The sequence below is a fragment of the Rattus rattus genome, chromosome 18 (genome assembly GCF_011064425.1).
Source record: "Rattus rattus isolate New Zealand chromosome 18, Rrattus_CSIRO_v1, whole genome shotgun sequence".
Taxonomy (NCBI): domain Eukaryota; kingdom Metazoa; phylum Chordata; class Mammalia; order Rodentia; family Muridae; genus Rattus; species Rattus rattus.
In genome coordinates this window covers 7,540,087-7,600,336 of record NC_046171.1, presented here as the reverse complement: position 1 = coordinate 7,600,336, position 60,250 = coordinate 7,540,087, and the positions used below count along the sequence as shown (strand labels likewise).

At 49.4% G+C, this 60,250-nt stretch overlaps 4 protein-coding genes, 2 non-coding genes and 1 pseudogene across 7 annotated transcripts; 5 read left to right on the top strand and 2 right to left on the bottom strand.

Moving 5' to 3' along the window:
* Nucleotides 1–15,463: 15,463 nt before the first annotated feature.
* On the top strand, nucleotides 15,464–16,086 carry LOC116887396 (annotated as a pseudogene).
* A 3,408-nt stretch (nucleotides 16,087–19,494) lies between these two features.
* Lsm2 (LSM2 homolog, U6 small nuclear RNA and mRNA degradation associated) lies at nucleotides 19,495–23,454 on the bottom strand. Of its 2 annotated transcripts, none has more exons than XM_032888736.1 (5): nucleotides 23,217–23,454; nucleotides 22,619–22,686; nucleotides 20,213–20,243; nucleotides 20,064–20,123; nucleotides 19,495–19,962 (listed from the first exon to the last, which is right to left on the bottom strand). In XM_032888736.1, exons 1-5 carry the CDS (start codon nucleotides 23,217–23,219, stop codon nucleotides 19,837–19,839), a joined length of 288 nt encoding a protein of 95 aa, XP_032744627.1. In that variant the 5' UTR covers nucleotides 23,220–23,454; the 3' UTR covers nucleotides 19,495–19,836. The 2 variants fall into 2 exon arrangements, with proteins under 2 accessions (XP_032744627.1, XP_032744626.1); XM_032888735.1 differs by lacking the exon at nucleotides 23,217–23,454 and adding an exon at nucleotides 22,937–23,184.
* A 1,855-nt stretch (nucleotides 23,455–25,309) lies between these two features.
* On the bottom strand, nucleotides 25,310–27,631 carry Hspa1l (heat shock protein family A (Hsp70) member 1 like). Its single transcript, XM_032888734.1, has one exon. It carries the CDS (start codon nucleotides 27,550–27,552, stop codon nucleotides 25,627–25,629), a length of 1,926 nt encoding a protein of 641 aa, XP_032744625.1. The 5' UTR covers nucleotides 27,553–27,631; the 3' UTR covers nucleotides 25,310–25,626.
* Nucleotides 27,632–32,170: 4,539 nt separating this feature from the next.
* Nucleotides 32,171–35,073, top strand: LOC116887203 (heat shock 70 kDa protein 1A-like). Its single transcript, XM_032888760.1, is given in 3 exon segments — nucleotides 32,171–33,040; nucleotides 33,043–33,069; nucleotides 33,072–35,073. Coding segments are annotated over 3 exon segments (1,923 nt in total). The 5' UTR covers nucleotides 32,171–32,472; the 3' UTR covers nucleotides 34,400–35,073.
* An 11,298-nt stretch (nucleotides 35,074–46,371) lies between these two features.
* Nucleotides 46,372–48,977, top strand: LOC116887132 (heat shock 70 kDa protein 1A). Its single transcript, XM_032888679.1, has 2 exons — nucleotides 46,372–48,570; nucleotides 48,687–48,977. Exon 1 carries the CDS (start codon nucleotides 46,591–46,593, stop codon nucleotides 48,514–48,516), a length of 1,926 nt encoding a protein of 641 aa, XP_032744570.1. The 5' UTR covers nucleotides 46,372–46,590; the 3' UTR covers nucleotides 48,517–48,570; nucleotides 48,687–48,977.
* Nucleotides 48,978–52,840: 3,863 nt separating this feature from the next.
* Nucleotides 52,841–52,904, top strand: LOC116887777. Its single transcript, XR_004386274.1, has one exon. It is a non-coding gene; the product is annotated as a small nucleolar RNA SNORD48 (small nucleolar RNA).
* Nucleotides 52,905–53,939: 1,035 nt separating this feature from the next.
* On the top strand, nucleotides 53,940–54,005 carry LOC116887775. Its single transcript, XR_004386272.1, has one exon. It is a non-coding gene; the product is annotated as a small nucleolar RNA SNORD52 (small nucleolar RNA).
* The last annotated feature ends 6,245 nt before the right edge of the window (nucleotides 54,006–60,250 follow it).

Sequence of the window (60,250 nt, the reverse complement as noted above, 5' to 3'; positions counted from 1 at the left end):
TGATTGGGCGAGCTGCAGGAATCCGGCCGTGGCAGATTTTTAGTAGCAAGGTGCAACCGCCAACTCACGAGAGATCCTCGGATCTATCCTAGGTAAAACACAGGAAAAGAGCTCGAGGTGCTGAGAGCTCACGGCTTGGGATGGAGCTGAAAGAATAAAGATTTTTAAACTATCCCCCACTGACCCTGCTGTGAGGGCCAGTGCACCTCAAAGTTCAGGACAGGTAGAGAAAATAAATACAACTCTAAAAGAGACCCTGACCAAATTGACCATGGAGACTGGCACAGACTGGGTGGCACTCCTTCCCTCTTGCTCTCTTCAAAACAAGAAATACCCCTTCCAGATTCAGCCTTACTCACTTTGAGATCTTATGAGGTCTCAGCTCCTCTGACTGTATTAGATGATGTTATTAAACCAATATATCATAGTAATAATGATTTGTATGCCAATTTGTATGCCAGGCTAAAAGACCTACAGGTGATACAGAAAGAAGTCTGGTCACAGCTGACAGCAGCCTATGCCACGGGGACACCTGAGACAACTCATCAGTTCCACGTTGGAGACAAGGTCCTGATACGGAGACATCGTGCGGGAAACCTTGAACCATGCTGGAAGGGACCCTATGTGGTACTGTTGACTACTCCCCACCGCGGTGAAGGTAGATGGGATCCCTACCTGGGTACACGCCTCACACGTGAAGAAGGCTCCCGAGTCCAGTCAAGATGAATGGTACTGTGGTACGGACTGATAACCCTCTTAAGCTGTGCCTTCGGAGGGGGGACCCGGAGTCGAGCCAACCCCCATCAGCCTAGAACCTATACCTGGGAAATAGTCAACCAGGCAGGAGACCTCGCAAATTCCTCCTCCGTGGTCACCACCACCACACCATGGTATGATTTAGAGGTAGATCTCTGTCCGCTGGCCCTGAGGGCTGACGCAGCCTGGGGCACCCCAGATCACTACTTGCCCCAACAAAAATCTGTTAATACCCAACAAAGGTATAGCACTGTCCCAGGATGCTATAATGCTGCAGCCAGGACATACTTGACTATGGCACCCATATATGTCTGCCCGGGGTCGCACAGAGATCGCTCCCTGACCACAAGGTGTGCTATGCCCCAGACTACTATTGTGCCTCTTGGGGATGTGAGACAACTGGGGATACTTACTGGAACCCATCCGCCAGTTGGGACTATATTATAGTCAAGAGGAAGAACCCCCCGACCCAACAACTTAATTCAGGACCTACACCCCTTAACTCGAACTGTGTTAATAATTGGTGTAATCCCTTAGTCATCTCTTTCACAGGGAAAGGCAAACAACAACAGTGGGAAGGCCGGGGGTATGAATGGGGCCTTCGTCTATACATATCAGGGAAGGACCCCGGACTTACTTTCAAGCTTAGACTGAAAATACAGAACATGCCAAGTGGACCAGTGGGCCCCAACAAGGTCCTGCCCAATCAAAGGTCCCCAAAGGTCCCAGCGCCACCAGTAGCCGCTCCAGCAGCTCCACCCACGAAGGCGCCCACGTCTCCTCCTAGGGGACATAATAGTACTAGATTGCCAGTCACTAGTGTACCTTCAACCCTGTCCTAACTAGGCACCCTTCCACTGGGGATAGACTGTTTAACCTTATCCTTGGGGCCTACCAAGCTCTCAACCAATCCAATCCTAACGACACAGAGGCCTGTTGGCTGTGTCTAATGGACAGTCCACCCTACTATGAAGGGATAGTGCTGGTAGGGAGCTACAGTAACTCCAGCTCACATGGTGAATGTGCTTGGCAGGATCAGGGCAAGCTAACCATACTGAAGTCTCTGGCTTGGGGCTATGCTTGGGTAAGGTCCCCCTGAGCCACCAATATCTCTGTAATCAGACCTCTCTGAGCCCAACCACTACCCAAGATTACTATCTGGTACCCCCTAATGGAACCTGGTGGGCCTGCAATACGGGTCTCACCCCGTGTTGCTACCAAGGTTTTCAATAGAAAACTTATAGAGACTATTGTATCCTTATCCAGCTCTTGCCTAAGATTATATACCATGATGCCCCAGGGTTCGAGGACCTGCTTGACTGGAGAGTAACCAGGTACAGGAGGGAACCCATCTCCCTCACTCTAGCTGTGCTATTGGGATTAGGAGTGGTGGCCGGAGTAGGAACAGGGGCTGCTGCCCTGGTGACTCAGCATCGGGGTTCTTATCCTTATAGACAGCTATTAATGAAGATCTTAGAGACCTATAAAGCTCCATCGAGGCTCTAGAGAAGTCCTCCCTCTCGGAAGTAGTTTTACAAAACAGAAGAGGACTTGACCTCCTTTTTTTTTTTTTGGAGCTGGGGATTGAACCCAGGGCCTTGCGCTTGCCAGGCAAGCACTCTACCGCTGAGCTAAATCCCCAACCCCACTTGACCTCCTATTAAAGAAGGAGGACTGTGTACGTTGCTTTTATGCTGACCATACTGGAGTGGTTAGAGACTCTATGGAAAGACTCAAAGAGAGACGAGATAAACGACAGAGGGACCTTGAGGCACAACAAGGATGGTTTGAGTCTTGGTTCTCCCATTCTCTGTGGCTGACCACTCTGTTGTCTGCTTTGGCCGGGCCCCTGGTGCTATTGCTTCTGCTACTTACTTTTGGGCCTTGCGTGATTAATAGGCTTGTAGCTTTTGTTAGAGAAGGAGTTGGTGCTGTGCAATTACTAATCCTTAGACAACAATATAAGGCCTTACAAGATCCTGAAGATGAGCTGTAATTCTAAGATTAAAATTATTTACTAGAAGAAGTGGGGAATGAAATATTGTTCAAAAACTCATCCCTGCGGGGCTGGAGAGATGGCTCAGTGGTTAAGAGCACCGACTGCTCTTCCAGAGGTCCTGAGTTCAATTCCCAGCAACCACATGGAGGCTCACAACCATCTGGAATGAGATCTGATCCCCTCTTCTGGTGTATCTGAAGACGGCTACAGTGTGCTCATATGAATAAAATAAATCTTTGGAAAAAAAAAAACCCAAAAACCTCGTCCCTGCCGCCCACCCACTCAAGGCCTAAACCTGGCTTTCAGCCTGTACAAATTAATTCTGTCAGCCTGTACAACTTAATTCTGACATGACTCGAGTACTGGGAAGTTTGTGTTTCAGGAACTCAGAGGCCGAGACCATGAGATTAGATAGCTGTCCTCCAGGCGTGAGTTCCGAGAAAACGAGCTCCTCCGCCCTGCATCCAGAGCTCTGAGAAAAGCCGCAAAGAACATCTGTGGGACCCCAGATATCTCTTCTGCCAGCTCAAGACCTGCTTGAGTTTGAATAAGCACGGGGACCAATCATGTATTGCCCTGCCATTCTTTACCCGCTCCTTCTCAAAAACCCTATATATACTCTGTACTCTTGTGGTTCGGGGCCAATCCCTCTGCCTCCTGCGTGAGGGTGAGGTACGTATTGGTCCAGAGCTCTGCCCCAATACAGCTTGTTGCCTTTGCATTGGACCTGGTCTCTTGTTCTTGGGCGCTGCTCCCTCCCACTGTGCCTACCTGAATTGAGCGTGGCCACAGCAGCTCCTTGCCGCCTCGCCCTCCCGAACTGGGCAGGGCGGAGGAATTCAGACTTAACAACCCCCTTAAGACTGACGCTAGAGTGGTTGGGGATTTAGCGCTCAGTGGTAGAGCGCTTGCCTAGCAAGCACAAGGCCCTGGGTTCGGTCCCCAGCTCCGAAAAAAAGAAAAAAAAAAAGAGAGAGAGGAAAGTGGCAGACTTTCTGCACCTCTGAGTGGCCGACTCTCAGTGTTGGCTGGCCCCTGAGGGCTCTTTTGACCTGACTATGATTCTTGATGTTAAAGTTGTTGTTTTTCAGGAAAAAATTGGGAGCACATCCTGACCAGCAACCTTACATCTCGTTCTGGCAAGACCTGGTTCAAAATCCTCCATCCTGGATTAAGCCTTGGGTTAAACCTGGCTCCCAGGCCCTGGCCCTTCGTGGCACATCAGCCTCGCAAAAGAAACCAAAGGCTCCTCCCAAACCGAAGCCCTCAGTATCCTCTGCTCCTCCTAAGATCTATCCCAAGATTGAGGAGCCTCCTGAGTGGCCAGCCCCTCCCTTGCTTCCCCCATTTCCTCCCCAGCAGCCTCTAGTCTCTGCTCTGCAGGAGGGAGAAGTAGGAAGTGGGGGTCCAGCTACAGGAACCCGAAGCCGCAGAGTTCGGAGTCCTATGGAACCTGACTCCACTGTAGTCATGCCTTTTCGTACTTATGGTATCCCAGTGGACCCCCCTAACCTTCAACCCCTCCAGTACTGGCCCTTCTCTTCTGCTGACCTTTATAGCTGGAAGGCTAATCACCCCTCTTTCTCTGAGAATCCCTCTGGCCTTCCTGGGCTGATGGAGTCTTTGATGCACTCACATCAACCCACGTGGGATGACTGTCAGCCCCTCTTACAGATCTTACTTATGACAGAAGAGAGGGAACGGATCCTCCTGGAGGCACGCAAGAACGTGCCCAGAGCAGATGGCCTGCCTACCCAGCTCCCTAATGAGACAGAAGCAGGTTTTCCTCTGGACCGGCCCAACTGGGATTTCAATACTGCAGCAGGTAGGGAGTGACTGACAGTCTTCCGCCGGACTCTGGTGGCAGGTCTCAAGGGGGCCGTGAGACGCCCTACCAATCTGGCTAAGGTAAGAGAAATATTGCAAGGGCCTGCGGAGCCGCCATCTGTTTTTCTAGAACGCCTCATGGAGGCTTACAGGAGATATACTCCTTTTGACCCTGCCTCTCCAGGACACCAGGCAGCAATAGCTATGGCTTTTATAGGACAGTCAGCCCCTGATATTAAAAAGAAATTGTAGCTCATGGAAGGATTGCAGGACTATACTTTGCAGGATTTAGTTAAGGAGGCTGAGAAAGTGTATCACAAAAGAGAGACAGAGGAAGAGAGATAGGAAAGGGGAAAGAGAGAAGAACGAAGAGATCGTAGACAAACAAGCAATTTGACAAGGATTTTGGCTATGGTGGTAAGAGAAGGAGATAGGGCAGGATGCAGACAGACAGGGAACCTGGGTGACAGAAGACCCAGAGCAGGAGATGGGAGGAGGAAACCTCCCCTGGAAAAAGACCAGTGTGCTTGCTGCAAAGAGAGAGGCCACTGGGCACGAGAGTGCCCTAAGAGGGAAGAAAAGACCCACAAAGTACTGAACATACAAGAAGATGATGATTAGAGGGGACAGGGATCAGTTCCCCTCCCCTAGCCTAGGGTAACCCTAACTGTGGAGGGGACCCCCTTAAACTTTCTCGTGGACACAGGTGCTGAATATTCTGTGTTGCAACGACCTTTAGGGAAATTAAGCACCTGACAAACCACAGTGCTTGGGGCTACCGGACAAAAGCAATATTCTTGGACCACCTCCTGCACTGTGGACTTAGGGAAAGGCCAGGTTACCCATGGTTTCCTGGTAACTCCAGAGTGCCCGACTCATTTATTAGGCAGAGACTTATTGACTTTAAGTTAAAAGCCCAAATTCAGTTTACCCCATCCGGACCTGAAGTGAAGTGGGAAGAACCCGCAACCATGATACTGGCCTTAAAACTGGAAGAAGAATATAGGTTACATGAACAACCAAGGAAGGAGGTGACTTCAGACCTAGATTGGTGGCTATCTAATATTCCTCAAGCCTGGGCAGAGACAGGGGGCATGGGCATGGCAGTTAGAGTTCCTCCGATAGTAGTGGAGCCCAAGTCAGATAGCACTCCCATTGGAGTTCGACAGTACCCGATGAGCCGAGAAGCTGGGGATGGAATATGACCACACATACAGCGACTCCTTTCCTTGGGTATTCTAGTGCCATGCCAATCACCCTGGAACAGCCCTCTGTTGCCTGTAAGAAAGCCTGGCACCAATGATTACAGACCAGTACAAGACTTGAGAGCAGTAAACAAGAGAATGCAGGATACACACCAACTGTTCCGAATCCATATAACCTCCGTAGTTCACTCCCACCTGAACGGCAATGGTATGCTGTCCTTGATCTGAAGGATGCCTTTTTCTGTCTAAAGCTTCACTCCAGCAGTCAGCCAATCTTTGCTTTTGAATGGAAGGACACCCAGACACTGGACAAACCGGCCGACTCACCTGGACTAGACTGCCCCAAGGATTTAAAAATTCACCCACACTTTTTGATGTGGCGTTGCATCGGGATTTGGCCACCTTCGGGACTGCACACCCCCAGGGAGCCCTCCTGCAGTACGTAGATGACCTGTTGGTGGCGGCCTCCACCAAAGAAGAACGCCTCCACGGGACTAAGGACTTGCTTACAGACCTGGGTGAGGTGGGATATCGAGCCTCCGCCAAGAAGGCTCAGCCGTCAGACTGAAGTAACCTACTTAGGTTACTCTTTAAGAGAAGGGAAACAGTAGCTGACAGAGGCCAGAAAGAAAACAGTTACACAGATCGCTGTACCTACCACCCCCTCGACAAGTAAGGGAGTTACTTGGGTACAGCTGGGTTTTGTAGACTGTGGATTCCTGGGTTTGCCACAATGGCAGCCCCATTGTACCCTCTGACTAAAGAAGGGAAAACATTTTCTTGGACCCCCGGCCATCAGAAGGCTTTGGATGAGATCAAGAAAGCCTTATTATTGGCCCCTGCCCTGGCATTGCCAGATTCGACTAAGCCATTCGCCTCATATGTGGATGAGAGAGCTGGAGTGGCTAGAGGGGTTGTTACTCAGACTTTGGGACCCTGGAGAAGACCAGTGGCCTACTTATCTAAAAAACTAGACCCAGTTGCGCGTGGGTGGCCCTCTTGCCTGAGAGCCACTGCGGCCGTAGCCCTGCTTGTCAAAGATGCTGATAAATTGACCTTGGGGCAGCAAATGACTATAATAGCCCCACACGCTCTTGAGAGTATTGTGCGACAGCCCCTGGATCGATGGATGACGAATGCTAGAATGACACACTACCAGAGCCTGTTGACCGATAGGATAACCTTTGCCCCTCCTGTCATCCTAAACCCTGCCACCCTGTTACCGGAGACTGAAGACTCAACCCCAGCACATCAATGTGAAGAAATCCTGGCAGAACAGACCAACCATGGCCAGGAGGTTCCACCTGGTACACGGATGGCAGCAGCTTCGTGGTTGAAGGTAAACGGGTGGCAGGGGCAGCAGTAGTGAACGGGACTGATGTCATCTGGGCTAGCCATCTGCCAGAAGGAACCTCAGCACAGAAAGCTGAGTTGATAGCCCCCATCTGAGCCCTACAGATGGCAGAGGGCAAGACTGTAAACATCTATACAGGCAGCAGGTACACGTTTGCTACTGCGCACGTACATGGGGCCATATACAGACAGGGGACTGCTGACCTCAGCAGGAAGAGATATTAAAAATAAAGAAGAAGGGCTGGAGAGGTGGCTCAGTGGTTAGAGCACTGACTGCTCTTCCAGAGATCCTGAGTTCAATTCCCAGCAACCACATGGTGGCTCACAAGCCCTCTTCTGGTGTATCTGAAGACAGCTACAGTGTACTTATATATAATAAATGAATAAATCTTTAAAAAAAAAATAAAGAAGAAATACTTAGCCTGTTGGAAGCTATCCACCTGCCTAAGAAAGTGGCCATTATCCACTGCCCAGGCCACCAAAAGGGACAAAGCAGAATTGCAAAAGGTAACAGAATGGCTGACTCAGTAGCCAAGGAAGTGGCGCAGGGGGTGATGATGATGACGGGGAGTTCCCTGCACCACCAAATAGTCCCAAAACCAGACATCGAATCCACCACAGAAGATACCAGCATATGGACGAGCTAGGGTTCACCTCCAGCGAAAGACAAGAGGAGGTATGCCCCGGATGGTAAACTGGCCCTACCCCAGACAGAAGGACATGCCTATGTGGACCACTTACACCGCCTGACTCATTTGGGGACAAAACATCTTAAGACTCCGATCAAAGCCTCAAATTATTATATCCCTAAACTTTCAGAGACTGTTGACAGAGAAATCAAAGACTGTGTGCCCAGTGCCATGATTAATGCAGGACATTCGAGACTCCCTCTAGGAAAGGGACTCAGAGGGAGTCGGCCAGGCGTCTATTGGGAAGTGGACTTCGCTGAGGTCAAACCTGCCAAGTATAGTAATAAGTATCTCTTAGTTTTCATAGATACCTTTTCAGCATGGGTGGAGGCTTACCCCACTAAGTCAGAGACTGCCACCATAGTAGCTAAAAAGATCCTTGAAGAAATCTTTCCCAGGTTTGGAATTCCCAAGGTAATTGGGTCTGACAACGGACCCTCATTTGTCGCCCAGGTAAGTCAGGGACTGGCCACCCACCTGGGGATCAATTGGAAATTACATTGTGCATACAGACCCCAGAGTTCAGGACAGGTAGGAAGGATGAATAGAACTCTAAAGGAGACCTTAACAAAATTGGCCTTAGAGACCGGTGGGAGAGACTGGACTGTCCTCCTTCCTTTCGCTCTGTTCTGAGTACGGAACATTCCTGGCCCCTTTGGCCTAACACCTTATGAAATTATGTATGGGAGTCCCCCGCCCCTCATTGAATCGGGGGGGGCCCCCTGCCCTGAGGCTCTTCCTAAAACCCTGTTTGCTCATTTGAAGGCTTTAGAGACAATCCAGAGTGAAATCTGGAGCCGAGTGAAAGAAGCCTACAAGACGGGAAGTCCAGAAACGCCTCACCGGTTCCAAGTGGGAGACGCAGTCCTGGTTCTGCGACACAGAGCTGGGAATTTAAAACCTCACTGGAAAGGACCCTACCTAATACTGTTAACCTCTCCCACTACTGTTAAGTAGATGGAATTGCTGCATGGGTCCACGCTTCCCGTATGAAGAGAGCACCAGATGTTCTCAAAAATGAATGGAGGCTAGGGGTTGGGGATTTGGCTCAGTGGTAGAGCGCTTACCTAGGAAGCGCAAGGTCCTGGGTTCGGTCCCCAGCTCCGAAAAAAAAAGAAAAAAAAAGTGAATGGAGTCTGGGAAAGACTGCTAACCCTCTTAGACTTCGTCTCAGTCGTGAGCGCCTATAATCCCCATACTCCCCAGAAACTAACTTGGCAAGTCAACTCACAGATAGGGGATACAGTATAGGAGCAAAGTAAAATGGCCCCTCTATGGACATGGTGGCCACCCCTCAGGCCTGACACTTGCTCCTTAATGGCCGGACTAGATACATGGGACATCCCTGGGCATACATATGAAGAAACACCTATAGATTCACATCCTATTTTAAAAAGGTCTCTCTCAACCGGAGTAGCGTCCAAAGGGCAGCATGTGGCAGATAATCCTGGCTGCAAAGACTCTCCTCCTGCCCAGAGGCGGTTGAGACAAACCCCTTTTTATCTCTGTCCCAGAGATGGCAGGACTAGGTCGGAGGCCCATAGATGTGGGGGGCTGGATCATTACTTTTGTAAACAGTGGACATGTGAAACCACCGGAGATGCTTATTGGAAACCGACTTCTTCCTGGGATCTAATCTCAGTTAATGGAAGCTCTGCAGCATCGGGGACCGACCCCCTGAATATTGTCTTGACCAAGAAAGGGCAGGAATCCCGAGATTGGATGAGAGGACATGGGGATTGCGCTTCTATATGACTGGTTATGATAAGGGATTCACATTCTCCATTCGGCTTAGGTAGAGGCTCCCATTTCTGTCCCCATCAGGCCCAGTCTCGTTCTGCAGCCTCTCAAGCCGCAGCCCAAACCTACAGCACCCCCAGACCCTGGGACAGGGACCCTGCAGGGACTCAGACACCTATAATACCTCTATCCGCCTCTCCTCCACGTACTGTAGACCAGCTAATGAACATAGTTGATTGACAACCTCCGCAGTATCAGGGAAAGGGACCTGTGTGGGCGTGGTCCCGGCTTCCCACCAAAACCTGTGTAACACCACCCAGATGTTCAGCTCTAACTACAGATATCTGCCAGCCCCATCGGAAGGGTGGTGGGCCTGTAATTCCGGTTTGACCCCTTGTGTTTCTCTGGCCGTGTTAAATCAAAATGCCTCCTTTTGTGTCCTTGTACAGTTAGTGCCTGTAGGGAGCGACTAAAGATGGCTCCGACATCTGGTGGTCGTTGGTGATAAACACCTGCAATGCACATGTGTTGGCATTTGTCCGGCAGTTATCAGACTGGAGTGATATTCATGCCAATAAGGTATTTCATACTCCACCAATCCCCAGAGGACAAGTTTACTGTCACAGCCTGTCTTGTATTTAAGGTGAGTGCCTTTGTTCCTCGGGGTCCCCCGTATCAAGAATGAGGTGTTCCGGGCTGGAGAGATGGCTCAGTGGTTAAGAGCACTGACTGCTCTTTCAGAGGTCCTGAGTTCAAATTCCAGCAACCACATGGTGGCTCACAACCATCTGTAATGAAATCTGATGCCCTCTTCTGGTGTGTCTGGTCAGTGGTGGGCACATCAAGAATCTGTGTTCGTCTTCCCCTGGTTAATTTACCATCCTGAAGAGTCATTCCCGGAAGAATATCTTACAGGCTACTGGAGGTTTAAAAGAGAGCCTGTTAGTGTGACCCTAGCTGTACTTTTGGGGCTGGGAGTCGCCACAGGCATTGGCACTGGGACTGCTGCGCTGGCCACCCAAGCTTCCCATTACAGTCAGCTCAGGATAGCCGTAGATGAAGATATCCAGGCCCTAGAGAACTCTGTGTCTAAGTTACAAGAATCCTTGACCAGCCTGTCCAAGGTGGTCCTGCAAAACAGGCATGGCCAAGATCTATTGTTCTTACAGCAAGGAGGCTTGTATGTAGCTCTAAAAGAAGAATGCTGTTTCTATATAGATCACTCAGGAGTAATTAAAGATTCAATGGCCAAGCTGAGGGAGAGACTAGCCACTAGGCAGAAAGAGAAACAAATCGGGGATGGTTTGAAGGCTGGTTCACCCAGTCTTCTTGGTTGACTACTCTAGTCTTACCCTAATGGGACCCCTGATAATTCTTTTGTTGCTTCTAACCTTCGGGCCCTGTATATTAAATAGGCTGGTGAGCTTTATTAGAGAGAATTAGCACTGTACAATTATTAGTGTTAAGACAACATTACTAAACCCTAGCCCTAGAGGACCTAGATTGAGAAGTTCCATGATTGGAACTTGACACAAAAGAAAATGGGGGAAATGAAATCCCCACTTGACATCAGTGCAGCCACCTCTTAAGAACCATCTCTTAAGAATAAAAAAAAATTTTTTTAAGTTGTCCTCTGCTTAGCCCCTAGACGTTAGACCAGAAAGTACAGTACATTCCCACCCACTTTCCAGGAAGTCGGCCGACCATAAGAACAGATGGTATAGATTGTGTCGTTCTGGGAACTACAGGGTGGGAAACATCTGCCAAGTCAGAGATCCTTGGTACTGAAATAGCTGTGACCTTATATTGTCTATATAAACTGTATATTTCCTCCTGCGTGAGGACCATGTCGAGCCCCAGTGCACTGGTATCCTGAATAAACCTCTTGCTTTTGCATCGAGACATGAGTCCAAGCTCTATGCAGATGGCCCTGGTGGCCTGTGTTCCTCCAACTGTAACCCCATCATAGTCTAGTTCACCCCCAAGGGGAAAGAAAGCGTGGGGTAGGAAACAGGAAAGACATGGGGACTGAGACTGTATGTGTCTGGGTATGACTACGGAGTGATGTTTATGATTGACTCTCTGCCCAACAGATCGGGTCGGGACAGGGGATGCCTTTCGACCCTAATCCAGCCCTGCCCCCTGTTGGCCTCATGGTGACTCAATCTCAGCTCACAGTCCCCATTTCTCAGGAACCATGGACCCTGGAATGGGCCATGGGACTTGTTTTGGGCCACTTACCAGGTGCTGAATAATTCTAGGCCAGAGCTCACAGATAAATGCTGGCTCTGCTTGAATGCCCAGCCACCCTATTATGAAGGAATAGTTGTTCTTAGAAACTATACCACCTCTACGGACAACAAGGACTGTTGTTAGCATCATCTGGGTAAGGGGGAACTGACCTTAGAGCTAACTAAAGGAGAAGGGCTCTGCATTGGGACGATACCCATACCCATAGACATCTATGTAACAGCACTCAGGAAGCCCCAGGCAAGGATGCTTACACCATATCCCCCCCCCCCCCCATCAATACATGGTGGACGTGCACTTCTGGGCTGACCCCCTGCATCCACACCCAGGCCCTTCATCTCACAAGTGGATTCTGTGTCTTGGTCCAGCTTACCCCTAGAATCCTTCATTACTCTGATGAGACAGGACCAGAGTATCCCCTCGCCCAGCCGCTGGAGCAAAGCGGGCTACTGTTGCTGAGATCCTGGGCACGTCAGCCTTCACCCTCAAAGGTGAGAATTACAGAGCACTAAGCCCCGCCATAGATGCGGATTTGATCAGACTCAGGAAATTCTACTCCAGCGAGAGAACCTTCTTAACTTCTCTGAGGGAGGCTGCTCTTTGAAGACCCTCGGCGTGATTGCTGGCATATGGGGGTGTTGGACAAGTTCTATCATTTCTTGCTAGGTATCGGTATCCTGCTGCGGTCTTGCATACCTCCTCGTACCCAGAGCCAAGCCTGCGTTAACGTATCATAACATCGTTCCACAGGAAAAGAGGAACAACTGAGATCAACAGCGTCCTGGACTCGATAGGTCCAATCTGTTGCTGGCTTCCTCCCGTTGACCACCTAAAAGCTTCCCACTGTTTCTTTTATGCCTCTAGCACCCACCTCCTCCTTGCTGCAGGACCCACAAATACTTCTGTGATAACAGCAACCAAAAGAAATGACAGCTGTCCGGACCCTCTGGACATTCTCCTGTTTGATCAAGTATCTCTCCTGCCCTCTACCTTTCTCCTAGGCCCATACCAACAGACCTTGATGTGCTGCCAGCCGGGGTGTTACTGCCTTGACTTGTGCATTGTCCCCCTCCTTCCTTTGGTATAGAGGAAAGATAACTCTCTGCATAGACACACACACACACACACACACACACATACACGGCCTTTTGTAGCCCTGTCGTGACTATTCCGCAGGTTTATCTCTAGGAGGAAGAGAAGGCAGCACTGTTGCTACAAACTCTGCTACAGTCAGAGACGAGACACTCATCCCTTTCTAGCAGCAACAGGACTAACCATCCCCCTTGGATCTGCTGGAGCCCCAACAGCTGCCGCCATCCAGACTTCACCATCAGGGTGGAGACTTTTCCCTTTACAGGAGCAGGACAGGGAAAGGTTTGCTTTCTCAGTACCCACTCATAATAATAATAGTTGTCCAGGGGCTGGAGAGATGGCTCAGAGGTTAAGAGCACTGTCTGCTCTTCCACAGGTCCTGAGTTCAATTCCCAGCAACCACATGGTGGTTCACGACCATCTATAATCAGGTCTGGTGCCCTCTTCTGGCCTGCATGTGCATTACATGCAGGCAGAAAGCTGTATGATATATACATAATAAATAAATAAATATTAAAAAAAATAGTTGTCCAATAAAGAGATATAATTGGGAAGCCTTACCACAAAGAATATTAAACAGCTGGACATCGTGACAATATTTTATACAGGAACTGTGGGGAATAACTCCTAACAGTTTCTTCAATCTAAAATTGGATATGTGACTCGCTAATTCAAATGGACCTATCTTCAAAAAACTGACAAACTAGGGGCTGGAGAGGTGGCTCAGTGGTTAAGAGCACTGATTGCTTTTCCAGAGGTCCTGAGTTCAAATCCCAGCAACCACATGGTGGCTCACAACCATCTGTAATGGGGTGCAGTGCCCTCTTCTGGTGTGCCTGAAGGGATCAACAGTGTACTCACACATTAAGTAAATAAATCATTTTTAAAAAATTGATGAAGTAAAAAGAATTTTGCCTTGTTGGTGACTACAATTTGCTTCTGGAAAAAATACAGAGGAGATGGTACTAATCATCTAGGATATAAAATAGTTCTACAGAAAATTCAACCATAGTAAGTACCAATCAGAAGATGATCAATTGTAAACTTAGTGAATTTCAAAAATTTTTGGGAGATATGAGATGGCTAAGGCCCACAGAGATTAATTAAGTAATTTATTTCAAACCTTACAAGGTGATTAAGACTTAAATAGTCCAGGAAAGTTATCAGTTAGAACTGAAAAGGCATTGGCTCTGGTACAAAAGAACTGACAGGATACACACGTGGTTAGGTTCCAAAGCTGAACTGAATTTTAGTTATTTTGCCTGCTACTCATTCTCCACAGGAATTCTCAGGCAGAGAGAAGGTAATGTCTTAGAATCGATATCGTTAGCACACAAACAGTAAAAATACTAAGGGCCTAAGAGGGAAAGTTTTCTTAATTGATTCTGAAAGGAAAAATGAGACTTTTGTCAATTAGCAGGAATAGACAGAAATCGTGGTACCTTTTATTGATGCTGAAATCACCTCATTATGGGCAGAAAGTGAACAGTTATAGAGAAATTAACAATAAATGTCCCCAAAACAAGCAACTTCCGTTTTCAAAAAGTATTAATTGGATTCTCCCTCGTACAGTAAAAGGGACACCGGTTTCTGGAGTCCCTACATTCTATACTCATGTAAATAAGTCAGAAAAGGCAGGTTATAAATCAGGAGAAATAAATGGCTCAGAGCCCTTATGATTCAATTAAAAAATCAGAGCTGTATGCCATTCCTATGTAATTATTAGATAGTCCTGCATCTCCTCATACAGTTACTCTCAACATGCAGAGTTTTTTTAATATTGAAACTGCTGGACTCTCAAGCACCAGGGAATGATGGGAGTGACCAGCTCTTGATAGGAATTGTAGGGGAAGCTTAATTTCATTAAAAAAAAAAAACCTCCATGCTAACAGCCAAGGTTTAAAGAATTTTCTATCACTTGGTAACAAAGCCTAGAAAATTATAAGAAAATGACCTACTTGTTCTTTGTATAACCAAACTCCATTGCCTACAAGAAGGAACCCAAAAGGTACCAAAAAGAAAAAAAGAAAGAAATCTGGCAAATGAGTTTCATTTTTCCAGAGTTTAGAAAATTAAGGTATGTGTCCCGTACCACAGACACACACTGAGGATTTCAATAGGCCACTGCTCAAAGGCGAAGAAGGCTGACTCCGGAGTTACACACTTAGTAGAGGTTATGCTGATTGTGGGGAGGAGCTGTAAAGATTAGGGCTGACATTGCTCCAGCGCATGTCTCTAGTAAAATGAAGCCGTCTTTGCGTATTACAACATATTACGGCCATACCACACAACCCTACGTGGCAAGCAGTTATACAAAGATGTTATCATACTTTAGAAGAGATGGCTTAATAAACAGGAAGGAACAGCAGGCTCCAGTGATAGATTACATAGTACTTTATTAAGTTTAACAACAACAACAACAAAAAAAACCAACAAAAACCCAACATCATCTGAGAGACACTGGAATGTGGAAAAGAACTATTGAATTAATCCAGCTCATGTGTTTTAAAGATGTTACACCGCTCTGCCATTCTCCTGTACAGGAGGCAGCCATGGCGCCCAGCCAGAATGGCATGATCCTCAAGCCCCACTTCCACAAGGATCGGCAGCAGCGAGTGGACACTTGGTTCTACCGGCCAGGACACAAGATCCGCAGACGCAAGGCCCGGCAGGCGAAAGCGCACCGCATCGCCCCTCGCCCCACCTCCGGTCCCATCAGGCCCATCGTGAGGTGCCCTACAGTTAGGTCCCGGCTGGCAGGGGCTTCAGCCTGGAGGAACTCAGGGTGGCTGGTATCCACAAGAAAATGGCACGCACCATCGTTATCTCTGTGGACCCAAGGAGGCGAAACAAGTCCACTGAATCACTGCAGGCCAACGTGCAGCGCCTGAAGCAGCACCGCTCCAAGCTCCTACGTTTCCCCAAGAAGCCTTCTGCTCCGAAGAAGGGAGACAGTTCTGCTGAAGAACTTAAACTGGCCACGCAGCTAACAGGACCTGTGATGCCCATCCGTAATGTGTACAAAAAGGCGAAGGCCAGAGCCATCACAGAAGAGGAAAAGAACTTTAAGGCTTTCGCCAGCCTTCGCATGGCCCGAGCCAATGCCTGGCTCTTCGGCATCCGAGCAAAGAGGGCGAAAGGAGCTGCAGAGCCAGACGTTGAGAAGAAAAAGTAATGCGCGGTTGGAGAGTTGTAATGAATTTTCCATAAGCAAACAAACAAAAAAAGATGTTACAGTGGTTTGGATATGCTTGGTCCATGCGAAGGGGCACTATTAGGAGGTGTGGCCTTGTAGGAAGTGTCACTGTACACTTTGAGGTCTCCTAGTGCTCAATCTTCACCCACTGTGGAACGGAGACCTCAGCCTGGCTGCCTGCAGATCAAGATGTAGATCTCAGCTCCTCCTGCACCATGCCTGCCTGGACGCTGCCATGCGTCCCTCCGTGATGATAATGGACTAAACCTCTGAAACTGTAAGCCAGCCCCGATTAAATGTTTTGTTTTGCCGTTTTAATAAGAGTTGCTTCGGTCATGGTGTCTCTTCACAGCAATGGAAACCCTAACTAAGACAGATGTGTTGGGCTGGAGAGATGGCTCAGTGGTTAAGAGCACTGACTGCTCTTCCTGAGGTCCTGAGTTCAAATCCCAGCAACCACATGGTGGCTCACAACCATCTGTAATGAGATCCAATGCCCTCTTCTGATGTGTCTGAAGACAGCTACAGTGTACTCAAAAAAAAAAAAAAAAAAAAGACAGATGTGTTAACCTCAGAATGGAAGCCAGGAAACGTGTTGCCTTTGTTTCAACAGGAATGAAAAACTGCTGGTTCCTTCAGAATTAATGAAGATTAGATTTGGCTGGGGGGAAAACCTGGAAATCTTGGCTATGGACGTGAAGAAGGAAACCTCTCAAAAGAACATCAAAACAGGTTACATAAATGACTCTACATGGGAACCTCAGCCTGACAGTGGCTTAGAAAGGTCTCTGCGTGGCTTGTTGGCTCCAGAGTCCTTGGGAATTAAACTGCGTGCCACCCTTTCATATGGCATGGATGGAAATTTATATTACAGGTCATAGAATCCAAACAGACTTATAAAGTTCGATGCCTTTCACCTGCTCAAAGACCAACCACCTTTGGCTGATCTGTGCACACATACATATGTCAGTGCAGAGACAAAAATTACCTTTAAGAGTTTGTTTTCAGATCAAAAAGACCAGACCCAATGAAGACAAGACAAGTAGCCCAGGGGATCCAGCTTCACAGATGGGCTCAATAATTGTTTCCTCAAGTCTGCTGTATCCAGGACAACTTCCAAATGGCTGAGGTGGTCCAGCCTCACAGACTGGACTAGCCAGCACTTAAGTTAAGCCTTGTTCTTTCCCAATCACACAGAGACTGGACCACAAATGACACAACTAGTTCTCCTGGGGCTTTGTGTACTAATTTGCTGAATTGTTTCCCCGTGTGATCCTTTTGCTTTCTACTCTGCTTAATTACTCTCTCGTGTGGTCTCCTGGTTTACTCTTCGCCTGATTACTTTGTCTTTGACCTGAGAACTGCCCACGGTTTGGGATGTCCTAGAATGCTATGAAAGCAGCCCGGGAAAGCATAAAGCTGCTTCAGCCTCATTACGGGCTGGAGTCTCATTATTGTTTTGTGTAATGCTGTTAACTTCAGATAGCAGGAAGTAATTTTAAGAGAACAATGTCCCGGGGTTGGGGATTTAGCTCAGTGGTTAGAGCGCTTGCCTAGGAAGCACAAGGCCCTGGGTTCGGTCCCCAGCTCCGAAAAAAAGAACCAAAAAAAAAAAAAAAAAGAGAACAATGTCCCCACTCCCGAGAGGTGAGATGGGTGGTTTTGGGTCATTTGCTGGGTGATGGGTATTTGCCATTGTCTAAGGGGGGTTTGGTAACAAGTGGTTAATGGTCTTGGTCAACCAGGAAACCCAGTAAAGACGAGATTCAGAGATCTCTCCTTTCCTCTTTTCTCTCCTATGTAGTGTTAGTGGGAAGGGGGCTGGGAGGGGATGAAAAGAAAACGGGGGATACAGGAATGATAGGATAAAAGGGTAGACTGTTGAATCTGCTTTTAAATTAAAAAGCACCAGTAAGCCAAATATTTCTCTATGGGTATGCACTTTTGTGTATCGATGTACACTCAAGACCTTATCGTATCATTTTGTGTATACGTCTCCACTTTTTTTTTAAACATTTTATTATGTATGCATCATACAGCTTTCTGCCTGCATGGATACAATTACAGGCCAGAAGAGGGCACCAGACCTGATTACAGATGGTTGTGAGCCACCATGTGGTTGCTGGGAATTGAACTCAGGACCTCTGGAAGAGCAGACAGTGCTCTTAACCTCTGAGCCACCTCTCCAGCCCACGTCTCCACTCTTTAGGGCATTGCAACTCGTTTAAAAATCCAGTGTAAACCTAAAATCCTTGAATCCTACTCTATCACACCCTGTTCAGGATAATTAAGAAAGGCAAGTTAGCGAGCAGTCAAACTGTGCTCCTGAGAAGCACTGGTTTACCTAATTACAGAAACGAGAGTTCCTTAGCCTCCTGTAAGTGTTTTCAAAGTAAACAGCTGGAAACAAGCAATGTTTGCCTAGTCAGATAGGCTGTATAGTCTTGAAACACTTCAGAGATCTAGATTATGGCATTTAAGATGTTCTAACAGCATAAGGCTTTTCACACCAGAGCTCCTGGCAGCACCCCAAAACGACCTCTAAGATGGCGGACATCGAAGAATCTCCAACTGGAGGTTGCTTCTGAGGTGGCTGAAGTGGAAACTTCTGGTTTCTTTGGAAAGTCAGTTATGTATGATGATGTTTTCCTGGGGCACACAGCTGAAAGGAAGTCTTGCTAAAGCAGACACATAAAAAGACATGTGATGAAGGAGTATAAATATGACCCCACAGGTAGGGGGAACATGAGAATTGGTTTGGTTTGCTCCGCCTCGTCATTCTTCGCTAGCGACAGGCATGTATTGGTTCACCTTATATAGCATTGTTCAGCTCTGCTGTGGTTGACGCTGCCACTCAGAGAAACTCACCCAGGAACTGCTCGTGAGGTTCCTGTGGCTTCTTGGTGCTTTGGTGGCCCAAGGCTGGTTGGCAAGCCTTGTGGTTTCTTCAGGATTGAATGAGTGCTAGTTCGAGCTAAGCTTGTGCATGTTGTCTACTGGCTAAAAGGAAGGGCTGCAGCTGCAGCTTCACATTTGGTATTTGCTGACTGAACTGCTGATAAAGATTGAGCTCACCTCCAAAGAACTGCTAAACTGATCCACTTCCCCCATCACCTATTAAGCTTTCTCTTCCACTGCCTCTGGTGGGTGGTGGGCTAGAGAGGCTGCAAAACTGTTATGCCTGCAGAACCCGCAGGAGCCACTGAGAGTTGGTGCTGGCACCTTAACCTATCCAATTACAAGCTTTAGGGCAGAAGTGCACAATGCTGCTGAACGGGGCTGGACTCCTGGTTGGAGAGGAGGAAGAGGAGGAATGTAGAGTGCTGGAGGGGAGGTGAATTCAACATCCTTTCCCAAGTCCCTGTCTAAAACACGACAAAGCAGGAATTCAGTTTGCATCATAAGTTTTATTCCCGATGCGGGACAGATCTTTCCATCCCTCAAATGTATCACATGTCGCCATGGAAGGGCCTAGGCTGCAGCTCCCATCTCCAGGGAAGGTGAGAAGGAGGTGCAGACTGGGAGCCACTCCAGGAACATCCTGCAGGTCCTGGCTCTCTCACCCTCCCTTCTCCACAGAGGAATTCTCTCTCATCCATTCAGTTAAAAAGAAAAAACAATCATTAACAAAACAAAACACACTGAGTATTGGGCAGGGGTGTCTTGTCCTCGGTTGGACATCAAGTTATGGGTCACCAATGGGGAAGTGAGGGGAGGGGAAAGGCGCCATCACTGTTTCTGCTGAAGGGCTTCCTTCCTTGCTGCATCCTGCAGCAGCTGTGTGTCCACCTCGTCTGCTGGCAGCTGCACGTAGCGGACAACCGAGCCCCTGATGAAGCAGTTCTTGACTGATAACTGGAGACAAAGACCGAAGCACCTCCATTAAAGTGCGCCCTCCAGCCACCCAGGGGCCTTTTGCTCTAACGTCTTCCTCTCCCTCACCAGCCCCAACTCACCATGTGAGGATATTTTTCAGGGTCTGTGACACTGATGTCGGTTAGTTTGATATTGAGGTACTAAGAAAGAGGAACATCATCATTAACCCTAGAGACGGATACTCAATCCACCTCACTGTCTCCTTTCCTTCCCCTTTACTGTATCTCACCTGGTCCACAGAGTGCAGGGTTCCACAGATGCTGTGGGAGCAAAGAGGAGAGAAGCATTCATTTATGCTGGAATCAGCAGAGGGAAAATCAGAACTACAGTGACAAGGGGGGAGGAACTCTAGGCCCTGAAGCCAGCAGGCAGCCCCTGTAAGTTCTGAGGTGGAAATGATAAAGCACCTCAGACTCAGTCTGTCCTCACACCAACACATCAGAAGCTCGTAGTCAGGCCGGGCCTGTGCTCCATTTAATATTAGTATTTCCACCTTAAGACAGGTTCTCACTAGGCCCAGGCTGGCCTCCAACTTCTGGCATTCCTACCTCCACTTCTGAAGTTCTAGAACTACAGCTAGGAGCACTATTCATGGTCATTGCCCACTGGGTTTCCCTGTGAAGTCCTAGAACTAGCTCTGCAGATAAGGCAGGCTTCAAACTCGCGCTGCCCCTGCCCCTGCCTCCTGAGGGCTAGGTTTAAAGGTTTAAGGGATGAACAGCTATCAACCACTCAGCTAATCACCTTTCAAAGTAGTATCATCCAGGACTTATGAGAGGTCATGTAAGGTACCAAAACTTACACAAATGAACTGGAATGTCAGCCCTGATCTGCACGACTCCCAGAAACATCCATTATTTTTAAATACTGATTTTTACTATTTGTGTGTATGTGCATGTAGTTACCTACAGAGATCAGAAGAGGGCATCAGATCCATTGAAGCCAGAGTTATAAGGAGTTTTATTCAGCCCAACAAACTGTTGTCAATCACCTAATGTAGCTGCCGGGAACTGAACTCTATTTCTCTGGAAGAGCAGTAAGCTCTTTTTAAAGCACCAAGCCATCTCTGCAGCTCCAATAGCTATTACTTGTAAACATTTATGCTTTGGAGCCAGAGACCTACATATACATGGCAGCTGAAATTAACTATTATTAATGCTACACTCCCCTACCCTCTAGCCCTGAGTACAGTTATCAAAGCCACTGCTCCCACACCATGTTACCCACACCATGTTACCCATCTTATATTTACCCACTGCACGGAGATGCAGAGGAATTAAAATTTTAATTAACGGGGCTGGAGAGATGGCTCAGCGGTTAAGAGCACCCGACTACTCTTCCAGAGATCCTGAGTTCAATTCCCAGCAACCACATGGTGGCTCACAACCATCTGTAAAGGGATCTGATGCCCTCTTCTGGTGTATCTGAAGACAGCTACAGTGTACTTATATATAATAAATGAATAAAAAAAAATTTCTTTTAATTAACAACCCCAGATCCTGCATTTTACTTCTTCACTCTCTACATTCTACGAACCCCCACTGCTCTGTGGAAGAACACTTGTGTGGTCTGACTTTTAGACTAGAAAAAGTCTTAGCTACTCTCCACCCCGGCCTGGGCCAGCCTCTCACTTGCCCGCACTGGCCATAACCATCCTGCTTGTCAACACCATGTTCTGTCTTAGAATCAAGGCTCTCAAGCACTGACCTGTGCTCAAAGGTTTCAAGAGTCTACAAATAAAAGGATTTTAAAAAGAAACACGAGGGCTGGAAATGAAGTTCACCTGTTGAGCATGCCCATCCAGTACATGAAAAAAAAAAAAAAATAGACATCAGTGAAACTATAATTTTCTAAGCACTATTAAGAAAGTAGACTCTAGGGGTTGGGGATTTAGCTCAGTGGTAGAGCACTTGCCTAGCAAGCGCAAGGCCCTGGGTTCGGTACCCAGCTCCGAAAAAAAGATCCAAAAAAAAAAAAAAAGAAAGTAGATTCTAGGGGCTGGAGAGATGGCTCAATGGTTAAGAGCACTGACTGCTCTTCCAGAGGTCCAGAGTTCAATCCCAGCAACCACATGGTGGCTCACAACCAACTATAATGAGATCTGATGCCCCTCTTCTGGTGTTTCTGAAGTCAGCTACAGTGTACTTATGTATAATAAACAAACAAACAAACAAAAAAAGAAAGTAGACTCTAATGGATGATGTGACAAGAAGACATAAACATCTTTCCAGTGATACAGCATTTAATCCACTCCTGAATGGTTAAGAGCAAATGATACAGCAGGGCAAATCCTAGCACTCAGGAGACAGAAGCAGGCGGATCTGTCTGTCCCGGGACATCCAGGACTGCACATACATGTTACTTAACTGTATCTCACTGTGTAACTCTGGCTGGTCCTGGACATATGTAGACCAAACTGTCCTTGAATTCACAACTCTGCATCAGCGTTGGGATTACACGCATGTGCCACAGCACCAGGCTCACTCTTAAACTAATCTTTACACTCAAGACACAAGATATTTCTTCTGTGTTTTGCCCCTCTGCTCTAAAATAGCTTTGTGAACAACAACCACGAAAAGGATCAGGACACCAGGCACCTCCCACCTTCCACCAACTCGCTGAAATAAAGACCTACCTCAGGTCATTCTTGAGTTCCACGACTACATCCTTGCCCACAAGGGACTTGAAAAAGGAGTAGAAGAGCTATTGGAAAAGAGGGAGGAACTATCACATGAAAAGGGACAGGGAGGAGGAACCCGTGACGGCATTTGAAATATCAGTCCTTTTGGCCCCACCTAGTAGTTCTCAAAATTTCACCACCATCAACAATCCGTTAACAGAGATTGCAATTCCTGGGGCCACAGAGAGACAATAACTGCGCTGCACCCCTCGATGCCAGAACCCACTCTCCGAATCGACCACCTCCCTGCTCGAGACCGCTTCCCAACCGCACCCTCACAAAATCCTGATCTCCAGCACGGAAATGCAAGACTAGCTTTCCGTTCTCCCCCGGCGCCCGTGGGCTTTCTCTTGGACTTGCTGGAAGTTTCCCCAAAAAAACCATTGGTTCCAAGCAGTCTCCCCACACAGGGTGTGGGCCCTGAGGTTGTAAGGAAAACCCTAGGGCTTAGCTACAGCCCGAGGCAACAAACAGTAGAGCGCAACCAAGACCCGAACAGTTCGAACCGCCCGCCGCGGGCGGCGGCGCTCCCTTTTGACGTCACGGTACCCACCATGGTGCTGGCGCCACGAGGGGCGGCCTGGACCGCGAAGGAAGGCGCCGGGGACTGCGGGCCGGAGGCAGGGCGGGAGCCGGAGCGCGAGCCCGCGCGTGAGGCAGGACAGGATCACGCAGGCGCAAGGGGAACCGCGAAAACCGCGGCTGAATCTGGGCTCAAAGGGAGCGGAGTAGGGCAGAGCAGAGAGGACCGCCAAACCGGGAGGAGGGCGGGACTTCCTGTCTCCCACTTCCTCCCAAGGAACTCCTCCCTCCCGAGCGCGTGCGTGGGCCATAGCAGCTGCGCGTTGGATGTAGTTCACCTCCCTGATAATTTTTTAGATTCTTCTCTGTGCCGGGTGACTTGCTCATACTCTGTGTTTTCTACTGAGAATTATTGGGAAGATTGAGAAAATTATGACTTGCATATTCTTTTTAAAAAGATTTAGTTATTATATATAAGTACATTGTAGCTGTCTTCTGACACACCAGGAGAGGGCATCAGATCCCATTACAGATGGTTGTGAGCCACCGTGTGGTTTCTGGGATTTGAACTCAGGACCTCTGGAAGAGCAGTCAGTGCTCTTAACCGCTGAGCCATCTCTCCAGCCGTATTATTTTTACTAGTAATTAAATGGGAAGTTGCTAGGTTATAGCTTCTGTAGATATGTCTGGATAAATAGGAAAACGCTTGCTATTTTGTCTTCTCTTCTCGAGGCTGGCTGTTGGTGCAAGGCAGTCATGGTACACAGGTGAGAATTCTGAGAGACTAGGCCTGCTGATTGCATGATACCAAAAAAGTCAGGGTTTCCTGGGGGTCTGGGTGAAGCTTGGAGCATGCCTGCCTGTGTAGGCCAGAGATGAATGCTGGCTGTTCTTTCCACTTACTTAATATTTTAAAATTTTATATGTGTGAGTTTTTCCTTGCACGTATATCTGTGTACCACATGTGCAGTGTTCCCAGACACTAGAAGAGTGTGTTGGATCCTCTGGAGTTATTGTTGTTAGCCACCATACGGGTGCTGGGAATCAAACCCTGGTCCTGCGGAAGAGCAACACATGTCCTTAACCACTTAGCCACCTCATTTCTGAGACAGGATCTGCCACTGATCCTGGAACGGACAGGTTCATTCAGCTAGACTGACTTGCCAGCAAGACCCTAAGATGCGTCTTCCCTCTCTGTCCTACCTACCCCACTCCACCTGTGCACACCACTGTGTTCAGAGCTGGATCCATCATGGTTACCAAGCAAGATGTTACCGAGTTCAACAGAAACTTTAACACCTGAATCTAAAACAGGCTGTCACTGGTTAGAAGCAGTCAGTACATTTAGCAGCTGCTTCCTATGGGCCTAGGGTGCCTGAGAATTAGAAAATATTTTTCCTGGCAGGTGTAATGTTCTGTAATTCCAGTCATGTAGGCAGCATGAACGAAAGACATTTGAGGCAGACCTAGGTTATATAATACCCTGCCTCAAAACCAAAAAAAAAAAAAAAAGATTGTTGGATATGCTCAACTTACACAAATTCAAGTACTTTGCCCTTATCAAGTTAAACACTCACAATGGACGCACAAACAGAAAATGCACGTCCATGGGCTGGAGAGGTGGCTCAGCGGTTAAGAGCGCTGACTGCTCTTCCAGAGGTCTTGAGTTCAATTCCCGGCAACCACATGGTGGCTCACAACCATCTGTAATGTGATCCGATGCCCTCTTCTGGTGTGTCTGAAGACAGCTACAGTGTACTCATATATAATAAATAAATCTTTAAAAAAAGAAAAAAGAAAATGCATGTTCTCTGTGAGCTCTCCTTTCCTCATTCTCAAGGAACACGGACAGCTTAGATACCAGGAGGTGAGCTGGGTAAGGGAAGAACAGATCCCTTGTGTATAGAATGTTCTAGGCTAACCTAGGCTTCAAGAAACCCTGCCTCACCAAAAAAAAATCACAAGTTGGGCATGATGGTGCAGGTCCGTAATCTCGAAATTCAGGTGACAGAGACAGGAGGATTGCTGCAAGTTAAGGACCAAATTGGCCAATGCTGTAAGCGTCAGGTCAGCTAGACATATACAGTAAGGCCCTCGACTAAACAAATCGAAAAGTGACAGACGTTTCCTTTGGGAACACATTTACTGAGAGACAAATAACCATCCACACAGGGAGGTGAAAGGCTGGGTGTGGATGATAAATAACAGACATCCAAATTCTTCACGAGGCTCAAAGAGGGGCCTGGTTGTGCTAAAGATCCAGTTCAGGATCATAGATCAGAGGGTGGGGGCGTGGAAAGGCGGAGTCCGTGGGTTCTGCATCAGATCCCAAAGGATGGTGACTTAGGCTCAAGTCCAGTCAGTTCAAGAATCACAGTGATGTTGGGAGGTGAATAAATGTCGCCTAGAGGCACCCTAGCACCCTGCCTTTCTGGGAAAGGCTAATCTACTTCCTCAATGGTGGGGCCTGTGGCAGCCCTGCCGGGTGTATACCCTGGCGCGCAGGTGGGCCCTGTGCAGCCGCTCTGGTACAGCTTTGTGATGATAGGGTTGCACATGTTTTCCAGCTCTTTTCTTTTATGATCGAACTCTTCTTTCTCCGCCAGCTGGTTGGCCTCCAGCCAGGAAAGGACCTCACTGCATTTATCCAGTATTTTCTTTTTATCAGACTCGCTGATCTTGTCCTTCAGACCCTCATCGCCTACAGCGCTCTTCATGTTAAAGGCATACGATTCTAAGGCATTTTTGGCAGCGATCTTCTCCCTCTGGCCCTCGTCCTCGGCCTTGTACCGCTCGGCCTCTTGCACCATGCGCTCGATCTCTTCCTTGCTCAAGCGGCCCTTGTCGTTGGTGATGGTGATCTTGTTGGCCTTGCCGGTGCTCTTGTCCATGGCTGTGACGTTGAGAATCCCGTTGGCGTCGATGTCGAAGGTCACCTCGATCTGGGGCACACCCCTAGGTGCAGGGGGTATTCCAGTCAGGTCAAAGCGCCCCAGGAGGTTGTTGTCGCGCGTCATGGCCCTCTCGCCCTCGTACACCTGGATCAGCACCCCGGGCTGGTTGTCCGAGTAGGTGGTGAAGATCTGCGTCTGCTTGGTGGGGATGGTGGAGTTGCGCTTGATCAGAACAGTCATCACACCCCCGGCTGTCTCCAATCCTAAAGACAGGGGAGCTACGTCCAACAAAAGCAAATCCTGTACTTTTTCAGATTTGTCGCCCATTAAAATAGCTGCCTGGACTGCAGCTCCGTACGCCACCGCCTCATCGGGATTGATACTCTTGTTGAGATCCCGTCCATTAAAGTAGTCCTGAAGCAGCTTTTGCACCTTTGGGATGCGGGTAGAGCCCCCTACTAGAACAATGTCATGGATTTTAGCCTTGTCCATCTTGGCGTCCCGGAGAGACTTCTCCACCGGCTCAAGCGTGCCTCTAAATAGGTCTGCACACAGCTCCTCGAACCGCGCCCGCGTGATGGACGTGTAGAAGTCGATGCCCTCGTACAGAGAGTCGATCTCCAGGTTGGCCTGGGTGCTGGACGACAGCGTCCTCTTGGCCCTCTCGCACGCCGTGCGCAGACGCCGCACCGCGCGCTTGTTCTGGCTGATGTCCTTCTTGTGCTTCCTCTTGAACTCCTCCACGAAGTGGCTCACCAGCCGGTTGTCGAAGTCCTCCCCGCCCAGGTGCGTGTCGCCCGCTGTGGCCTTCACCTCGAAGATGCCGTCGTCGATCGTCAGGATGGACACGTCGAACGTGCCGCCCCCCAGGTCGAAGATGAGCACGTGCCGCTCTCCGTGACTTCCTTTATCCAAGCCGTAGGCGATGGCCGCCGCTGTGGGCTCGTTGATGATTCGCAGCACGTTGAGTCCTGCGATGACCCCTGCATCTTTGGTGGCCTGCCTCTGGGAGTCATTGAAATAGGCTGGCACGGTGATCACAGCGTTGGTGACACTGTGGCCCAAAAAAGCCTCTGCAGTCTCCTTCATCTTGGTCAGTACCATGGACGAGATCTCCTCCGGGTAGAAGGCTTTCTTCTCTCCTTTGTAGGACACCAGCACCTTAGGCTTGCCCGCTTCATTGATCACTTGAAATGGCCAAAGCTTCATATCTGACTGCACGACGGGATCATTAAACTTCCTGCCAATAAGACGTTTGGCGTCAAAAACAGTGTTCTGGGGATTCATGGCCACCTGGTTCTTGGCGGCGTCCCCGATGAGCCGCTCGGTGTCGGTGAAGGCCACGTAGCTGGGGGTCGTGCGGTTGCCCTGGTCGTTGGCAATGATCTCCACCTTGCCGTGCTGGAACACGCCCACGCACGAGTAGGTGGTGCCCAGGTCGATGCCTATGGCCATTCCTTTATTAGCAGCCATGGTTTTCCGAGGCCTATGGAGAAAGGAGATGTAAAATCGTATTTAAGGTAGTGGGGTTTTTTTAAAAATAAAACTCAGGGGTTGGGGATTTGGCTCAGTGGTAGAGCTTGCCTAGGACCAAGGAAGTTCGGTCTAACCCGAAAAAAAAAAAAAAAAAAAAAAAAAAAAAAAACTCAGGGGCTGGGTTCGGTCCTAGGAAGGCTCATAAGGCCAAAAAAAAAAAAAGAAAAGAAAAAAATAAATAAAACTCAAGTTGTCTATTGGTCCGTTTTCTTCAAGATTTTTTTTTTTTCCGGAGCTGAGGACCGAACCCAGGGCCTTGCCCTTGCTAGGCAAGTGCTCTACCACTGAGCTAAATCCCCAACCCCTCAAGATTTATTTTTAATATTTAATTGTGTGCGCGCATGTATGTCTGTATGGATATATGCATGAGTGCAGGTACCTGTGGAGGTCAGAGGTATGGGATGCCCTTGGAGCTGAAATTACACTTGGGATCTGCACAGCATGGGTGGGTGCCAGGAACTAAATCCAGGATTCTTGTAAAAACAGATGTGCTCTTAATGGCTGAACCCTCTCTAGCCCTCTGTTTATTCTTTTAATCTTCTGAATGTTTTGTGTTTGTCTATGTATGAGCCCTAGGAGGTCGGGAGTAGGTGTCAGATTCCCGGGGGCTGGAGTTGCAGACAGTTGTAAGCCACCATATGGATTCCTACACAGAGAGCTTGCAAACGTCTTTGTGGCTGTTGTTTTGGTGTATGGGGGGTGTGCACATGAACATGTGGATTCAAGCGGCCAACCCTGGGTATCATTCACCTGCCAATCACCTTGTTGAAATAGGGCCTCTTTTTTTTTTTTTTAAATATGTAGGTGCTAAATTTATTCAAAATCATCACTGAATATGTTATTGATTTTAGAGATATGATTAACACTTTAGTTTATTGATTTAAGTTTTTATCTAAGGCTTCAACAATGAAATATTAAAAACGGTTTGAGGTTCATTTATACTCTTGGATCAGTGAACAAAGACAGTAGGTTAGGAATAGTAATGCCAGATATGCAACTGGCCTGAAAACCCGGTCAGTTGCAGTGAGCTTGGACTGTGATCCCAGCTGGATGCCAGCACGCTGGTTTGTGGTTCTATTGTGTGGGTTCTGGGAATTGAACTCAGGCCCCCCATGCTTACACAACAAACACTTTAACCACTCCTTAGCCTCTTGGGAGGTTGTTTTATGGGTTGCTTCTTTTATTTTATTTTATTTTTTTAATGATTCTCTCTGTGGGCCAAGAGGTTGGCCTGGAACTCACCATGTATCCCAGGCTAGCTTCAAAGGTGCTGCTCTTCATCCCTCTTAGCCTTCCAAGTGCCAAGGTCACAGGCATGAGTCACCACGCCAGGCTGGTTTTCCTAACAACCACTGTCTGAGCTGTCTCCTACAGCCTACGACTCCATGCTTTCCCTTCTAAGAGACAGGGAAGCAACTAGGGAAAGGTGTTACAAAGTCTCGACATCAGAGGCATCCGGTGCTTGATACATTTTGAGTTTGCAGCTCCGAAAAGTACCAAACACTGTCAAAACTTCTCTCTGCTCACTTTTTACTTTATTCTTTGGGATTGGTTCTGGTTTTGTCTCTTTGTCTGCTGGGGGCAGAAGCTAAGGCTTCGGGCAGTCTAGGCAAGGGCTATACCTTGGAGCTAACATATCCTCAGCATGGGGATGCTTTCACTGAACTCAGCAAAGATCCTGAGACCCTCCTGCGCCCTGCACCCCCGCCCCCAACTCTCCCAAATGTCTGTTTCAGGATCATCTCTGTCTTCTACAGTGTTTCTTCTCTAACAGATGTCATACCTTAAGACCGGCTGGTCAAACAACACCCTGATACAGGAGGCAAAGCGTCCACAGGCCTCCTTCCACTGCCAAACTCATTGGCTGTTTAGTCTGAACCTTGCCCCAATAGACTTGACTAAAATCTTTAAGTCCATAATGAACTTTGCCTCTGTTTGTTTTGAAAGAGACTCATTATAATAGGAATTCTTCTCAAGATGGGTCTCATACTTTCTAGGCCAGGGTGATGCTGGGAGTAGGGCCTACGCTAACCTTGGCTGGGCTTCCTCAGCATGAGTGGACTGTTTGCTGGATGTTTGTCTCTGTGGATTTGTCTACCCTTAGTAGCCCATACAATTGGAATCATACTACATTTGTCTAGTTTGGCTGGCCCTTTTTTTTTTTCTTTTTCTTTTTTCTTTTTTTTTTTTTTTTTTTTTTGAGCTGGGGACCAACCCAGGGCCTTGCGATTGCTAGGCAAGCGCTCTACCACTGAGCTAAATCCCCCAACCCCGGCTGGCCCTTTTTTTTAAAAAAAGATTTATTTGTTTTATCCATATGAGTACACTGTTTCTGTCTTCAGACACACCAGAAGAGACATCAAATCCTGTTACAGATGGTTGTGAGCCACCATGTGGTTGCTGGGAATTGAACTCAAGACCTCTGGAAGAACAGTCAGTGCTTTTAACCACTGAGCCATCTCTTCAGCCTGTGGATGGCCTTATTTCACTCAACATAACTGTCCTTAGTTCTTACTCATGAGCTTGCCTATTTCTGTACTTCCAGAACGATGTTCGTTTTATGTATCCCTGACTCCTTCCTTATGGGACCTTCTCTTCATAGACACCAGGTGGCTTCCCCTTCTTGGCCATTGTGAATGATGCTGTTAGCATAGGTATACACACACACACACACACACACAGAGGGGGGAGAGAGAGAGAGAGAGAGAGAGAGAGAGAGAGAGAGAGAGAGAGCCAGGCTTTCATAGCAAAGCACTTACATGGACATTAGACAACAGTGTTCTCAGCTACTCCTGGGGTGGAAGGAAAGTGGGTTTATATCCTCCATTTCAGACAGGGCCTAGATCAACTCTACTGTTTTCATGACAATGATATGCTTTACTGTGGGACCACACCTGTCTACCTGTCTCCTAAGATTGCGTTCTGAACTCCTTGAGGCGTTATCAGGGGGCCTAAGCGATGGCAGCGGTTAAGTGCTTCTGCTCTTCCAGAGAACCTGAGCTCAGTTCCCACACAGTCAGTGGGCAGCTCACGACGGCAGGCCCCTTACTCCAGTTCCAGGGGATGAGACAGCCTCTTCTAGTCTCTGGAGGCATTTGCACAGCATGACACAAAGCACACTGACACACACAGACACAAACCATTTCTTTAAGAAGACAAGCACTAGTCTTTCTTCAGACAGGGTTGCCTTCCTTAGCAATCTATGGTGGAGTAATTTAGCTCACTCTGAGGAAGGGTGGCTGTTAGGACTCCCCTCCCCCTCCCCAGACACGTACAACAAACCTTTAAAAAAAAAAAAAAAAAGCAGGGATCTCACTATGTAGCTCAGGCAATCCTTTGCCTCCACTGCTGATTGTTGGAATTAGAGGCTTGAGCCCAACAGGCGGCCCCAGTTAACTTTTCTAACTTTTCTGAGTAGGGCTGGACAGGAAGTTTTTCTATTTATTTTTAAGACAAAGTCTTCTCGTCGTCGTCCGCCCACCCCCCCCCCGTGCCTCCCCCAACCCCCGCAGCCATCCTGTCTGAAAATCCAGAGTTCTGGGATCCCAGGCATCCTTCTCTGAGTTTCTATCCTTCTCTCGATTGTAACTCCTCTCTTCGGCCATCAATACCATACTCAAAAAGGTCTTGTCTGCCTCCGATTTCAGCTCAGACTAATTTCAGCCACTAATGTCCCTCAAGAGCCCAACCCCATTTTTTTTCTTGGTTGCCTTTTAAATCCAGAATTAAAACTGGGGTTCCTGTGTGGAGAGCCAAGAGGAGACCTAAGGATGGTGGCTTCCACTAGACCACGTCTGTAAATCAATCAAACCTAAGAAAATTCTTGGCCCATTAAATAAGAACCAACTGGAATTCCAGGCTCACCTGGAATCTCTACGCCTTCGATCCAGTTTGGAAAATTTGAAGTCGCTGAGCCCCTACGAGTGGGGAGCTCCAGGAACATCCAAACTGAGCAACTGGGGTTCCCCCCACCCCCCACCCCGCCCCTCCCGGCAACTTTGAGCCTCTTCTGGGACAGATCCTCTGATTCCTAAATAAGTCCATGAGGTCAGAGTTAGCACTGCCATTGTAACGCGGCTGGAGGGGGGTCACGTCACCGGACACGCCCCCAGGCACCTCCCTTGGGTCTCCCAAGGCTAGGAAGGGGAAGTTATAACCCTTAACTCGAGCCCCATAATCAGAACTGTGCGAGTCTGCGAACCCCCACAAATCACAACCAACTGTCCACAACACGGAGCTAGCAGTGACCTTTCCTGTCCATTCCACTCAGGCCTCAGTAATGCGTCGCCATAGCAACAGTGTCAACAGCAGCACCAGCAGGTCCCGCCACCCTCCCCCACAGGAATCCGTCCTTTCCAGCTAACCCCAGATCAGTCTGGAGAGTTCTGAACAGGGGCGGAACCCTCAACTCCTATTACTCAAAGGAGGCGGGGAAGCTCCACCCGACGCGAAACTGCTGGAAGATTCCTGGCCCCAAGGCCTCCTCCCGCTCGCTGATTGGCCCATGGGAGGGTGGGCGGGGCCCGAGGAGGCTCCTTAAAGGCGCAGGGCGGCGCGCAGGACACCAGATTCCTCCTCCTAATCTGACAGAACCAGTTTCTGGTTCCACTCGGAGAGAAGCAGAGAAGCAGAGCAAGCGGCGCGTTCCCGAACCTCGGGCAAGACCAGCCTCTCCCAGAGCATCCCCACCGCGAAGCGCAACCTTCTCCAGAGCATCCCCCAGCGGAGCGCATCCTTTCGCAGAGCGTCCCCACGGCGGAGCGCAACCTTCCCTAAAGGATCCACGCCCCGGAGCGCACCCTTCTCCAGAGCATCCCCGCCGCCAAGCGCAAACTTCCAGAAGCAGAGCGCGGCGATATGGCCAAGAAAACAGCGATCGGCATCGACCTGGGCACCACCTACTCGTGCGTGGGCGTGTTCCAGCACGGCAAGGTGGAGATCATCGCCAATGACCAGGGCAACCGCACGACCCCCAGCTACGTGGCCTTCACCGACACCGAGCGGCTCATCGGGGACGCCGCCAAGAACCAGGTGGCGCTGAACCCGCAGAACACCGTGTTCGACGCGAAGCGGCTGATCGGCCGCAAGTTCGGCGACCCGGTGGTGCAGTCGGACATGAAGCACTGGCCCTTCCAGGTGGTGAACGACGGCGACAAGCCCAAGGTGCAGGTGAACTACAAGGGCGAGAACCGGTCGTTCTACCCGGAGGAGATCTCGTCCATGGTGCTGACCAAGATGAAGGAGATCGCCGAGGCGTACCTGGGCCACCCGGTGACCAACGCGGTGATCACCGTGCCAGCCTACTTCAACGACTCGCAGCGGCAGGCCACCAAGGACGCGGGCGTGATCGCGGGTCTGAACGTGCTGCGGATCATCAACGAGCCCACGGCGGCCGCCATCGCCTACTGGGCTGGACCGGACCGGCAAGGGCGAAGCGCAACGTGCTCATCTTCGACCTGGGGGCGGCACGTTCGACGTGTCCATCCTGACGATCGACGACGGCATCTTCGAGGTGAAGGCCACGGCGGGCGACACGCACCTGGGCGGGGAGGACTTCGACAACCGGCTGGTGAGCCACTTCGTGGAGGAGTTCAAGAGGAAGCACAAGAAGGACATCAGCCAGAACAAGCGCGCGGTGCGGCGTCTGCGCACGGCGTGCGAGAGGGCCAAGAGGACGCTGTCGTCCAGCACCCAGGCCAGCCTGGAGATCGACTCTCTGTTCGAGGGCATCGACTTCTACACGTCCATCACGCGGGCGCGGTTCGAGGAGCTGTGCTCAGACCTGTTCCGCGGCACGCTGGAGCCCGTGGAGAAGGCCCTGCGCGACGCCAAGCTGGACAAGGCACAGATCCACGACCTGGTGCTGGTGGGCGGCTCGACGCGCATCCCCAAGGTGCAGAAGCTGCTGCAGGACTTCTTCAACGGGCGCGACCTGAACAAGAGCATCAACCCGGACGAGGCGGTGGCCTACGGGGCGGCGGTGCAGGCGGCCATCCTGATGGGGGACAAGTCGGAGAACGTGCAGGACCTGCTGCTGCTGGACGTGGCGCCGCTGTCGCTGGGTCTGGAGACGGCGGGCGGCGTGATGACCGCGCTCATCAAGCGCAACTCCACCATCCCCACCAAGCAGACGCAGACCTTCACCACCTACTCGGACAACCAGCCCGGGGTGCTGATCCAGGTGTACGAGGGCGAGAGGGCCATGACGCGCGACAACAACCTGCTGGGGCGCTTCGAGCTGAGCGGCATCCCGCCGGCTCCCAGGGGCGTGCCCCAGATCGAGGTGACCTTCGACATCGACGCCAACGGCATCCTGAACGTCACGGCCACCGACAAGAGCACCGGCAAGGCCAACAAGATCACCATCACCAACGACAAGGGCCGCCTGAGCAAGGAGGAGATCGAGCGCATGGTGCAGGAGGCCGAGCGCTACAAGGCGGAGGACGAGGTGCAGCGCGAGAGGGTGGCTGCCAAGAATGCGCTCGAGTCCTATGCCTTCAACATGAAGAGCGCCGTGGAGGACGAGGGTCTCAAGGGCAAGATCAGCGAGGCTGACAAGAAGAAGGTGCTGGACAAGTGCCAGGAGGTCATCTCGTGGCTGGACTCCAACACGCTGGCTGAGAAAGAGGAGTTCGTGCACAAGCGGGAGGAGCTGGAGAGGGTGTGCAACCCGATCATCAGCGGGCTGTACCAGGGTGCGGGTGCTCCCGGGGCTGGGGGCTTCGGGGCCCAGGCGCCCAAGGGAGGCTCTGGGTCGGGGCCCACCATCGAGGAGGTGGATTAGAGGCTCTTTCTGGCGCTCCAGGTGTGATCTAGGAGACAGATGGGTGGCCTTGAGGACTTTGGGTTATTGTCGTTTAGGACATTAGCTCCTTCGTTTGGTCTGCAATCAAGTCCTAGGTTTAAGCAAACTGCCTTCCATTTACTCTGTGGAATTTCACGTGTGCTTTGCATTCCCAGTAAATTAGTACTGGGAGTGTGTCTTTGCAATAGATATAATTTCCTGCCTTCAAGTCAGCACTGCCCCCCCCCCGAAGTTATTTCTTTTGCAGGACAGTCAGAGCTATTTTGATATGTAGCAAGAGGTGTGTTACAAAAACACCAGGACACTGTTGAGTTCCTTTGTGTTTGGACTCTCCTTGAGGCACTGTTAAGTCGGGCGCTCAGGGGCCACAGGTGGATCACTGAAAGCTGAGACTCTGTTGCTTCTCCTCGCGTTTGACACTCTGTTGCTTTCCTTGCATGGTGGAGCACCGAAGGCTGAGACTGTTGCTCTCCTTCCCTGTATAATCTTGCCTGGCCGTTGCACTTGTTCCCCAGTGTGTGAACTGGGAGATGAGTTTACACCACCACTGTTAGTGCACTTTTTTTTTTTTTTTTTTTTTTTTTACATAACCATCCTGAACTCAGGTCAATTTTTACTGGCTATTTGAAAATAAACTTCAAAAGAACTTGCCAGGTCTTGTGTCTGTTGTCTTTTGAGGTCAGGAATTGCTGTGTATGTCTTACAGATTGGACTACGCTTGACTGACATTTTATGGTAAGACGGGGCGGGGAGCGCCCAGGGACTTTGCATTGGGATCTGCTTGTGTGAGAAAAATGAAAGCAGTCAGAGCAAATAACAACCAGTCCGGGGCTGAGGTCTAGTGCAGTGCAGAGGATCCGGGATAAATTCTCAAGGAAGTCAGGGAGAGGCTTGAGTCTGGAGGTCCAGAGATTCAGGCCCCTGGCAGGTGGCAGGGATGATATAAAAATGCCTTCAGGAGAGGTGGTGGGGAGCTCACTTAAGGAGGTGGGGTGGTGGGGTTGGGGATTTAGCTCAGTGGTAGAGCGCTTGCCTAGAAAGTGCAAGTCCCTGGGGTCAGTCCCCAGCGCTGAAAAAAAAGAAAAAAGAAGAAAGAAGAAGAAGGAGGAGGAGGAGGAGGAGGAGGAGGAGGAGGAGATGAGGCGGTGAAATAAAGGAGGCTGTGGATGATCTTCAAAAGTGAGAACTAGGGGGGGGATTTAGCTCAGTGGGAGAGCGCTTACCAAGGAAGCGCAAGGCCCTGGGTTCGGTCCCCAGCTCCAAAAAAAAAAAAAAAACAAAAAAAAAAAACAAAAAAACAAAAAAAAAAATGAAAAACAAAAGTGAGAACTGACAGCCCAGACTAAGGGTACCACCCTACTCTTCCTCTTTTCTGCAATTATGTATGAGGGGTTGTACATGCCAGGACACGCATGCAGGGATCAGGGGACCACTGTGTGGGGTGTGCACATGCCAAGGCACACATTCAGGGGACAGAGGACCACTGGGGGTGTGGGGCATTCACATAGCAGGGCACACATACAGAGATCAGGGAAGCATTGTGTGGGGTGTGTACACATCAAGGCACACGTGCAGGATCGGGACCACTCTGTGGAGCCCGCACATGCCCGGGCACACAAGCAGTGGTCGGAGGACCTCTATAAACAGAAGTTCTCTCTTTGCACCCTCTAGGTTCATCCTGGGGGTGAAGCTGAAGTCTGAAGGCAGCAAGCACCTTTACCTACTGAAGTGTGCCATGGGTCCTCACGGTCTACTTGTGATGTTTTGAGGTTGAGGCTAAACCCGTCAGTCAGGCCTCACGAACCCATGAGATTACGTGCAAGATTTCTAATTTAATTTTTTTTCAACCTGCTTGAAACAAGGTCTCTTGTAGACCAGTCTGGGCTTGAGTTTGGGAGTCTCACTGCCTTAAGCCTCCCAAGTATTGGATTCTAGGTGTGGATTACTATGCCACACCTGCCTTATAAAGTTTGGTTGGCTGGGTTTCTGCTTTGTACGTGGTGTGGGGCTTGAGGCCAACTCTAACACTTAGCCCAGCAGGTTTACTTCATGTGGTTTACTATTCTGGGAATCGAGCGTAGAGCCTGCAGATGCTTGGCAACTGTTTCACTGTCGAACATCCTAAGCCTGGGTTCCTGGTTTTGTTGCTAGGTTTTTTGAGATGGGTTCTCTCACATCTCAGGCTGGGCCACCTCACCGCCCCTCGTCTGAGTTCGTTTAAAGTTAAGGGCTGGAGACGTAGCTGCTTTGTGAGAACCTCATGTTCACCAACGAGCTCTGGGTTCAGGCCTCAACAGGCCAACACAAACAAGGAAGAACGGAACCGCTGGGGTAATGCTTTAGTTAACAGTTATGTCTGGGGGCTGGAGAGATGGCTCAGTGGTTAAGAGCACTGACTGCTCTTCCAGAGGTCCTGAGTTCAAATCCCAGCAACCACATGGTGGCTCACAGCCATCTGTAATGGGATCAAGTGCCCTCTTCTGGTGTGTCTGAAGACAGCTACAGTGTACTTATACATAATAAATAAATAAATCTTAAAAAACTGGAAGGAAGCTGGAACAGATCACACTGTTAAAAGTGTATGTGAGAGAGAGAGAGAGAGAGAGAGAGAGAGAGAGAGAGAAACCTGTATATGTGTTCATATACAGGTTAGAGAATTACTTTGGGAGTCAGTTTTCTTCCATTGAGGGCTCTGGAGTATCGAACTCGGGAAGTTGGGCTTGCGTGCAAACACTTTGACCATTGATTCTTGCTGGGCCACGTTCGCAGTTCTTGTTGCCTGTTTTAAGTATTCCAGGAAACACTCCTCTTAGGGGTGTCCCCTGACAACATAGTGCTAGACAGTTGTAGGGCAACTTGACACAGGCTAGAGCCACCTGAGAGGAGGGAACCTAACTGAGTGAGTTCCTCCGTGGGATCTGCTGTAGAGCATTTTCTTAGATTGATAGGGGAGGGACCAGCCCATTGCCGATGATTCTACTGGGCTGGTGATGCTGGGCTCTATAAGGGCTGGAGAAGTGGCTCAGTGGTTAAGAGGTTCTGAGTTAGGGGTTGGGATTTAGCTCAGTGGTAGAGCGCTTGCCTAGCAAGCAAGGAAGGCCCTGAGTTGGGTCCCCAGCTCCGGAAAAAAAAAAAAAGAAGGGAAAAAAAAAAAAAAAAAAAAAAACCACTTAATTAAAATGTGGTAAAACGAAAAACCCCCAGGGGAGGGGCCAAGAAAACAAAAAAAAATGAAAAAAAAAGAAAAAAAGCCCCCTCAAAAAATTTTTCAAAAAAAAAAAAAAAAAAAAAAGCAGGCTGAGCAAGCCAGTAGCAGCTCTCCTCCACGGCCTCTGCATCAGTTTCTACCTCCAGGTTTCTTCCCGAGTGCCTGTCCTGACTTCCTTCAGTGATGGACTACAGTGTGGAAGTGTAAGCCAAATGAATCCTCCCCTCTCAACTCATTATAGCAGTTAGTCTCAGCAGGACAGCTGTGATCGTGATCGTGATTGTGATCGTGATCTCCACACACCTGCATTCTCTCTGACAGTCAGCCAGAGAGCTGGATGCAGAGCTGGGGTCAGGTGGGAGGGGCGGCTACCCAGAAGCTTGGCTATTTTCAGTTCTGAAAACTCTCTTCTCACCTCCTGCAGCCAGATTTGTTTATGTCAGTATCGTAAAAGTCACAAAAATTTCCATTGTTTTCCATATGGTGAATCAGAGCGGGGTGTGGTACATGCTTGAACTTGTACTGGAAGAGTGGAAGTCTGGGCTTCGGAGATAAACCCCCTTGCATGATAATGGAGATGGGGGGGGGAGGAGGAGAGGAAGAGGACAAGGAGGGGGAAGAGGGGGAAAGGAGGGGCAGAGGGAGGAAGAGGAAGCTTCAGAGTACCTCAGAGATGACATAGTAATCCCAGCACTTGCAGAGCTAAGGCAGGAGGATTGCTGGGAGTTTAAGGTTTACAGATTAAGACCCTGTCTAGCAAACAAACAAAGCCAGAAGCAACTTTAAACAGTGAGGGAAGGGTCTGGAAGAGGTGGCTCATCACTGGCTGCTTTCCCAGGGGACCCAAGTTTGATTCCCAGCACCCAAATGCTGGCTCACAACCATCTGGCCTCCACAGGCACCGGGCACAGGGGTTGTGCAAAGACAAACATGCAAAACACTCATACACACAAAATAAAAACTTTATAAAGAAATTTAAAAAACAGTAAGGGCCAGAGGCAGGGTGGGTATGGGGGGGGGTGGGGGTGTGGAATATGTCTTTAATCCCAGCACTTAGGAGGTAAAGGCAGGGGGTTGGGGGTTTAGCTCAGTGGTAGAGCGCTTGCCTAGCAAGCGCAAGGCCCTGGGTTCGGTCCCCAGCTCCGAAAAAAAGAAAAAAAAAAAAAAAAAAGGAGGCAAAGGCAAGGTGGATCTCTGAGTTCAAGGCCAGCTTGGTTTACAAAGCAAGTTTCAGGACAGCCAGGGCTACACAGAGGACAGCCTATCTTGAGTAATCACAAGAGAGATAGAGACAGAGACACAGAAACAGAGACAGAGACAAATAGAGAGACAGAAACAGAGAGAGTGAGAGAGAGACTAAAACTCCCTAAAAAATACCGAGAAGAGGGAGTTAGGGGCATGGCCCACTCTTTCCTGACCGAGTCGGTCAGTCAGACTTCTGCATCTTTGGTTTTGTGCTGGCTTTGTCCTGGAGGAATTGTTTGGCCTGGAAGGAACTGCCCTGTCATTCTCAGGAACACTGCTTAACAAACAAACTATTCCCTTGGCTCTCTCCCCTCCCCGACAGCCTGCTCTGGAACAGCAAGTTTAGTCAGGCTCTGAATTTAATATCCCGAGATCCTAAGATCCGTGTACCAGCCCTGCATGGTTAAGGGGCCTGCCTTCTTTCCCTGGTGTCTGGCGGACAAGGAGAAGCTGGAAGCTTGGTCAGACAGAAGCTTAGGGGCAGGGCCTTGAGAGGGTGGAGCAGAAGGGGAATTCCTGGGTGGTCACTTAATCCACCTGGATTTAAAGCTTACAGAGGCCTGACCTTCACAGGGCTGCCCTTCTGTGAGTGCAGAGGCAATCTCAGGGCAGAAAGGTCTGCCTTCTGCCTACTGCCTTCTTCCTCATCCTGATTTTTCGTGGGGTTCTGTGAAAAAGTGGTGAACCGGGCGTAGGCCTGTGAGATTTAAGAAGAAACACATACTCGGTTCATTTGCGTTAAAAGAATGTCGTCTGGCCTTTACTGAGATCTCCTTTTATACAAGAGGCAAAAGCAGTGGAAAAGTACTAGAGCAGGTGGAAGACCCCAACCAGGAACCAGGAAATAACACCATGAAAATTCCCTGCCCCAAAACAGGGGCCAAGAACACCTGCCAAGGGTGTAAAAACTTTTTGCCATAACCGGCTGAAAGGCTCATCGAGGGGGAAGGGAAACACTCCAAGGTAGGGCCTAACAAAGTGGGAGGTTGTGCGGGTCCCAGATTCACCGGTGCTGGCTTTCCCAGTATTAGGGAGTTCCTGTGAAGCCCCCATGTAATATGGGCCATATGTGTCTGCTCTTGGCTATGCAGGTCGGGGACGGTGGCTTGTCGGGGTTCCTTGGTGTTGACTAAATTGATTTGTGTCTGCCACTGTTCTTTCAAAAGCCCAGGCCTCAGGTGCCTCTCACTTCACTCCCAAGTGCCTCCCAGTCTCAAGGCTTCCACTCAAAACCTCTGTTTAAGAATGTCTTTTAGGTCTGGAGAGATGGCTCAGTGGTTAAGACCCCCGACTGCTCTTCCAGAGGTCCTGAGTTCAATTCCCAGCAATCACGTGGTGGCTCACAACCATCTGTAAAGAGATCTGATGCCCTCTTCTGGTGTGAAGACAGCTACAGTGTACTTATATATAATAAATGAATAAATCTTTAAAAAATGTCTTTTAATAAACCACGAATCAGTTGGGGCGCTGTTAGCACTGTGGGGGCTGAGGCAGATGGATCTCTGAGTTTGAGGTCAGTCTGTGTACAGTTCCAGGACAGCAAGGCCAGGTCTACGCAGAAAACCAAAATAAATGAGTAAATAAATCAACAACCTCTAACTGAGGGCTGGAGAGATGGCGGGTTCATGCCGTGGCTCCTCAGAGGATTTGCGTTTGGTTCCCAGGCCCCGAGGTTTAGAACTTGCGATCACGTGTCATTCCGGTTCCAGGGGACTCGATGCCTTTATCTGTCCTCTGTGAGCTCCTGCACTGCGGTGCACACACACATTGTTAAAAATAAAGCTTGAAAAAACAAAACAAAACACTCTCCAGCTTTGTGTCTCAAAAATACTAAAGCCACTCCTGCCTTCTGTCACTGTTTTGGGGTGCAAGGAAACTAAAACTGAAGCCTTCCTCCTTGCAGACGAGCGGAGCAGAGGGAGCTGCCGCCTGCTGGTTTGGTTTGGTTTTGCATCAGGGTCTCACTCTGTAGCCCTGGCTGGCCTGGAACTGGCTATAGAGACCAGGCTGCTTCAAACTTGTAACCCCTGTGTTGCTACCTCTCAAGGCCTGGGGCTACAGAAGAAGCCACCATCCCTGGGAATGGGTCCCAGCTTCGTGAGTGCCTCACCAAGGGTGAGTTAGTCGCTGGACCTGAGTGGGTGGGACCAGCCAGGGAAGAAGGGGAACCCACCACCTCGGGACACACTTGTCTGAGTTTGGGGGTGTTTATTTCCTGAGACACGGTCTCCTGCATTCCAGGTTGCCTACAAGCTCACTGAGTAGCCGAGGATAGCCTTAGACTCTGATTCCCCTGCCTCTACCCTACCGATGGCATTACGGATATGTGATACCAGACCTGGTTTTGTGGTGCCAGGGACTTAACCCTGGGCGTGGCACACACCAGGCAAACAGAGCAACGGCTGGACTATGGAGCTAGAGAGATGGATTAGGAGCACTGACTGCTCTTCCAGAGGTCCTGAGTTCAAATCCCAGCAACCACGTGGTGGCTCACAACCATTGATTTGGCGCCCTCTTCTGGTGTGTCTGAAGACAGCTACAGTGTACTCACATACACATAAATAAATCTTAAAAGAAAGAAAAAAAAAAAAAAAAGCTGGGCTACAGTGCCAGCAGGCACCAGATTTGCTGTTCCAGGCAGGGTTTCTTCCTGTGACCCAGGTTGGTCAAGTTCTCAGGGCATCCTCTTGCCTCGGCCTCTCAGCACGTGTCACACCAGCCTGAAGTGGATGTCCTTAGCTCTATTTTGAGATGATCATACAGAGACGTGGGTAGTTTCGTAGCACACGTGTACTTCACTGTTAAAAAGTAAAGGACAAAACAAACCACAACAACCCACCCTTGGCCAAGGGGTAGATTCCAGACACCTGGTCTCCCACCAACCAAGAGTGTTCTGACAAGTCACCTCACCGGAAGTTTCTGGAATCCTCTCGTCACCTAAGCCATTGAAATTTGCTTAAGAAATGCCTGTCTCAGCAAGGCGGGTGCCTATCCTGGTGAAACCTGCACTTGAGGAGGCAGAAGAACCAGTGTGAGTTTCAGCCAGCTAGAACAGATCTCTCTCTCTCTCTCTCTCTCTCTCTCTCTCTCTCACACACACACACACACACACACACACACACACACACACACACACACACACCCCAAATAAAAACCCAACAGAAAGCCGGCCTCTGGAGTTCATGATGCTTTTCCTTTTGGTTTCCCCTGGGTAGGCTTAGAATTATACCAACTTTTTTAAAAACAAAGGGACTGAGGGAGAACAGGGCTGTTTTGAGAAGCATTATAAAGCCGGGGTGGCGGGGTGGGAGGCTGCTGGAGCCTCTGGCTGAGGAAGGATCTCTCTCAAGTGTTCTTGGCCCCTCCTGCCCTGACACTCCCTGCCCCTTGAAAGTCCTTCTGACGTCCTCCCAGCTTCAGAACTCCTGAACACTGTTGCTTCCAAATATGGAACTCAATAAAAGCCTAATTCCTGAATGAACCAAACTACCAAACTTGTCTTGGTGTGTGTGTGTGTGTGTGTTTGTGTATGTGTGTCTCTGTGCATGTATGTGTCTGTGTGTGTGTTTGTGTGTGTATGTTTGTGTGTATGTGTCTCTGTGTGTTTGTGTGTGTATGTCTGTGTGTGTGTGTGTGTGTGTGTGTATGTGTGTGTGTGTATATGTGTGTGTGTGTGTGTGTGTGTGTGTGTGTCTGTGTGTGTATGTGTTTGTGTGTGTGTGTGTGTCTGTGTGTGTGTATGTTTGTGTGTGTGTGTGTGTGTATGTGTGTGTGTGTTTGTGTGTGTTTGTGTGTGTGTATGTGTGTGTGTGTGTGTATGTGTGTATGTGTGTGTGTGTCTGTGTGTGTTTGTGTGTGTGTCTGTGTGTGTATGTGTGTGTGTGTGTGTTTATGTTGGGGGTGGGGAGCGGTGCTGGGGAATTAAATCCAGGGCATCGTGGATGCTACGCACATGTTTTCTACCAATGAGCAACAGCCCCAGTGGCTTGGGTTTTTCAGACCTCCAGCCTTCCACAATTAAACCTACCACTGTGCTTTTGCCTCAGAAGTACCCAGGCTAAGGGGACAGACAGAATTTCAAATACTTTCTTGTGGAGAAATGGACACAGGTACAGTGGCTGTTTCTGTTAATCCTGGCACTCGTGTGGCCAGACAAGAGGATCTCGCTTAGCTCAAGTCCAGCTTCTAGGCACAGAGTCCCAGAACTCCTTTGCTGCAGAATGAGACCCTGACTCACATTCTCTTTGAAAGCGTCTCTAAGAATTGCTGGTTCACAGGGCAAGAGTGAACCCCAAGACTGTTAGTGGCCAAGGGTGGGGGGTGAGCAGGCCTCTAAGGAATGGCGTTTGCTGGTCTCTGGGTAGCTAACTAACATGGACTCTTGGAGGAATCCCCCAGCCAGAGGTGCAGAGAGTCATGGAAAAATTCTTGAGGTTTAACCAGTTTGACTAGATCAGGATGGTGATTCATTAGAACTGAATTCATTAGGTCTAACTATGGAACAAGCTGCTGCAGGCCAGATCTGCCCACACAAACAGAGCATCTATGAAGCAGCATCTTCCAAACACTGGCTGAGGTCAGCAAACTACAGCACAAACAATGCAATGCCCTTGGATTCCCAGAAGAGATATTTTGATATGGACTTATGTGAGCTAGCACGCGCGCGCACGCACGCGCGCGCGCACACACACACACAGACACAAACAGACACATACACACTCTGTCACACACACACAGACATACAGACAGACACACACAGTCTGTCACACACACACAGACACACACACAGACACACACACAGAGAGTCTGTCACACACACACATACACACACAGATACACACACACACACTGTCACACACATACACACACACACATACATACACGCACAGACACATACAGACACACACACATACTCTGTCACACACACATACACACACAGACACACACACACTCTGTCACACACACACATACACACACATACACACACTCTGTCACACACACAGACACATACATACACACAGACACATACACACTCTCTGTCACACACACACACACACATAGACACACATACACACACATACACACATACACACACACATACACATACATACACACACAGACACATAGACACACATAGACACACACATACATACACACACAGACACACACACTCTCTGTCACACACACACACTCTCTGTCACACACACATACATACGCATACACTGTCTCACACACACACAGACACACATACATACACACAGACACATACAGACACACACACACACACACACACACACACACACAGAGAGGTGTTTATAAGCAGGCTCCCCTCCAGAAAAATGCTTCCTCCAATTTACACTCAGGGACCTGTGAGGGTAGCTTATAGTGCTTGTGGGAGTCTGGAATTCCAGCACTTGGGTGTCAAGGCTGGAGGAGCAAGAGTTTAAGGCTAGCCTGGGCTACATGAGACCCTATTTTGAAAAAGAAAAAATAAATAAAAAAAGTTGGAAAAAAGAAAAAAGGAAAACAAAAGATGTGTGCATGTGTGTGTGTGTGAGAGAGAGAGAGTGTCTGTGTGTGTGTGTGTGTGTGTGTGTGTGTGTGTGTGACAATTAATAGTAATTCCCTGGGGCTGGAGAGATGGCTCAGTGGTTAAGAGCACTGACTGCTCTTCCAGAGGTCCTGAGTTCAATTCCCAGCAACCACATGGTGGCTCACAACCATCTGTAACAGGATCTGATGCCCTCTTCTGGTGTGTCTGAATAAAGTGATAAATAAATCTTAAAAAAAAAATAATAATAATTCCCGGCCGTGGACTGTTACCTCAGAACTAAGACTCTAATGCGATCTCATTCTTTTTTTAAAAGACAGGCTCTAATGTAGATCGGGCTAGCCTCAAACTCTTCATCCTCCTGCCTGCCCCTCCAAAGCATGAGGATTACAGAGGTGGGCCACCATACCCAGTAACCTCATACTGTTTCAAGACATCTAACTAGGGGGTCTTTAATTCGTACACAGGAGGAGGAAGGAGGGGCCGGGAAGAAGAAAAAGGGACATCACTGACAGCTAAAGATATTTATTTATTTATTTATTTATTTATTTATTTATTTATTTATTTATTTATTTTTGGTTCTTTTTTTCGGAGCTGGGGACCGAACCCAGGGCCTTGCGCTTCCTAGGTAAGCGCTCTACCACTGAGCTAAATCCCCAGCCCCCAACATATTTATAATGAGAGGAGGTAGGGGACAGACAAGGGACGGAAAGGTGATGTCTAGGACAAAAAGCTAACCACATAAACTAGTAGGTGGGTCCCGACACCTCTGCTTAGGGTCTCACCCAAAAGTCCGCTTTAACAGCACTGTGAGGCCAGATGCTATCAGAGGACAGAACACACCATCTCTCCACCTAGGAAAGGTGAACTGACAGGGGCAGCAGACACAGAAGAATCAGCAAACTCTTAAGTCAACCCTGAGGTTACTACAGCACAGAACAGAGCAGAGCCTGGCAAGGAGCAGCTGTGTGAAGGAGAAGTCAAGCAGCCGTCCTCAGCATTCTTCTTCTATTAATCTTTTGGGACAGGGTCTCCCTCTGTAACCTAGGCTGACCTTGACTCGCTGCAGTCCCTCTGCCTCACCCTCTACCGAAAGTTTTATTTATTTATTTTTCTCCTTTCTAATGCCAGGCTGCAGCCTGAGGCAAAGGGAGCGGCTTGCAGCCTGGCACGGTCGATTAAACCTTGCTCTCCCCGTCCTGGGACACTTTCCTTTTTTGGGTCACAGGTCCTCCTAACATGAGAACCGAGTGTTTACACGCTGATGTTCTTTTGAAAACCGTGAAAACTCCACAGGCGATGTACTTGTACGTTAAAAGTGACATAAAGACAGCAAAGCGAATAAACTATACTGCAAGATCTCTTCTCTTTCCCTATTTAAACCTAAAATGGAAGGGGTGGGGGGCAGACACGAACAGGCGAGCATTCCACAGGCGCCCTCCCCCCAACGCTGTCACTCCCAGGCAGGACCCAATCACAGACTTCTTAGCCAAGCGTTATCCCGCCTGTTTTGAGAAACTTTCTGCGTCCGCCATCCTGTAGGAAGGATTTGTACACCTTAAACTCCCTCCCTGGTCTGAGTCCCAAATGTCTCTCACCGCCCAGCACCTTCAGGAGCTGACCCTTCTCAGCTTCACATACAGAGACCGCTACCTTGCGTCGCCATGGCAACACTGTCACAACCGGAACAAGCACTTCCTACCACCCCCCGCCTCAGGAATCCAATCTATCCAGCGAAGCCCAGATCCGTCTGGAGAGTTCTGGACAAGGGCGGTACCCTCAACATGGATTACTCATGGGAGGCGGAGAAGCTCCAACAGACCCGAAACTGCTGGAAGATTCCTGGCCCCAAGGCCTCCTCCGGCTCGCTGATTGGCCCATGGGAGGGTGGGCGGGGCCGGAGGAGGCTCCTTAAAGGCGCAGGGCAGCGCGCAGGACACCAGATTCCTCCTTCTAATCTGACAGAACCAGTTTCTGGTTCCACTCGGAGAGAAGCAGAGAAGCAGAGCAAGCGGCGCCTTCCAGAACCTCGGGCAAGACCAGCCTCTCCCAGAGCATCTCCACCGCGAAGCGCAACCTTCTCCAGAGCATCCCCCAGCGGAGCGCACCCTTCTCCAGAGCATCCCCGCCGCCAAGCGCAACCTTCCAGAAGCAGAGCGCGGCGATATGGCCAAGAAAACAGCGATCGGCATCGACCTGGGCACCACCTACTCGTGCGTGGGCGTGTTCCAGCACGGCAAGGTGGAGATCATCGCCAATGACCAGGGCAACCGCACGACCCCCAGCTACGTGGCCTTCACCGACACCGAGCGGCTCATCGGGGACGCCGCCAAGAACCAGGTGGCGCTGAACCCGCAGAACACCGTGTTCGACGCGAAGCGGCTGATCGGCCGCAAGTTCGGCGACCCGGTGGTGCAGTCGGACATGAAGCACTGGCCCTTCCAGGTGGTGAACGACGGCGACAAGCCCAAGGTGCAGGTGAACTACAAGGGCGAGAACCGGTCGTTCTACCCGGAGGAGATCTCGTCCATGGTGCTGACCAAGATGAAGGAGATCGCCGAGGCGTACCTGGGCCACCCGGTGACCAACGCGGTGATCACCGTGCCAGCCTACTTCAACGACTCGCAGCGGCAGGCCACCAAGGACGCGGGCGTGATCGCGGGTCTGAACGTGCTGCGGATCATCAACGAGCCCACGGCGGCCGCCATCGCCTACGGGCTGGACCGGACCGGCAAGGGCGAGCGCAACGTGCTCATCTTCGACCTGGGGGGCGGCACGTTCGACGTGTCCATCCTGACGATCGACGACGGCATCTTCGAGGTGAAGGCCACGGCGGGCGACACGCACCTGGGCGGGGAGGACTTCGACAACCGGCTGGTGAGCCACTTCGTGGAGGAGTTCAAGAGGAAGCACAAGAAGGACATCAGCCAGAACAAGCGCGCGGTGCGGCGTCTGCGCACGGCGTGCGAGAGGGCCAAGAGGACGCTGTCGTCCAGCACCCAGGCCAGCCTGGAGATCGACTCTCTGTTCGAGGGCATCGACTTCTACACGTCCATCACGCGGGCGCGGTTCGAGGAGCTGTGCTCGGACCTGTTCCGCGGCACGCTGGAGCCCGTGGAGAAGGCCCTGCGCGACGCCAAGCTGGACAAGGCGCAGATCCACGACCTGGTGCTGGTGGGCGGCTCGACGCGCATCCCCAAGGTGCAGAAGCTGCTGCAGGACTTCTTCAACGGGCGCGACCTGAACAAGAGCATCAACCCGGACGAGGCGGTGGCCTACGGGGCGGCGGTGCAGGCGGCCATCCTGATGGGGGACAAGTCGGAGAACGTGCAGGACCTGCTGCTGCTGGACGTGGCGCCGCTGTCGCTGGGTCTGGAGACGGCGGGCGGCGTGATGACCGCGCTCATCAAGCGCAACTCCACCATCCCCACCAAGCAGACGCAGACCTTCACCACCTACTCGGACAACCAGCCCGGGGTGCTGATCCAGGTGTACGAGGGCGAGAGGGCCATGACGCGCGACAACAACCTGCTGGGGCGCTTCGAGCTGAGCGGCATCCCGCCGGCGCCCAGGGGCGTGCCCCAGATCGAGGTGACCTTCGACATCGACGCCAACGGCATCCTGAACGTCACGGCCACCGACAAGAGCACCGGCAAGGCCAACAAGATCACCATCACCAACGACAAGGGCCGCCTGAGCAAGGAGGAGATCGAGCGCATGGTGCAGGAGGCCGAGCGCTACAAGGCGGAGGACGAGGTGCAGCGCGAGAGGGTGGCTGCCAAGAATGCGCTCGAGTCCTACGCCTTCAACATGAAGAGCGCCGTGGAGGACGAGGGTCTCAAGGGCAAGATCAGCGAGGCTGACAAGAAGAAGGTGCTGGACAAGTGCCAGGAGGTCATCTCGTGGCTGGACTCCAACACGCTGGCGGAGAAAGAGGAGTTCGTGCACAAGCGGGAGGAGCTGGAGCGGGTGTGCAACCCGATCATCAGCGGGCTGTACCAGGGTGCGGGTGCTCCCGGGGCTGGGGGCTTCGGGGCCCAGGCGTCCAAGGGAGGCCCTGGGTCGGGGCCCACCATCGAGGAGGTGGATTAGAGGCTTTTCTGGCTCTCAGGGTGTTGGCTAGAGACAGACTCTAGATGGCTGCTGGTGCACGATTCTTTTTTTTTTTTTTTTTTTTGTTCTTTTTTTTTTCGGAGCTGGGGACCGAACTCAGGGCCTTGCGCTTCCTAGGACAGACCTTGATGGCTAAATCCCCAGCCCTGGTGCACGATTCTTATCAAGTTATTCCTTCTCTCCGGAGTTCAGTTTAAAGTTACAGCCTTTTGTACGGTAATTGATTTGAGTTTGTTACATTTTGTATGCTCGTGGGTTTTTTATATATTCAAATTAAGGTTGCATGTTCTTTGCGTTTAAACTAAGTAGCCGCGTAAAAATGGTGTTTCCTTCCTGCGAACACCTCAGCACTGCCACCCTGTGTACAGTTTTTTCCTTGCATCCCTACAAACAGAAAAAAAGTATCTTTTGTAACCAAACATTCAAAATAAAATGTTACAAAATGTTAGGTTGGGATTTAGCTCAGTGGTAGAGCGCTTGCCTAGCATTCTGGGTTCAAGGCCCTAGGTTCGGTCCCCATGACGGGAAAAAAAATAGAAAAAAAATGTTACAAGTTATGTTTTGTCCCTGGTATGTTGGGAGGGCTAATGGATTCTGGGTTCATGTGGATTTCTTAGCTTTGCGATGACGGGGAAATGGGGTTTGGGTACTTTCGTTAGAAGTGTGGGTTTTCAGCGCAGTTATGCAGAAAATGCAGGTATTCACTTTGAGGGTAGGGCTCATTGGGGGAAACAGTAGGGTGTGTAGTTGGGGGTCAGTGGAAGAGGGACTCTTAGGGTTACGACGACTCAGTTCTCTTACTCCTCCAGGGCTGAACCAGTACTGTTTCCCAACTTATGGGTCGAGACCTCTGTTGGAGTCAGACGACCTTTCCACAGTGGTAGCCTAGGACATTGAAAATTGCAGGGGTTGTTGGTTGTCGGTTGGGTTTTTGTTTTGTCTTGTTTTGTTTTTCAAGACAGGGTCTCTCTGTGTAGCCCTGGCTGGCCTCGATTTCGGATCCACATGCCTTTCCCAAACCTGGCTTCCTTACTACTTTTTTTTTTTTTTTAAGATTTATTTATTATATGTAAGTACAATGTAGCTGTCTTCAGACACACCAGAAGAGGGCATCAGATCCCATTACAGATGGCTGTGAGCCACCATGTGGTTGCTGGGATTTGAACTCAGGACCTCCGCAAGAGCAGTCAGTGCTCTAACCACTGAGCCCTCTCTCCAGCCCCTTATTACTTTCAGAGATCTCTTACTAGGTTGCCCTGGCTGTACTTACACTTTCTCTTTAGCTCTGCTGAGCTTTCAATTTACCAGTTCCAGACCACACCTCCTGAACCCACCAGCTGAAGACACCATGTCTTGCTATCTTTTTCTTTCCTTTTTGGGGCAGGGATGGTCTGTGTGTTGTGTGTGTGAGACAGAGACAGAGACATCCTTCCCGTGTAGCCCTAACTGAGTTGGAAGTCATTATTTAGACCAGGCTGCCCTGACTCCTGTATCTGCCTCTCCAATGGATTATGGGCACCTGCCACCTCACCCACTCATTTTATCCCCACAATCCCCCTCCCTCTTGCCAGGCAGTAGGCCTGGTGATGGAGCAGACCACTTACCATGTCCATGGCTCAAAGAAGCAGGCAGAACGTAGGGGAAAGAGTCGCTTTCACCTCAAGCCTTTGGACCCATGGTTGTTCATTCTAGTGGGGTAATGCCATCCTTTGAGAGCTGGGGGGTGTGGGTCAACAGAGATCGATTGCTACGTGTGCATGAGGCCCGCAATTCAGTCCCCGGCTCCATGGAGAACGAACCAATCAGTTGGATGAGGTGTAAACCACATGTAATTCTAGCATGTCCAAACAGACACGTTAAGGACATCCTAGGGTAAAGAAGTCTTCAGCAATAGTTTAATTGAGGCAATTATGCTCATGAATTCCTTGTTAGGGAAGTGGTTAATTCGTCAGCCATTTAAGACTGTTAGAAGTCGTTTCTGACCTGCACCTGCACACAGTTTGGAACTGAAGAGTCTTCCTGTAAGTCTTCCAGATGGAACCTGGGCCTCTAGGAACTGAGAAACTTACAAATACATAATTACTGTAGGATCCTTAGGTTTTTAAAATCGTTGTTATGTTCTGGGCCAATGTCTCTCTATGCAGCCCTGGCTGGCCTCCAACTCACAGAGATCTACCTGCCCCTGACCTTGAGTGCTGGGATTAAAGTGGGGCATCAGTGCTTCCCAGACAAAATGTATTTTGACATGAAGAGAGAGCAGCCTATATTGGCTCACACATGCAATTCCAGCATTTAGGAAAAGGAATTAGTAGCGTTGACTGTTGTAGTACAGAATTGCTGTCTCAAAAAAATGACAAAGTGCTGGAACAATGGTCAGGAGCACTTACCGATCTTTCTGAAGACCGGGGTTCAGTTCCTGGCACCCATCGCCAGGCAGCTTACAACTTGATGTAACACACATAGACACAAATAAGGTCAATTTAAAAGTATTTCTCAGGCTGGAGAGATGGCTCAGTGGTTAAGAGCACTGACTGCTCTTCCTAGAGGTCCTGAGTTCAATTCTCAGCAACCACATGGTGGCTCACAACCATCTGTAATGAGTTCTGTTGCTTTCTTTGGTGTATCTGAAAACAGCTACACTGTATATAATAAATAAATCTTTAAAAAAATATTTCTTAAAAGTTGGCCAGTGGTGGTGTATGCTTTTAATCCCAACACTCAGGAGACAGAGGCAAGTAGATGTCTGTGTTTCGAGGCTAGCCTAGTCTACAGAGCAAGTTCCAGGATAGACATGGTTACACAGAGAAACCCTGTCTTCAACCAATACCACTCCCCTACCCCAATCTTTTTTTTTTTTTATGACAAGTGTCCCAGCACAGTAATGTGTCCTGCCTGTAATTCTAGGCATGATTGAAAACCCACCTTAGACTATATATGAGCCAGGTGTGTGTGTGTGTGTGTGTGTGTGTGTGTGTGTGTCTTTATTTCCCTTTAAATAAAAATGTAGGGGCTGGTGAGATGGCTCATCAGTTAAGAGCGCACTGGCTGCTTTTCCTGAGGTCCTGAGTTCAATTCCCAGCAACCAAATGTCCATGACCATGTATAACGGAATCTGATGCCCTCTTCTGGCATGCGGGTGTACATGCAAGTGCTCTGCTGCAAAATATATATATTTTAACGCAGAGCAGAAGCTAAGGTGCAAACTGAGATTTTTCTGGCTGTGGAGGCAATATGAGTCCTCTCGGGTAGACTGGATCCAAGCAAGAGTACAGAATCCCTAAAGCCACAAGCCTGTAGGAGACCAAAGAGCGAATCTACCCTGCAGGATCTCCAGGGTCTTTACCCAACCTTGGTGTTTAGGCTGCCTGTTTCGTTTGTTTATTTTTTTCCCCTTTACTTTGGTTTGGTCGTTTATCAAATTGTCGTCACATACACGATTCTCCACCCAGGACCGTGAGAAACATAATTCCTCTTTGTTCCCTTCGCATTCGTCAGCGCGAGCAAGTCAGGCATAGGAGAAGACGACTATGTCCGTCAGGACCCCCGCGCGGGTATAAAGGACGGAGGCGGGCGGTTGCTGGTCTCTTTGTGCGCCTGCTCTTATGGCTTCTTTCTCTTTCTCCCTCCGCTGGTCCCCAACGATCTCTGCGGAGCCTATGGACTCCGGGGGACAAGACGCGGGTCGCCCTAGTGCGGCAGGTATCCTGGGGCCCTGTCTGGGGTGGGGGGTGTCTCTGCGGTGTGGGGCCGGGTAGGATGACTCACATTTACAGACTAGAGTTTCTGATGTCCACGTGACGCCACCCCTTGTAACTGACCCAGCCCCGGGTGGGGGAGTGCTGGCCCGAGTCTCTCGGATCTGTGCTCACTCAGTGGTCTCTTCCAGGCTCCTGACCTTCGCCAACCAGCAGGACCTGGCTCCCTGGTGTTCTCTCCTCCACTGCTCCCCCCCGACCCCCGATCTCCGGCGTCTGTGGACTCCGGAAGGCGAGACGCGGGTCGGCCTGGTACAGCAGGTATCCTGGGGTCCTGCGGGGAAGGGGGTTGTCTCTGCGGTGTGGGGCCGGGTAGGATGACCCACATTTACAGACTAGAGTTTCTGATGCCCACGTGACGCCACCCCTCGTAACTGAACCAGCCCGGGGTGGGGGCTGCTGGACCCAGTCTCTCGGATCTGGGCTCACTCAGTGTCTCTTCCAGGATCCTGACCTTCGCCTGCCGGACCCAGGAGCACAATGAATGGTAAGCGGATGGCACGAGTGGTGGGCGGTGTGAGGAGGGGCTGGCACCGGGGAAAAAGGACGGTAATGATGACTTCTGGTGATTCTGAGTGTCTTCGCTGACGCCATCACCGCAGCGCGCTGACCGTCCCCGCGTCCAAAATCTGCAGTATTGGGGTTTGAGCTTTCGTAGCCTGGAGTTATTAGTGATGGGCTTCTGTGTCTTTCCATTAGGGCTTTGCGGACACTCGCTGGCTGCCTATGCTCGAAGGAAGGTTAGTATTAGTATCCAAAACCTTAGGTCCTTTCAAGACGGTTTTCTTAGGTTTCTGCTCCCTTACTTGACTTGTTGTGGGGGAGGGGTTGCAAACAGGGATTCTCCATGTAGCCCTGGTTGCCCTGATCCTTCATCCACATGTCTGTGCTTTCGACTGGCGTGCATCCCCACCCCGCCCTGCCCTTGTTTTGTCCTTAAGATAGGGCAGGCCTTAGCCAGTCTCCAGGCAAGCCATCATGGCGCCCATCTTGCTTTTTTAGATAGCAACTAATCTACCTAACTAAACTAGGGTGGTAAGTTAATATCCACGAGCCACCTTGGTCATTTTTTTTTTTTTTTTTTTTTTTTTTTTTTTTCCTTCGGATGTTTGCTGGGGGATCGAACATTTGTCAGTTGGGGCCTTGCGCTTCCTAGGCAAGTGCTCTACCACTGGCTAAATCCCCAACCCCTTTTCTTGTCCTTTTAATCTTTGTATGCCACTAGAGTGGCACTAAACAGTACTCAGCCTTCCTGACCCTGCAAACCTTTAATACAGTTCCAACCATCAAAGTTATTTTGTTGCTTCTTCATATCTGGTCTTTGCTGCTGATGCGATATGCAGGGTGTCCTATCTGGGAGCCCTGTGTAAAGCTCCCTTGGTGACTAAGGGTGGAGAGCCACTGCTCTAGACCATGTTTTTGGGGTATTCAGACGGGCTCATTCAGTCCAGGATGGCTTTAGTCCTAGTGCTTGGCTTGGGGTTGTGTCACTTTTTCTGTATGATTTTAGGTTCTATTTCAGTCTCCAGAGTGGTTTTGGATTTTTGCAGCTCTGTAACAGTCTAAACCTAACAGTACAGACACGGGCTACCACACCCTGTTCTTATTGTCTCTGGATGCTGCCCTTGGTTTGGGTCTCCCACAATTGAGAATGATGATTTCACAGACTAGAGTCTCTGACTCTGCCCTTGATGTCAACTATAAATCTGACTCATTTGGGGAACCTGAATTCTTACTCCTCTTCCTTGAGATGGAACCGTGTTCCAGCACTGGCTCTATTGAGGTACACGCCCTGTTCCTGGTTCTCATCGATTGTCTTAACTCTTCCAGGGCGATGTCTGAAGGCCGCCCAGGGGCCCCATCCCCTCACCTAGATGTGTGCCCAGACTAAGGTGGAGTTCCTACAAGTGACTGGAATGTCATGATCATCTCATTGTCTAACCAGCCCTTTGTCCTCTGTGCTGGGAAGGTGAGTGCTGTGCTGTGGTTAATTCACTGTAATAAAGCGTGACTAAGAGCCTGGGGGAAGAGGGGGTTGTTGAAGGCTTTGTCTTATGAGATGCCAGTCACTGGGGCCTGTAAAGTTAACGAGCACAATGAAGTCATCACTTGCGGGTTGTAATGCTGACTGCTGACCTTGTTAAAATGTCCTGGATTTGAAGCACATAGCCCAGCTTTGTGTGGTCCTGAAATACATTTTTCTTAATTTTCAGGCCTTTGCTGCTACTCAAACTGACAAGTTGGACTGCTTTTTACTGCCTTGTTGCCAGCTATCTGAGCGTGAAAGGCTGCAAGCCGTGGGTGCTGGCTGTCCCACATCACAGGCATGGCAGGTGGCAGCCCAGACTGAACCAGAGCCTCACTTGGACATGAGTATTAGCCAATGTAATAAAAGCCTACCTTGCCTAAAGTGTATCTTTTTTTGGGGGGGGGGTGTTTCTTTTTTTCGGAGCTGGGGACCGAACGCAGGGCCTTGTGCTTCCTAGGCAAGCGCTCTACCACTGAGCTAAATCCCCAACTCCACCTAAAGTGTATCTTTTTCTGCTTACAATGGCTTGGAATGGAAGTGCATGGTTTCCTGCTTCTAATAAAATCCTTTAAAAGCACTTAATTCGACTGTTGGTGTCACTCTTTGGGGGGATATGAAAAGATTTATGGAATAAGATTTTAACTGCCACAGAAGAGTCTATTCCCCCACTGCCTGCGTACATCAAATGCCCAGGAGCTAAGACCTCTGCAGGAGCAGCTGTTGAGCTGTCACTTCATGGTGTCTGGGTCAGGCTCCCTTAGCTTAGCCCTGTTACCTGCTGTGCTGGAAGCCATGGAAGCTGAACAGTGTGGTTTAGTAAACTTGTCAGGCCGACTTCAGTTTTAGCCCAAGATTGCAGTCTGGATCTCTCAGATCTTCCTGCTAGGAATGAGTCAGCCTCTCCTGTGCATACCCTAAGCTTTTCTGCCAAGGGTAAAGGACAGCATCAAGTCCCCCTGGGGATTAAACCCTAGCCTTCTGGAGACCCCACCAGTAAACATCCCAAGTGTGTCTACTTGTGAGTTAACTCCAGCACCCAGGAGTGCCCCAGAGCCACAACTTCTAGGAAGATTGGGGTATGGCTGTTCGAGAGTACTTAGCGTGCACTCTTGAATCTAACCACATGGGCACATAATGACTGCAACCTACACTTGGGGAGCTGGAGGTAGAAGGATCAAAGAAGGTTGCTACTGCATAGAGGGCTTCCAGCAGTATGAGCACTTGGGGGAAAAACAGCCAAGAAAAGTAGATTTTGAAGCTATAAAGGGTAGTTAATTCAATGGCCACACACAATTGAGTTAATAAAATAGGAACATGGGGAAGACTTGTAGGGACTGAAGTTTGAAAGTGGAGTAATTAAGCTTACAAAGAAGCTTTTTTTGTTGTTGTTTTTAAAGATGGTGCACAGTAGGCCCAGCTGTGGTGGCCATGCCTTTAATCCCAGCACCTGGGAGGTAGAGGCAGGTGGATTTCCAAGATTGAGACCAGCTTGGTTTACATAGAGTTTCAGGACAGCCAGGGCCACACACAATCTCTCAAGGGGTTAAAAAGATATGCAGGGTCTGGAGAGATGGCTCAGGGGTTAAGAGCACTGACTGCTCTTCCAGAGGTCCTGAGTTCAAATCCCAGCAGCCACATGGTGGCTCACAACCATCTGGCTGCTCTTACAGGGGATCCAACCCTGAACAAAACAAACTTTAAACAGTAGAAAAAAGTTCCTAAAGGCAGACAGAATACTTAAAGTTAACTTTGACCAATGTACTGGCCTCCTTCTGGTGTGTCCGAAAACAGCTATAGTGTACTCATATAAATAAAATAAACCTTTAAAAAAAATATATAAGTAGATGAGGAAGGTGCCAGCTATGGGTCCCTGGCCTATAAGCACACACAGAGGAAGTGTTTCCAGGGAGCTGAAGCCAGTAGCGTACAGCTGGTACACTCGTCATTCCGGCACTCCTGCAGGGAGTGTTTGAGGACAGCCTAAACTGTGAACTCTTGTCTCAAATGTCTTTGTGTCTGGCTCAGTGCCCAACACCAGGGTGACAGGTGTGGTGATGCATGCCTATAGCCCGGCATTTGGGAAGTAGAGGCAGGAGGATCAGGGTTATCCTCAGTTGGAGACCAACATGGGACACAAGATAGTCTATCTGAAAAAAAAAATTACATTTAAATTTTTCCTGGACAAGACAGAGCTGCTGTCCTGAATTCACAGAGGCTGTCATTGGCAGCACAAGAATTGGCCTGGGGTGAGAGGGCTTAGGAGGCCCTATTTCCCTGAAGAACTGGCAGTTCGTGGTTGCTGGGGACACCAAGTTTCAGTTTTATGTGTATGGGTGTTTTATCGCCATGTTTGCCTGGACACACGTGCACATGCAGACGAAATGCTCATTTCTTTCTTTCTTTCTTTTTTTTTTTTTTTTTTTTTCTTTTCTATTTTTTCGGAGCTGGGGCCGGAACCCAGGGCCTTATGCACTAGGCAAGCGCTCTTTTTTTTTCTAAATTTTAACTAGTTCTTTTCCCCGGAGCTGGGGACCGAACCCAGGGCCTTGCGCTTCCTAGGCAAGCGCTCTACCACTGAGCTAAATCCCCAACCCCGAGGAGATCTATTTCTTACACGGCCCGGGGACATTGCTAGCACCAAGTCCCTCTAAGGGGAAAGCTGTTTTTTCCCAACCCCCATTCTCCTTAATCACTGGATTGGCTTCTTTGATGCTTTCCCATTTCTAACAAAATGGGAGAACCGGGAAGGAATGACGTAAACATTAGGAAAAGTAAACAAGGGTCGGGGGTACATACAGTCTGCCAGTCACACTGGCACCAAACCTGATGAGGTAGACATCTTTGGTCCACACCTTCTCACCTCACACACCAGGAAAAAAATGGGCGATGCAAAACCCACAGAGGCCAGAAGAGGGCGTCAGATCCCCTGGAACTGGCTTCCTAGACAGTTGCAGATTAAACTTGGAAGTCCAGCCAGTGCATGCATGCGTGCCTGCACGCTTTGTTCAGTTTATCTATTTAGACAGGATCTCACTGGCCGGATTAGACTGGCTGGCCCGAAAGAACTGTTTAACAAGACTGGTCTTGAGCTCCCAGAGATCTCTGCCCCTGAAGGTTTTTCAAACGGCACCCTGCCAAAACTTTGAACTTCTTACTCTGATGGGTGCGTATGCTGTAATCACTTACAATATTTGACTGGGGATACCATATCCTGGGGATAGGGCTGATTAAGATTCTGGAGGTGCCAGGTGGTGTTAACACACCCCTTTAAAACAAACTTTAAACAGTAGAAAAAAAGTTTCTTTTTTTTTTTTTTTTTTTGGTTCTTTTTTTTTCCTGGAGCTGGGGACCGAACAAGGCAAGCTCTACCACTGAGAATCCCCAACCCCAGTAAAAAAGTTTTAAAAAGGCAGACAGAATACTTAAAGTTAACTTTGACCAATGTACTGGCTGGTTTTGTGTGTCAACTTGACACAAGCTGGAGTTATCACAGAGAAAGGGGCCTCAGTTGTGGAAATGTCTCCATGAGCTCCAGCTGTAAGACATTTTCTCAATCAGTGATCAAGGAGGGAGGGCCCAACCCATTGTGGGTGGTGCCGTCCCTGGACTGGTGTCCTGGGTTCTTTAAGAAAGCAAGCTGAGGGCTGGAGAGATGGCTCAGTGGTTAAGAGCACTGACTGTTCTTCCAGAGGTCCTGAGTTCAAATCCCAGCAACCACATGGTGGCTCACAACCATCTGTAATGGGATCCAATGCCCTCTTCTGGTGTGGCTGAAGACAGCTACAGTGTATACAATAAATAAGTAAATCTTTAATAATAAAAAAAAAAAGCAAGCTGAGAAAGCCAGGGGGAAGCAAGCCAGTAAGTAATATCCCTCCATGGCCTCTGCATCAGCTCCTGCTTCCTGCCCTGTATGAGTTCCAGTCCTGACTTCCTTTGGTGATGAGCAGCAATGTGGAAGTGTGAGCTGAATAAACCCTTTCCTCCCCAACTTGCTTCTTGGTCCTGATGTTAGTGCAGGAACAGAAACCCTAACTAAGACAAATTGGTACCAGGATAGTGGGGGATTCCTGTGACCACCTGACCATGTTTTGGGGAGGACTGTGGAAGGACTTTGGAACTAGAAGAGCCATTGGGATGTTAAGAGCTCTGTGGGATGTTCTGTAGGAGCTTGGAAGAATGTTGAACCGTGCAGAAGATGGAGGCCTGGCTTGTGGAATTTCAGAGGGAGGATTAAAGATTCTATCAAGTCTGTTTGCTCTTTTCATTGTGAAGGTTCTGTGGCTCTGGATATGTGGGGCTTGTTCGTCAGCTGTGATTTACAAGATGCCGGAATTACTAAGATGAAACCTTTGCATTACTGGGACTATTGATGCTGGTCAGCCGGAGCTAAGAAATTAGTGGTGGTTAAGAAGAGACCAGCATCGGGTTGGGGATTTAGCTCAGTGGTAGAGCGCTTGCCTAGCAAGCGCAAGGCCCTGGGTTCGGTCCCCAGCTCCGAAAAAAAAAAAAAAAAAAAAGAAAAAAAAAAAAAGAAGAGACCAGCATCATTGAGGTGAAATCTTCTGGGAGGTGTTTTCTGAGATCACAAAGAGGCTGTGTTCCAGAGAGAGCCAAGGTTGTACCTTGTGCCATGGCTGGCCTTGATAATGTCTAAGAGTCACCCAGGTGGTATTGGTTTTGAAGGCATGAAGGGGTCATGAACAGCAGCTGAGACTGGGCCCTGTGAGAGGCCATGGGAGGCCATTGGTGAAGGTGCAGCTTCAGGTACAGTTGATGCCAGTACCACGGTTGACCACCAAGAGCAGCAGCAGCAGTGGGGATCAGGCATCTGGAGCCTAGAAGACAAGGTGTGTGCTACAAAGGGCAGAGCTGGAGAAGTGACTCAAGCCCTTGGAGGAGCCTAGAAGATCATGAGTGGATCCCAGACATTGGACAGTTAGTTTGATTTTGCTTTTGATTGTGATTGTGCCCTGACATTTTTCCCTCTTGAAGAAAGAAAGTATTTTAGTGGAGTCCACAGTTAAGAGAATTTTAAAAGATATTGGATACTTTAAATGGATTGAACTTCTAATATGTAAAGACTATGTGACTCATGAGTACTCATGGGCTGGAGAGATGGCTCAGCGGTTAGAGCACAGACTGCTCTTCCAGAGGTCCTGAGTTCAATTCCCAGCAACCACATGGTGGCTCACAACCATCTGTAATGGGGATCCAATGACCTCCTCTGGTGCATCTGAAGACAGCGACAGTGTACTCACATATAAGAAATAAATAAATCTTTAAAAAAAAAGAGTACTCATTACTCTCCGAGAGTAAGATCTGATATGTAATATTTACACACACATACAGACACACAGACACACATACACACACACAGACACACACATGCACATGCACACACACACACACACCATACACACACACACATACACACACCCACATACACACACACACACACACACACACACACACACACACACACACACACACACACACACACACACACACACACACACACACACACACACACACACACACACACACACACACACACAGACACACACATACACACACACATAGACACACACACACACACACACACACACAAACACAACAAACACACACACATACACACACACATACACACACATACATATACATACACACACATGCTAACATACACAGACACACATACTAACACACATGTACACACACATGCACACGCACACATATACACACACACATACACACATACACACATACACACACACATACACACACACATACACACACACACACACACACACACACACACACACACACACACACACACACACACACACACACACACACACACACACACACACACACACACACACACACACACACACACACACACCTTCCAAACACACATATAGACTGTACG

What these genes read in the sequence shown, in the direction of transcription:
- LOC116887132 (XM_032888679.1), top strand. Translation starts at nt 46,591, where the DNA reads ATGGCCAAGAAAACAGCGATCGGCATCGACCTGGGCACCACCTACTCG.
- Lsm2 (XM_032888735.1), bottom strand. Translation starts at nt 23,047, where the DNA reads ATGGTTTTTTTGGGGAAACTTCCAGCAAGTCCAAGAGAAAGCCCACGG. An exon ending in GAACTCAAGAATGACCTGAG is followed by an intron (nt 20,244 to 22,618) that starts GTAGGTCTTTAT and finishes TTGCTCCCACAG; the next exon opens with CATCTGTGGAACCCTGCACT. An exon ending in CTGAAAAATATCCTCACATG is followed by an intron (nt 19,963 to 20,063) that starts GTGAGTTGGGGC and finishes CTTTGTCTCCAG; the next exon opens with TTATCAGTCAAGAACTGCTT.
- Hspa1l (XM_032888734.1), bottom strand. Translation starts at nt 27,552, where the DNA reads ATGGCTGCTAATAAAGGAATGGCCATAGGCATCGACCTGGGCACCACC.